This window comes from Vulpes lagopus, chromosome 1 (assembly GCF_018345385.1).
Source record: "Vulpes lagopus strain Blue_001 chromosome 1, ASM1834538v1, whole genome shotgun sequence".
NCBI lineage: Eukaryota > Metazoa > Chordata > Mammalia > Carnivora > Canidae > Vulpes > Vulpes lagopus.
In genome coordinates, this window is record NC_054824.1 from 158,459,307 (window position 1) to 158,531,395 (window position 72,089).

Here is a 72,089-nt window from a genome sequence, read left to right on the forward strand (position 1 = left end):
TCTTTCTTCTCCAGCCCCATAATATGTGGGGCTTTTTAATGGGAAACTATATCTGGCATCTGATTCTTACTTCAGGACCATCTCACCTAAAATTGTCCATCTATTCCTTTACATAAGACATCTCAATGGACTAATGACTAATCAGCTCATGCTCACACATAACTGTGGTGCCAGATTTTTGGTATTTTTTAATTTGTGGGGGGATGCTGGGTAGCTGAGCTTAAACTGAATGTTATTTACCAAAATCATAACCATAAATTATTAATTGGTTAGTGCTCATAGGACATATAAAAACTTAATTATAAATTTGTACACATATTATCATCAAACAAAATTAGCTTAGCAAACCTCCTCACCCCTCCATAGACTGTTAGCTGTATAGAAAATAAGTTTATCTTGCCAAACCCCCAAAATAAGACTCTGTAACATAGAAGGCCCAAATAATCATAATTATTCCATAATTTATATATTTTCTCCAATCATAGTCTCAACTAAAACATACTCTAGCCCAGCTCTTAATTAGTAAAATTTAAAAACACTGAATTTTATCCAAATATGAGGTCTAATGGGATAGAAATTTTTTATTCTCTATTAAGTTCAATTTTGCCCCTTTCAAGACTGACATAGCACTTAATATTTTGAGATTTTTATGAAAAGATATTTCTCTAGATCTTATTTAGATAATGTAGTTTAACAATTAAAGCAAGGTACTGAAAATGCCTATATGAGTTTATAAAATTCCATAAACTCATAGGCTTGGTCCTATTTTTTATTTATTTTGTATCAAATTATACATGCAATTATACGCATCCCAGTGAGAATGTCTTCTAGATCAGTAACCATAAAAGGAGCAGGCCTCAAGCTCATTAATAAGTAGTTTATTATGCCTTGCTCAACCATACCCCCATGAGAGATAGTGATAAAAATCATTCTAAACAAAAGTTTGATGAAGTTATATGAACTTACTATGAGAGTTGATAAACTTTGTACCAACCACCGTAGTCATACAGTTAACACAAATTAATAAAATCTTGGTGTAAAGCATGTTTAAGATAATTTAATAATAAATTTTAATTAACTATAAGAAACTGCAACTAAAACCAAAACAACCTACTACAGTGACTTTAATATTTCTGGTTACACAATAGCTAAAATCCAGACTCAGATTAGATATTCCACTATGCTCAACCCTACACCCAAATAATTAGTATAACAAATTACTCACCAGATTACTACTAGCAATAGCTTAAAACTCAAAGGACTTGGCATCCTGTTCTATGACTGATAAATCCAGATAAGACTCAGCACCTCTTGCTAATCCATACTATCTACCATCGTCTTCAGCAAACCCTAAAAGAGAATTATAGTAGGTATAAATATTAGCATAAACATATCAGATAAATGTATAGCTTATGAGGTAGAAAGAAATGGACCACTTATTCTACTTTGAGAACATTAAATATCATGCAAAAGCTTTTATGAAGCTGAAGGCTAAGGAGGAATTTAGTAGTAATTTAAGAACAGAGTTTCATTGAATTAGGCCATGAAGCACACACACATCACCTGCACTCTCCTCACATACTAATTTTATATTTATGACCATTTATAATTATCTAACATGTGAGAGGAGACAAGCATGCTTGGACAAACCAAGGTGTAAATAAAGCACCTTATTTACTCTCTGGAAATTTCATCTTAAAATGACCACTTCTTATTTTTTTTTAAGATTTTATTTATTCATTCATGAGACACACAGAGAGAGAAGCAGAGACATAGGCAGAGGGAGAAGCAGGCTCCATGCAGGGAGCCTGATGTTGGACTCGATACTGGGACTCCAGGATCACGCCCTGCGCTCAACCGCTGAGCCACCCAGGCATCCCTGATCACTTTTTTTTTTTAAGATTTTATTTATTTATTTGAGAGAGCATGCAAGTGGGGGGGGGAGAATCTCAAGCAGACTCCACTCAAGTGTGGACCCCAAGGTGGGACTCCAGCTATGACTCTGAAACCATGACCTAAACTGAAGCCAAGAGTCAGATGTCCAAACTACTGAGCAACCCAGGTGCCCCTAAAATGACCACTTTGAACTAAAGTGAAGCAAAACTTTACTATAAACCTAACAATTATATTTAAATGAAATAAGGTATTTATTTACAAAGACAAATATAGGGGATAGAAATCTTACTGGGTGCTATGGAGAAAATACTGTAAAAGAATGATGAAGTATTTAAAGTATTAGAAAGTAAAGTTCACCCTTTTACATTTTGCGTAATGAATTAACTAGAACAATTTCACAAAGAGAACTTAAGTCAAATATTCCAAATCCAGATGAGCTACTTTCAGAGACTTTAAGGAACAAATTTATCTATTTGGCAAAATAGTGAGAAGGTCTATAAATACAAGTGAAAAGCCTGGTAACCTGGGAGCTAGCTGGTTCTCTAGGAGAGACTTTCAGTTCAACTTTAAAGTTAACTAAAAAGGTAATAAGTCCTACATGAATGTAAAGTTTAATCTAAAAAGGTACAGCTCCTTAGACATTGGAAATAAACTTCCTTAGCAGGTAAATATTTATAAAACCACATTTGGCTTAAAAGCAGCCATCAGCTAAGAAATACTCAAGCTCAACAATTTTATTTTAATTCTAATAACAAAAATTGACTCCTAATACAAGATTGGAATAATTAATTAACAAAATAAATACTGTTAATATTAGTAACAAGAATTATTTTGTTACAAGCTTCTATCGGATTAAATAACCACTGATAGATAGCAATTAAATAAATTTAACCTAATAATTAATTATTTATTAAATCAATTGTTAATCCAACACAGGCATGCGACACAAAAAAAGATTTTTTAAAGTAAGAGGAATTCAGCAAACATAAGCTCCACCTGTTTACCAAAAACATCACCTCTAGCATTTCTACTATTGGATGCATTGCCTACCCAGTGATGTGTGTTTAACAGCCACAGTATCTTGACCATGCAAATGTAACACATTCATTTGTTCTCTAAGTAAGGACTTACATGAATGGCCACATGGGTTTTACTGGCTCTTCCTTTCAATCAGTGAAATTAACCTTCGCAGGAATGACAAGATCAGAAGACTTTATGGAGCTTTAATCTAAATATAAACCTTTTTAACCACACTGAGGAATGATAAAAAAAATTCAGTGGATTAATAATTTTGTGAGGTGACCTCAGAGTATAAAGTAACTTCTGAGTGATTGAAATTTAGACCAAACTACTTGAAATCTATTTTATCAGTTACTGATCCAAAGTTGATCAACAGAACAAGTTGCCCTGGAGATAACAGTGCAATCCTATCCCATTCCAGAATTCATATTGACAATATGGTTTACAACCTCAGCGATGATCAGGACATCCTAGTGTTGTACAGTATTAATAGTGCTTCTGTTCAGTTATTAAAGTTTTACATCACCTGAGTTGACTAGAGTGATCCAGGTCAATTTCTATTTAATATTTTTCCCCATAGGAAAAGACAAGAGAGGGATCCCTGGGTGGCGCAGCGGTTTGGCGCCTGCCTTTGGCCCAAGGGCAGATCCCGGAGACCCGAGATCTAATCCCACGTCGGGCTCCCGGTGCATGGAGCCTGCTTCTCCCTCTGCCTGTGCTCTGCCTCTCTCTCTCTCTCTGTGACTATCATAAATAAATTAAAAAAAAAAAAAAAGAAAGAAATAAATAAAAGACAAGAGAAATAAGACCAACTTGAGAAAATTTCCTTCAATCTGATACATTATATAATCTTAATGTAATTAATTTCTGTCAGCCCAGACCAAGACCAGGGCTTGTTAATGAGGAAGTCTGATAACTGCATAAACCTTGACCCTTTATAACTAGCTGTTCAAATCCTCTTCTTAATGGTATATTCATAATTAATCTTCTGTTAATTATTTTTATTTTGCTTGCTGTAGCACTTCTTATATTATTTAAATGAAAGTATTAGGTTATATAGAATTTCATAAAGGACCAAACATTATTGGCCCTCAACATCTACTTTAACCATCACCAATGCCTTCAAATTCTTTATCAAAGAATCTTCACAGTCATTATCATTAATATCTATATCATTCACCAGTCCTAGCCTTTACACTAATGTTAACAAAATGTATTTCACTGCCCATACTGTACCCACTAATCAACATAAATCTAGGTGTATTAGTCATATTAACTGTAGTGAGTTTAGCTGTTTGTTCTATTCTCTGATCAGGATGACCTTCAGATTCAAAATATGCCTTAATTGGTGTATGCTGAGCTTTAGCACAATTTCATATTAAGTAACACTAGCAATTATTCTATTATCAGCACTACTAGTAAATGAACCATTTACATCAACCCTAATTATTACTCAAGAGTATTTATGATTAACTTTTTCATCATGACCACTAGCCATAATAGGATTCATTTCAATCCTAGCAGAAACCAACTGAGCCTCTTTTGACTTAACAGAGGGAGAATCAGAATTTGTCTCTGATTTTAGTGCCAAATATGCAGCAGGCCCATTTGCTCTCTTTTTCTGGCAGAAACATGCCAACACTATCATAACAAATACTTTAACAATTGTTTTCCTAGAATTTCACAATCCTTACATACCAGAAATGTATGCAATTAACTGCATTATCAAAACCCTTCTTCTGTTTTCTTTTTATGAATCCAAGCATCATAACCACAATGCTCATATGACCAATTTACACCTCTTATGAAAAAATTTCTTATCACTAACACTAACATTATGCATATGATATGTATCAAATCCCATTATTAAAGCAAATATCCTGCCACAAGCATTACAAATATGTCTAATAAAAGAATTACTTTGATAGAATAAATAACAGAGACTTAAGCCCTCTTATTTCTAGAATTACAGGGATTAAACCTAATCCTAAGAATTCAAAAATCTCCATGTTACCATACTACACCATGTCCTATGTATGGTAAGCTAAATAAACTATTGAGCCAATACCCCCAAAATAGTTTATATTCTTCCCATACTAATAAATCCTCTCATCTTTATTATTATGTCACTTATTATTATCACAAGTGCCATAATCATTATGTTAAGCTCACACTAATAATCTGAACTGGCTTCAAGACAAATATAATAAACAATATCCCAATCTAATTAAAAATTGTAATTCACAACCCATAGAGGTATCCATTAAATATTTCCTAACACAAGCCAGCACATCTGTACTTCTCATAATAGCTATCATTATTAAACTAATATATTCTGGCCAATGAACAATTACTAAATTTTTTTTTAATTTTTATTTATTTATGATAGGCACACAGGGAGAGAAAGAGAGAGAGAGGCAGAGACACAGGCAGAGGGAGAAGCAGGCTCCATGCACCGGGAGCCTGACGTGGGATTCGATCCCAGGTCTCCAGGATCGCGCCCTGGGCCAAAGGCAGGCGCTAAACCGCTGCGCCACCCAGGGATCCCCAATTACTAAAATTTTTAATCTAACAGCACCCTTGTATTATTACAGTAGCCTTTATTATAAAACTTGAATTTTCCCCATTTTATCTTTGAGTACCAGAAGTTACACAAGGTATTCCATTAATGATCAGATTTAGTTTTATTGACATGATAAAAACTTACCTATCAGTTTTATATCAAATCTCACCATGAGTCTTATATCAAGCTTCACAATCAATTAACCTAAATATATTAATAATTGCTACAGTATCAGTTATAGTTAGGATAAAGAGGAAGCCTTAACCAAACACAACTCTAAAAATCTTAGCCTATTCATCAATTGGCCATTTAGCCTGACTAGCTCTATCATGACTTATGAACAAAGCATCATAGCTCTAAATCTATTCATTTACATTATATTAACATTTATTACATTTGCATTATTTATTTACAGTCATCCAAAACAAAACTTCCATACACATGAAATAGAATACCCTTAATTACTACTATGATTTTTCTGATTATATGATCCCTAGGAAGCCTCTCACCACTCACAAGGTGTTTTTTTTCACCCAAATGAATAATTTTCCAAAACTAGAAGCATTATTATACCAACATTAAAAGCTATTCTAGGCCTACTTAATCTATAGTTCTACATACAATTAAGTTATTCTGTATCACTATCATTTCTATCAACAAGTAACAGAAATAAAATGACAATTTGCAAATATAAGCCAAGTAATTTTTTTACGTCCGTTCATTATTGTATTGACATTGTTCCTTCCCCTAACACCAATATTATCAGTGCTGGACTAGGAATTTAGGTTTATGTGAACTAAACACCTTTAAAGCTCTCTGCATGTATTATCTTTGTCCCTGAAATATAGATTGCAGGTTATCTTGCATCAAGTGAGCACAAATCAAACACTTGAATTAAGCTAAATCCTCACTAAATATTCCAGTCAACTGGCTTTGATCTTTCCCAGCATTTAGGGGAAGCTCCTTTTTGGAATTTGCAATTCAATCTGTTATTCACCACAGGGCTTGGTAAAAACAGGACTCAACCTGTCTTTAGACTTTAGTCTAATGCTTACTCAGCCATTTACCTATGTTCATAAACCACTTACTATTAACAAATCATAAAGATATTGGCACATGTTTACAGTTTTGTGCTTGAACTGGAATTGTAGGAACCTCCCTAAGTCTTCTTATTTGTGCTGAATTAGGTCAACCCAGAGCTTTACTAAGAAATAATAAAATTTATAACATAATTGTTACTGTTCATAATAATCTTTCATATAGTAATATCTTTTATAATTGAGGGCTTAGGCAGTTGAATAGTACTATGAATAACCATAGCCACTAGAGTATTTCTTCAAATAAACAATATAAATTTTACAATACATTTGTTTACAAATAAACAAAATAAATTTTAACATCATTGTTATGTCTATTTGCCTCATCAATAATTGAAGAGGTGCTGGAACAGAATTAACAGTATATCTGCCCTTAGCCACTAAGTTAGCCCACACAAGAGCTTCTGTATATTTGACTACCTTTTCACTACATTTAGCAGGTGTCTTATTGATTTTAGATACAATCAATTTTATTATTACAATTATCCATATAAATCCACCAACACTATTTGTTTGATTGTTCTAATTATAGATGTAATATTACATTCCCAGTACTAGCAGCTAGTATTACTATACTATACAGATCATAAGTACCACTTCCTTTGATCCTGAAGGAGGAGGTGACCCAATTTTATATCAATATCTATTCTGATTCTTCATCCACACAGAAGAATATATTCTTATTTATGGGTTTGGAATAATTTCACATATTGTTGTATGTTACTCAGGTAAAAAGGTTTCTGGATATATAGGAGTAATATGAGTCATATTGGGGAGACAAAGTTACTCACAGATTTTCAACTGCACAAGGGGTCAGTACCTCTGACCCCCTACATCATTCAAAAGTCAACTATACTTGCGACACTTGTATTACATCTGGTATATTTTAACCAGGACAGTGCACTCAAGTACCACACACAAATGAACCAATAAAAACATATGTAGACATTTTAGTCAGTAGTTCCAACAACTTCTCCCTTTACTCCCTAGCCCTTTCTGTTCTGTTTCATTTATATTTATCTCAAAATCTTTGATTTTTCTCCCATTGGGACCCCCCCCCCCCCCGCCTTCTGGATTGGTGGCTAATATTGGTTTTGTGATATTAATCTCCAATGATTTTTAAAGAGTTTGACTTGATTCTCTTCACCTCTTGACACATCAGGTAGGATACTCTTCCTTAGTTCTGACCCCTTGTGACTACAATCCAATTTAGGACAGATGCTAGGCATATGTCACCTTGGTTTCCTCCTCAGGGTGATTCAGATAACTTACCATCTGTGAGATGTGCTTTCCTGTGTAGATAAAGTGTCAGGCATTTATCTATTTAAGAAAAAAAATGTCTACATTTATTCTTCAACACTCTGACTTAGATCTAAACATATCTAGAAACCTAAAGTTTTCTTTGCTCTTCTATTAATTCACACATGTTCCTTTTAAAGATTTTATTTATTTATTTGAGAGAGAGCACGAGTAGGGGTAAGGGCAGAGGGAGAAAGAGAAGCAGATTCCCTGCTGAGTGGGAAGCCTGACACAGCGGTCCATCTCAGGACCCCAAGATCATGACCTGAGCCAAAGGCAGATGCTTAACAGACCAAGACACCCAGGCACCCCTAATTCAGTTTTCTGGTATCAAACTATCTTGAAGGAAATTTACGTAATGGTGGGACTTGTTAGTTAAGGACTCGTTTGAGTTGGATTTGTCCTTATTCTGTTGGACTTTTAAGCTTTCATTTTACATCATTCTTTATCATTATTGCACCTCTTTGGGGCTTATCATCTCTATAAGTGAGTGCATGAGTAAGTACACGGAACTGATAACTTAATGACAGTCTTAGAGAATGCGTACAGTTCTCAGCCAGGCCTCCACTAACTGAAGTTTAGTTAATTCTGGCTCTCCTCAGTTCTGAGGTAAACAGGAATGTGGTGAACACTCACTAGAGGGGGGATCCATCAGGATGGGCAAATTGAATTTGCAAGCGGCATGTTTATCTGGAAATTCTCTTCCCTAGAAAATTCCTTTAAAATAGAGCTCTGTGCTCATACTTTGAAGCTTTTTTACATAGACCACCTCACAGAAGACCTGCAATACTCTGAATAATGGTTCACTAGGGTAATGTAATTTCTCCAAGGCAGGGGTAAGCCTGTGGCCAAATCTGGTCCTGTTTGTTTTTGTATGACTTGCAAGCCAAGAATGGCTTTTATAGTTTAAAACAGTTTGGGAAAAAAGCAAAAGAATATTAATATGTCATAACATGTGAAAATTATATGAAATTTAAATTTCAAGTTTCATTAAAACACATCCTCACCCATGAACTTACATATTGTCTATGACTGTTTTCAGCTACAGGAGCAGAGTCAAGCAGTTGCAACAGAGACAGTATGGTCCACAAAGCTGAAACATTGCTATCTGGACCTTTGCAGAAAATGTTAACTCCAACTCTAGGCTTAATGAGGAAAGGAGGCACATACAAAGTGATGATCTCTTTACAAGCTTGTATAGGTACCTCTTCTATGCAGTTACGGGGACTGAACAAAGTCAAGGAACAGAGAAAAGAGAATGAACTGGTACAATATCGGTGCTTAACTCAAACCTTCCTTCTTAGTCTTAGGTGTCAGCCCTCTTCCCTGAAGTGCTCGCATTCAAACTGCTGCCTAGAAACCTGAAGCTACAGAGTCTAGAACAGCAGTCAAGATAGTGCATTGGGAATATGGCCAGGAATTATGAGTAAGCTTGGAACATGCCTGTTATGCCTCCAAGGAGTGCCATACTCTCTGAGCTAAATTGCCCTTCCAAGTGTTCTAACTGGCCCTCCATCCAGAGAACAGAAAGGAAACCGAAAGAGAGGTTTGGAAAAGAGGAGGCAATGAAGCAGGGAGTGGCTACTACCCCAACCAAGCCTGGGCAGTTGAGTATCTGAAGATGAGAGAGCTTTGTAGAAAGCTACAGCAAGCAAAAGGTAGGCTGAGATGCCCAGGAGATAGACCAGGATCAGTAAATGTGTCTGCCACAAACAGAATATACTCCTGCAAAGGGCATAGAGGGGAAGAGTGGCCTTTTTCACATGCTGGAGAGAGAAAACAACATCAGAGGACAAGGTGGAATCAGGTGTGTCCTGCCCCTCCTTAGATGAACAAGGCTACAGGAATGTTCCTAAGAAAGAGATCCAATCTTCTTTGCACTGTAGTTTGTGTAGCTCTTTAAAAACTAAAAAGAGCTCTATGAAAAATGAGAGAAGATAAAATTATTGGTCTGATTGCAGCCCTAGAAAATTTAGTGAATCCTATGATTAAAAAAAAAAAAAATCAGGGACACCTGGGTGGCTCAGCTGTTGGGTGTCTGCCTTCAGCTCAGGGCATAATCATGGAGTCCTGAGATAGAGTCCCACATCAGGCTCCCTGCATCAGCCTACTTCTTCTGCCTGTGTCTCTGCCTCTCTCTCTCTCTTTCTCTGTCTCTCATGAATAAATAAATAAAATCTTTTTAAAAAAATAAAAATAAATAAAAATTAAAAGTTAAAAAAAAATCTTACCTACACCCCAAACTTACCGTTTAATTGCTACCTACAAGCCATGCATAATGTATATGTATATATATGTATAAATATAAATATATATATACATATAAATATCCTATAATCCTTGCAACAACTGAACAAGACAAATGGTAATAGCGTAGAATCCCTATTTCATTAATGAAGGAACCAAGAACTGGAGAGATTATATGACTTACTCAAGGCCAAATAGCTGTAAGTGACAAAATGAAGATCTGAAGTCTTTCTGACTATTCACATAACCACATTTACTTTACAGATGACTACTACCATCTTCAAAAGACATTTTAAAAAGGCAGTTCCTCAAATTAAATATATGCCAGCTTATGCTAAGTATCATCTGGTAAATTAAGGAATAAACTAAGTAAAATAATTGAGGTGTCATAATTTTAAGTGATATAAGAATATGCTTGATCAGAAAATGATTTTTAGAAATTTCATTGTATTTCATGAGTGGCAGTTAGATGTAGCTTATTTAGTCTTATCATCAACATAATTTTACCTGGTACTAATGAATCAACTTATTAAATTTGATCTTTTCTGTGATGGCACACTGGCCCTACAATCAAAGAAATACAAATTTGCAAAATCCAGGCCTTTGACCACAAAGGTCAAAAGAGAGAACAGGAGGAAGGAACATAGGAAACTCATTTTAACTGCTGGGATGTCTCATTTAAGCAGCTAGTTTTCTACAGTATTAAGGCGGCTTCTATGAGATATCCTCTCTAAAAAATCAGGACTGAATAAAAGAAGGTAAACTTAGAAATAACACGCAATATAATAGAGCAGAAAACTGGAGTCATCTGGGAAAAACTGCCTGACGCACAGGCAGAGCATTCAGAAGTGTAAACAGTTATGTTTATTTTGTCTAAAGAGAAAGCAAGCACCCAAGTGGTCAGAAACTGGGCAGAGCCCAGCCTATCTGGAGAATTCGTGGTTCAGGCTCACTTGTGAGAGGACCAGGAAATGTGTTCCCCTTTAAAAGCAGTTCCTCCTCCCAAATTAAAGTATATATATATAAATAAATAAGTAAAAGCAGTTCCTCCCATTTTCCAATAGTTTCCATGCAGTGCTGGTTTATGGAAAACATTTTTCTTCCAAACTGCCCAAACAACTTGGACAGGACTTAAACATACAGAAGGGAAGATAAAGAAAAAAGGTAGAAAAGGGGAAAATAACGATATTATAATGGGTTGAGAGGGAGGAGGGGGGGATAGGTAAATGGAGAAGGGAATCTATAGTTCATACCAAATGTGGTCAGAATGAGAATGACATATAATTCAGGTAAATCTTTTTATTCTGAGAAGTAAGGGTCATGATTCTTGCCATTCAAGTCTATTTCACTGCATATCTATGTGATTTTGTCTAAACAGAAAAAAAAAATAGAAGTAATAGTAAGGCCTAAAGATATTGTCAGAAACAGGAAAAGATTAGGAAATTTAATTTTTAAAAAAGAGAATGGAGGTGGGGGTGGCAGCTAGTAGAAAGAAGTTGTTTTCAGACAAGACACCTGAGTTGTTGTTTGTTTTGTTTTTTTTTAATTAAGAAAGCGAAGAACATTTTAAGGGAGGAATGGAGTGACTGCCTGGCATACTGAAATGCAGACAGAACCTGACCTTGTTCAGCATTGAGTCTTATGCCAAAATAGAAAGAAGAAATAAATATGCATATGTGTGCACATACACATGCATATTTGTTTCTTCATTCATATATATATACATGTTTGTAGGCATTGGTGTTTGCATGTATGTTTTATTTCATTTTATTTTTTTATTTAAGATTTTATTTATTCATGAAAGACAGAGATAGAGAGACAGAGACATAGGCAAAGGGAGAAGCAAGTGCCCTGCAGAAATCCCCATGCAGGGCTCCCTCCCAGGACCCCAGGATCATGCCCTGAGCCGAAGGCAGATGCTCAACCACTGAGCCACCCAGGTGTCCTTGCATGTGTATTTTAGTTGTGAATCCCCTTTTCTTTCTCATGTTCACTCTTAGATAGGAAATCAATGACAAAAGGCCAAAAGCAAAAATGACAAATACATATGCTAGACTATAAGTCTCTTAACTTTGGGAAGTTGAGTAAAAACAAAGTGCTTCTTTTTTTAGAACAAAATATTCTTCTTAGAAATCAGAGAGAAATGCAAAATGCAGTTAGGTTAGTAAAGAGTTCTGATCCATTTTTCAACATTGCTTTCTTGGTGCAAAAATAAAGGTGTTTTTTTTCTTTTTTCTTTTAAAGATTTATTTATTAATTTTAGAAAAAAAAGAGAGAATGAGAGCTTGAGTGGGGAGAAGAGGCAGATGGAGAGAATCTCAAGCAGATCACCTGCTGAGCACAGACCCTAACTTGTGGCTCCATCCCACAACCCATGAGATCATGACCTAAACCAAAATCACAAGTTGGACACAACCAATTGAGCCACTTAGGCCCCCCTAAATTCTAATTAAACCAAAGAGTGATACAAAAAAAGTTTTCAGTAATACTGTTTCTAGAAATGTTCTCTGGGCCTTTATACAGGTAACTATGGGGAAAAGAGTGGCCATCATCGGAGCTGGAGTCAGTGGCTTGGCCTCCATCAGAAGCTGTCTGGAAGAGGGGCTAGAGCCCACCTGCTTTGAGAGGAGTGAAGACATTGGGGGCCTGTGGAAATTCTCGGTGAGTGGGACATCACTGCAGCAGACCAGGAAGTGAGGTGGGAAGTGTGTGAGAAATCATTGCTGGAGCACAGGCTGCCAAACCAGCTTCCATGCAATTAGAATCCCTCTTAGGTTTGAATCTACAAAACACAGAATCAGGAGCAGGTTGGAAAGTAAATTCCTTGCTCACTTCAGAAGTAAATGAGATAGTGGGATAGCTTTAAAGGTCTCTGTTTACAGAATTCACCCTTGATAAACCATTAATAATTGAGCCACTTGGGAGTAAAATCCGAAGGCAAATATTGGTTAGGTTTATATAATTACATGAGTTACTCATTTAAAAAACAGGGCTGTCCCCATTCTTCCACTGAGTTTACGAAAGGTCCACTGAATGATTCAGACCAGTTTTTAAGTTTCAGGTGCTCTTTGGCCTTTCAAAAATCATATAATTAATAAGACTGCTACAGGATGAACCAAGAACAGGACACACTTATTTGAAGTTCTTCAATGCCCTTTTGTCTCTGTGCAATAAGGACTCTGTCAGCAGTCATGCTTCTAGGCAACCATTAAGTCACTTCCTGTGTTGCCTAACAACCACATCAGCAGGTGCAAGGGCTTGCCTATGCTCCAGCTCCCATATTGCCTCCAACCTTAGGAACACTGCCTGGCTAAGCCTACCTCGTCTGTCTTCTTCTTCTGATAAACCATTTATATATGCAAATTTAGGAAGAGCAATAACTCTTTTCAAGCTACTATTTCCTCCTCAAGTACAAAATTAGTATTTTGTTTCATATCTCAATAAAAAGGTTACGTTTAAGGAGACAATGTCTGTGACAACTCTAAATGTTATAAAGATATGAAAATTATTCTTATTAATATAGCTATTTTCTGGACTGTAAAGAATTGTTGAAACTGTTCAACATCTTGTACAACATTGTAGAGCCTAGAATATGTTGCTGAAATGTGCTGACAGAGCTTCAGATTAGCACGCTATTGACTCTTGGGGCTATTATAGTGAGCACTTTCTGTATGCCTAACACTGTTACCCATTGATTAAATCTTCACAATAATCCCATAAGGTAGGTATCAGTTTTTCCCTCTTATAAATGAATCTGAAGCTTCAAAAGAAAAGAAAAAATGGTAAATGATCAGTAAATGGAAAAGACAAGATCATGATTCAAGCTGGCCTGTCTCTCTAGCCTTTTTAACCCCTTGGTAAACTGCTGGGTGCCACTGCAATAAGTGGCCTTTTGAGCTGGCAGGATTTCTATAGGAATCTTATCCAATCCTCATATTCAAACTACTTTGCAAAGCACTGCTGAAGATAGGCACTGCTGATACAGATTTTGAGAGTAGCTACATCTCTTGCTGCTCAAGGAAGACTAACGTTTGAATCTGTCATCATAGATTGATAAAATAATCAGCTGCAAACATATGCTTCTCTTCAAGAAAAGGATGAAATACTCCAGAGGGTGGAACTGCGGGCCCAGAAGCTGGAGCCTTGAGACACAGAAGGTTATTTCTAGGCCTTGAAACCAATAACATTTACCCACTGGATTTCAAAATTGGGACTGGTAACTCCTTTCTTCCTCCCATTCTCTCTCTTTTATTTTATTTTATTTTTTTTTCATTCTCTCTCTTTTAGAATGGGAACATCTGTAACTGGTACCCAAAGCCTATCTCATTGCTGTACTTTAGTAGAAGAGAATCTGTTTTCTAGTCACAGGTCCACATATGGAGAGACATTTTGGCCCAGGTAGATCATACCCAGTGTCTCATTTATATATGATTTAGATAATTTAGATTATGCCATTTGGGACTTTTGAGCTGATGAGGTATAGATGAGACTCAGGACTTGATCTGATGCTGCAATGGATTGAAACTTTAGGGTGATGAGACGAGATAAATGTATTTTGCATGTAAGATAGATATGAATCTTTATGGGCCAGTGGACGGTGGTAGGCTGGACAATTGAACAATGGTCTCCCCAAAGATGCCAGGTCCTAATTCCTGGAACTCGCAAATGTTCCTAATTAGGAAAACTGGGGTATGATTAAGTTAGAATCTTGAGATGGTGAAATTATTCTGGATTATCTGGGAGTGCTAAAAATGCCATAGCATATATGTTTATAAGAGAAGCAGAGGGAGATTTGGAGATGGAAGGGGGGAAAAATGTGATCACCTCACCAGAAAGAGAGATTTGAAGGTATTGTGCTCTGACTTCCATCTTCAAGATGTGCCTCTAGGCACTGAAAAGGCCAAGGGAATGCTGGCATTCCAGAAGCTGGAAGGGACAAGGAATGAATTCTCCACTAGAGCTTCTGGAATGAACATAGCCCTACAAACACCTTCATTTTAGCCAGGGATAATGATTTCTGACTACTGGCCTCTGGAATTGTGAGAGAATAGAGTCATGCTGTTTTAAGCCATCAAGTCTGTGGTAACTTACAGTACACAGGAAACAAATACACTGGTTATTCAGTTTCCTAATTACTATACCTTTTGAGAGGGCCCACACTGCAGGTGACAGCATCACTTTGCTGTTTCTCAAATACCACTAAGAGTCTAGAGCTGTATAACTAGAATTCATATTATGGGATTATGTTATAAAAGTCTGTTAATTCTGTACTTTCATTACCCTTCGTTTCTAAAATCAGCATTTTACATTCTTTCAGCACTTTTTTTCCCTTTGAGAAGTATCCAAACATTTGTTAAGTGTGAAAAAACAAAGGTGCAGATCATTCAAACTTTTTGTGGCTGTTTCTTGGAGCACCTCCCTGTGCCCTTCTAGTTCTCATTTGTGTTGCTGATCTAAAGCCAGAGTGACATATTTCCCTCGCCTGCTTTGATCACTGAGAAAATAAAGTATTTTCAGACTAGGCCACAGGTCTAAGGGAAATGTCTTTCTCAGGAGATCTCCAAACAATACATCAGTAAATTGCCTGGATTTTGGCCTGAAGTTTCATGAGTAAAAGCTCTTTTTTCTGGGCTCACAATCCTTTGTTCACTTCCCCTGATTGTATTCTACTCTCTGGATCAATTGTTTTCTAATGTTTAGTGTCTCCTGCAGTGATTACATCTCTACCAAGCTTTCTAATCTCACCAAAAGCTACAAATCACAAAATTACTAGACAAAAATCAATCCTTTTTATTTTATCTATACCGTTTTGAGATTTTAATGTAATATTTTAAAATCATGATAGTTTACATAAAAATCTAGAGATCAAAAAAAATCTAGAGATCTTTCTTCTCTTGAAAAATCAGAAAATGAGGCAACACTGGATCTCCCCTTACTCATACTAATAATGGTCCTATTTTAAATTAAATTTAAATTCTCTGTTTCACCATATTTATTTTTGGCCCATTACACTCATTTCTTGTAACTTCCTCTGCACTATAGAATTTTTTTTAACTGATGCTATGTACAAACAACAACCCCTTAAATTATATGGAACAAAGGTCATACCTATTTACAAGATTTTTCATCTCCTTCCTCGTATAGTTTTATGATTTTTTTTGTTTGAATGAAACCTTGACGTTTATATCATTATAACTGTGTAAATACTGTTCATTACTGAACCATTTAGTTGATTTTGATTACATTTTGTTTTCACTGGAGTTAATAATTGCCCTGTATCCTCTGTTTAATTTTACAGGTACTAACTCTAATTAATCCCTCAAATTCTCTCCCAGAATTATGATTCTCCGCTCAATATGTTTAAACACATCAACTGGCCCATCAACTTAATTCTTCTTTTAACTGACTCTTAAAGATAGTTCATAATGCTTGTCTTCCTTCTCTCATCAAAGCTGTAACACTGAAGCCCTTATTGTCCTACTATTTATTCTCTCCTTTCAGTAAGTACATCAGAGTACATCCTCCAGAAGTCCTCTGAGAAGTTATACATGTAAAGTAAAAAACTGTAGACCTTGAATGTCTTATGATACCATTATTGGATCTGGATTTCCATTTGGTTAGACCTAGACTTAGCTTTCGACTCTCTGAGATCTGTTACTCATCTATGTATGCTCTGTCTTCCAAGATGTTCTTGTTTGTTTTTCCTTTCTTACTTTTCCCCTTTTTTTCCCTTGCAAGTTCATACCTCCAATACTTTTACAGTCATTTTAGTAAATTTTGGGTGAAAGAAGTGTCAAATGCATCTGCATAATCTGTTGTGTTTAATCAGAAACTTGGATAACTTTTGTAATCAGAAAAGAACAAATCTACTTCCATAAATAAGAAGGGTTTGGCTCTTTGTTGACCACTCCCTCCAAAAAAATTACTTTTAAAAATGTAATTATTAACTATATAGCCATTCTCTTATGAACTTTCTACGTGGTCAACTTAGAAGAATCAGTCTGTAAGCATGGGTTCTGAGATGCGCTATATAATCCTGAGTAGGAACAGTTAAATGTCCATGATTAAGTTAAAAAAAAAAAAAAAAGGAACAAGTTACAAATAATATATTTGCTTGACACCACAACTCCTTTCCTAGTAATCAGGAACTTTTGGGAGTCTAAGAAAAACTGAAGACCAATCATGTCAGCATTTCTAGGCATATTGATTATCTCAGAGCAGCCAAAGTTGCAAAAGTACCTCAAACCTGTCTCAAAGTTTTGCCTCATTTTTATTTTATGAACTCCTTCTTTGGTGTAATATTACATAATTTTCTTCTACCTTGGCTTGCTTCAGTACCTCACCTTTGTCCTTGTATTAGTTTTCTATTGCTGCATAACAAATTACTACAAACTTACCAACTCAAAACAACACCCATCTATTACTCTCAGTTATGTAGGTCAGAAGCAGAGCATAGTTCAGCTGGGTTCTTTGCTTAAGGTCTCACAAGGCCAAAACTAAGGTGTTCACTGGGCTGGGCTCTTATATAGAAGTACTGGAGAAGAATCTGCTTCCAAGTTCATATAGCTTAATGGCTGAATTCAGTTTCTTGCTCATGTTAGGCTAATATCTTTGTTTCTTTGCTGGCTACAAACTGGGGATTCCTCTCATCTTCTCTCATCTTCTCCCTGTGAGTTCTTGATATTTTATAATATTTTATCCATAAGTACATACTAGACTACTAATGCTTAGGTCCTCTTTTATGTCTAGCATAAATAGGACAACAGACAAATATCCATAATTATGTAGGGAGAAACATAAAAGCATTTCAAGACAAGAGAAATACCTCCAGTTCAGCACAACTTAATCTCCAAATCTCTTTTGGATTAATGCCCAGTCTTTCAGAACCCCCCAACCTTTGAATTTTCCACCACTGTATCTGGACTTATGGAAAAAAAGGACTTTTATATGATCTTGGGATGGAGGAAAGCCAAAATTTCTTGAATTCAAACACAGATCCTAGGGCTGTTCTCTGGCCCTGATAGTCTCTTGGTGTTTCTCTTTTGTTTGGTTATTGTTCATGCTCATCCTTTAGGAATCTTTTTTTTAAGATTTTATTTATTTATTTATTCATGAGAGAGAGAGAGAGAGAGAGAGAGAGAGGAGGGAGAGAGGCAGAGACACAGGCAGAGGGAGAAGCAGGCTCCATGCAGGGAGCCCAATATGGGATTCAATCCCAGGACTCCAGGATCACACCCTGGGCTGAAGGCAGGCACTAAACCACTGAGCCACCCAGGGATCCCTAGGAATCTTAAATTGAAGACAGCAGTTGATGAACTTACAGACTGTCTTCTCTTCTTGCTGTTTAGACCCCACTTGCTTCCTATGAGCACATCAGATGACCTTCCCAGAGATCCAGTTTTCCCATTGAGTTCCTGAACCAAGTAGCCCACTCTATATCTCTCTCCTAAAATGCCACTTAGCCCCTGCCATGGCAACTCTCCTGTAGACTACCTGCTAAGAGAATTCTCAGATAATTTCTGCATACCTATTGGGAGCAAGAGGAAACTCTCATGTCCTATTCAAACTGAATGGATTCAAGAGAGCTAAACTAAGACCTACATTTTCCTAATCACTGCTACTTGATCATCCTGTGTCAACAACACTCTACCTGGGTTGGTGGAAGTGGAACCTTTAAGATAAGTAATATCTTACCAAAATTTCGAATGTGAAAACAAAAGCCCCTCTGCCCTCAGTGTTCCCCTCAATTTTATATGAACTATGTTAATCTTGAGATATCAGCCCAAAGAATAAACTTGAAGAACTCAATGATTTACCATCATCCTCTTTTCTGCTTCTATTCTCCTTTCTCCTACCCAATTTTCTAAACTTCACCTTTCCAGTTCCTTTAAACCACTGTTTTTCAAACTAGAATTGATGACTCATTAGTTTGCTATGAAATAAATTAATGAATCAATCTTCATTTTTTAATGGAATGGACAGAAAATATCAGAATGTAACTCAAGTAATTAGATATGATTTATTCATAAAACTTTTGGAGTGTGTGTGTGCATTGTGTTGCAATATAAAATACATTACTAACTATAGGTTATGGTCAAAATCATTTGAAAAACACTATTATAAATATAACCTAAATTCTCTCTGCCCTAGGTACATAAGAAAATATTACTATCTAATTAACTAATTATCTAATCTTTAGTTCTGACTACTTCATGGTATGTTAAAGGAGATTTTTTTTATTGTGGTGAATATACTACAATAAATATTTACCATTTAACCATTTTAAGGTATACAGTTCTGTGGCATTAAGTTTATGCACATTGTTGTATAATAATACCACCCACCATCCACATTCAGAACATTTTTATTCTTCCCAAATTAAAACTCTATATCAATTAAACAATACCTCCCTATTCCTCCTTTTTCCAGCTCTAGGCAACCACCCTTCTTTATTTCTCTATGAATTTGATAACTCTGGGTATCTCATATAAGTGGAATCATACAGTATTTATTCTTTTGTGACTGGCTCATTTCACTTAGCAAAATGTCCTCAAAGTTAATCCATATCATAACAAATATTTGAATTTTCTTTCTTCAATTCTAGTTATACATTCCTAAAAAGACATAATGAAATTCAAAATTTGTTTCCCTTAGAAAAGATGTTAAGAAAGATATATGCTCCCATATTCTAAGATCCTTTGATTAGCATCAAATGGTTTAAGTAAAATTAATTTATTCCTCATCTTACTGAATTTACTTGTGGGTAAAAGTGAGTGATGATTATTTGGAACCATCACTGACCATGGTAACTGTACCCATTTACAGACTCTCTCCTGTTTGAAACTATACATTTACAGGAGCATGCAGAGGATGGCAGAGCTAGCATTTACCAGTCTGTCTTTACCAACTCTTCCAAAGAGATGATGTGTTTCCCAGACTTCCCATATCCTGATGACTTCCCCAACTTTATGCATAATAGCAAGCTCCAGGAATATATCACTGTATTTTCCAAAGAAAAGAAACTCCTGAAATACATACAATTTAAGGTAAGATGCTATCAAAAGATTAGTTAAAGGCATAATTGTGAGGAATTCTATATTTATTAGCAGATTCATGTTTGTTCCTTTCAGCATTTCTTCCTTGTTTGTCAATATTTTTAACAGTGTGGCCTCTCTGACCCTAGATTTAGAAAATACATCGGAAATTTACAAAATACCACGTACAGTTATTAGAGCAAAATGCCATTAACTTAGAAATCAATAAAAAAATAAATGTAAAATAGCCATGGATTTATTTTTTTTAATTTTTTTTTATTTATTTATGATAGTCACAGAGAGAGAGAGAAAGAGAGGCAGAGACACAGGCAGAGGGAGAAGCAGGCTCCATGCACCGGGAGCCCGACGTGGGATTCGATCCCGGGTCTCCAGGATCGCGCCCTGGGCCAAAGGCAGGTGCTAAACCGTTGTGCCACCCAGGGATCCCTAGCCATGGATTTATAATTTCAAAACTTTTTTTCTGAAAAATATATGGCTCAAAGAAGAAATTGCATTGGAAATTTTGATATTTAGATCTGAATGATAAATTATACACATCAATCTTGTGAGATGAATAAAGACCAAAACTTTCATGAAAATTATAAGCTTAAATGCTTATGTTAGAAAATAATAAAGGCTTAAAAACTAATAAGATGAAGAAATTAGGAAAAGAAAAGTATAATAAACTCAAAAGAACATAGAATGAACAAGATAGTAAAGAGAAATTACTAAAATTGAAAAAGCGTATTAAGAAGATAGAAAGTTCATTCTTTGAAAAGCCAAAAAAAATAGACAAATAGCTGATAATTTGAGGAAAAAAGAACAAAGACACAAATTATATTAGAAATGAAAAAATGGATAAAACTGATATAAATGAAATAAAATATGTAGTAAGAATACTATAAAAGTGTTTTCCAAATAATGTTTTTAAATTGGTTAAATTTAAAGTCGTTTTTTTAAGTTGCCAAAACTCACACAAAAAGAAGTATAAAGTCTGAATAGTCCTTTGATAACTTAGAATTCTTTTGACTCAGAAACAAACTAAAATTTTTCCCACTAAAAAAACTCCATAGGTAATTCCAAATTTTCAGCAAATTATTTCAATATTTTATAAACTCTTCCAGACTAAAAATTAAAGTATAACCTCTAAACTTATTCTATGATATTATAACCTTGACATCAAAAGCAAACAAAAATAATAGGAAAATTACAGGCATATTTCCCTCAAGAAAATTAGTGGAGGAGCACCTGGGTAGCTCAGTGGTAGAGCATCTGCCTTTGGCTCAGGTCGTGATCCAGGGGTCCTGAGATCAAGTCCCACATTGGGCTCCCCACAGGAAGCCTGCTTCTTTCTCTGCCTATGTCTCTGCCTCACTCTCCATGTCTCTCATGAATAAATAAATAAAATGTTTTTTAAAAAAGAAAGGAAAAAAGAAAATTGGTGGAAAACACTTCAAAAATGAATATAACAAAATATTTTTTAAAAATTAGGTGTCTTCATTGAGTTGCTTTTGGGCTAAGGATAAAGAATATTTTAATATCATCAAATATAAAGATGTAATTCAGTACAAAACTCGGTCAGTCACAGGAAGAAAACAATACATTTACCAAATTCTGAAAAGGCATTAAATAAAACTTAACATTCATTTCTACCTAAAAGAACAATAAAAGAAAAGCAAAGAAAATAAACTCTCACCAGTATAAGATTACAAAGGAATTTTCTTGATCCATAGAAACATACAAATATTATCTTAAAATATGGTAGCCACCAGCCAAAAAATGAGATGTGCCATAAGCATAAAGTACACATTTGATCTCAAAGTCTAATTATGAAAAAGAATATAATATACCTATTAATGATGTTTATTTTGGTTTCTTGTTAAAACAATAATATATCAGAATTAAATTATATATTTTCTTCTTTTTTAATGTGATTACTAGAACATTTTAAATTACATATGTTGCTCATATTATATTGCTACTGGACAGTGCTGTACTAAAGAGTGCAGAGTTAGAATAATTTCCTTTAAAATCCAGAAAAAGACAAGGATGCCTGTAATTACAGCTTTTTTTCAATAGTCTTAAGAAATTTAAGGGACAGTACAATAAGTAAAGAAAATAAAAGGAATGACAACTAGAAAAAAGTAACATTCATCACAGATGATATGACTTTCTGCATGGAAAACCCAAAAGATTCTAGAGACAAATTACTAGGTTTAATAATGATTAATATAAAAATGTTAGGCAAGATAGTAGTATATTAGATCAAGATATACAAATCAATTGCAGTTCTGTAAACCAGCAGCAAAAACCAGAAACCATAATCCAAAAAGGAACCACTTACCATAGCATAAATAAATGCATAATCCCAGAGTTATTCTAAATAAGTGACATTGCAAGATTTTATGGATTCAAAAGTGTCTGTTTTATTATAGTTCATAAATAATATGCATTATATGGATATGTATACATTTATTGTATAATATTTATGAAATAGTATACATAATAAAGTTTATAAAAACAATTTGTACCAAATAGAGATTCTTTATCCAATATAATCAGAAGAATTGAAAAAAATAATTTTGATGAGGGAGCACACCAACCAACAGACAGCTGATCAGCTGTGAATAAATATTTATTGATAATCTAATCCAGTGCTACTCAGTATATAGACCAAATAACATCAACATTTCCTGGGAGCTCATTAGAAATCAAATTTTCATGCCCTATGCCAGACCTAGTGACTCAGAACATTTAAGACTGTGGCCTGGGAATCTGTACTTTAACAAGCTTTCCAGGTAGTCTTTATGCATACTAAAATTTGAGAACTCATTCTCTGAATATAGACAATATCTTTCACTTTAAGGCAACAATAATATTAAAAATAAAATGGCTAAAGAGATATGGTAGGAAGTAGTTGTTACTATAAAAATCATTTGCCATTGCCACCAGATTACTTAGTACAGGTGGTACATGACACTTCTAACCTATGATTGAATTCACTGTCATAGCTCCAAGAGGGGAGTCACTCAGCACAGAACACATTGGTTATGCACAAGAAGCATATGGGGAAAAAATATATATATTTTATGTGGACACCTGGGTGGTTCAGTCAGTTAAGTGTCTTCCTTGAGCTCAGGTGACCACCACGTCCAGCTCCCTGCTCAGCAGGGAGTCTGCTTCCCCCCTTACCCCCTGCTTGTGCTCATTGTCTCTCTCTCTTCGCTCTCTCTCTCTCTTTAAATAATCAAATAAAATCATAAAATATATACATTTACCATTTAATGTTTTGATTTTTTGAATTTTGAATTCATAATATGTATCTTAATAATGGATATTTTTCCTAAGCCACTGTTAAGGATTTTTTCTATACAATTTGATCAAGTTGGTGCCAAATGTACCTGTAGCATAGAAAAGTCTTTCTGTATTTCTTTTAGACACTTGTATGCAGTGTAAATAAACGTCCTGATTTCTCAGTCTCCGGCCAATGGGATATTACCACTGAAAGGGATGGTAAAAGAGAATCAGCTATCTTTGATGCTGTACTGATTTGTTCTGGACACCATGTGTACCCCAATCTACCAGAAGAGTCCTTTCCAGGTAAGGCTGAAATTTAGGCTACCATCTATACATGTGGCATGAATTAATATCTTGATAATGTCATATATATGTTTCTATTGTATGTAATAGATGTAGAGTGTTAAAGTTCCATGTTATTGTGACTGCGTTCACCCACAAGACTTATATAGTAGTTTTTTAAATGGAAGCCAAATGACTCATATGTTTCCTACTTTTCACTCAGGACTAAAACTTTTTAAAGGCAAATGTTTCCACAGCCGGGAATATAAGGAACCAGGAATATTCAAGGGGAAGCGAGTTCTGGTGATAGGCCTGGGGAATTCAGGCTGTGATATTGCTACGGAACTCAGCCACACAGCTGAACAGGTACACTTCTCAGGCACTCAGAAACTATCTTTAAAGAAACAATCATTTAAAAGGTGTGATAAGAAACAAGGGAAGGGGAATGATGCGCAGGGTTCTTAATAGGAAGACTAAGTAGTGTTTCATATATCTCAACTTCCTTCCATAACCTAAAGTTAGGGTTTTTTTAGATTATTTACTTATTTACTTATTTATTTATTTATTTAAGAGAGAATGTATATGTGCAAGTGGGGGGAGAGGCAGAGGGAGAGGGAAAGAATCTTAAGCAGACTCCCTGCTGAGCGGGAGCCCCATGTGGGGCTGGATCCCATGACCCTGAGATCATGACTTGAAATCAAGAGTCCAACCTGACTGAGCCACCCAGGTGCCCCAACAGGTGAGGTTTTGAATAGTTTGCTATGACAAAGGCAGGATATCAGCAAGGAGTGATGCCATTCAACAATCTTCTTCAGGACATTCAGTGTCTAATAATGTGTCTGATCAATCCCTCCAAAACTAGTGCAGATGTAGGTTTAAGGTTATGACTCTGACGCTCTTGAATTAAGTCCTTCAACCCCTCTGAGTGTCAGTTTTCTCAAAAAGATAAATAAAACAGATAAAAATAGAACCTACTTTTTGAGCTTGGTAAGGAGTTAAAGGATTTAAACATTATTTCAGCAACATAGAGTTCTATATTCATTCATACATGAAGATGGTCATCCCTTAGTTCTTTGTTGACTAGCTATTATGTTGCCAAGCACTGGCTTGGGTGCTGGAGAGAAAGTGGAGAACAACATACATGATACCCGCCCTGAACTCAGAGTCTGGTGTAGCAAACGGGTATTAAATAAGTTAACAAATAATATGAAAATTGTGAAAAGTGCTAGTAAAAAAAGAAAAAGTATGCTGTAAGAGTGGATAATAAGGGTGACCTGCTTCAGACAAGGAAGTGGGAAAGCCCTTTCCAGCTGATGACATTTAAGCTAAGAACTAAAAATTGAGAAAGGGGTTCAGGTCCGAAGAGGACTCCAGGAAGAAGGTTTTGAAGCAAGAAGAAGCTTAGAGTCTCAGGAAACTGTGAAAATACCCCTTTGCTGCAACTCATTGGGCCTGAAAAAGAATGGTATGAGGAGAAATTGGAGATATGGAGAAGAGGTGAAACGGGGCCCATAAAGGAATGGGAAGGAGTTTGAACAAACATCACCTAATAGCTTTGGGAGATTCTCTAGGTACTGACTGCCTAGAAGCCCACAGACAGGAATCTTATCTCTAGAGGCTATGCCTACTGATGCCACACTGGACATCCCCAACATAGGTCCATTTTAAATGATGGTATTACAATCAGTGAAGCAAGGAGATCATGACAGGACAAGTAGTATAAAGAAATATTCCTGTTTACCTGTTCAAAGCACTATACTAGACAGCATAGAGACACAAAGAAGTCAACTACATGGCCCCTCTCCTCAAGGACTTTAAAAACTACTTGGGAAAATAACATATTATATTATCTGATATAAATTAAATGTAATTTCAAAAGTTAAGTAGAAAGTCTAATAACAATACAAAAGCTGCCACTGGAAAAAGGATACATAGGTCATTCAAGAACTAAATGCTCTGATTATGGAACTGCAGACCTCACAATGGGAGTAGACCAGAACCATTCCTTGGAGGATATTTATAAATTATATGGTTGAAGAGGTGACAAAGGGTATTCTTGGAAGGGAGAATGGCATAAGCAAAGATATGGAGACAAGAGAACAGCATATTTCACTATTGTGGTTCATCTTGCTGGAATGGAGGTATATAACAAGAATAACAGTTTGTATAATGCATTATGGTACTCCAGTGCAGGCATATAAATGTGCTCCTTTGATTGTGGCAAGAAAGTAGACCAGGTTTTATTTTGTCCATTTTACAGAAAGGATAACTGAGGACTAGAAATGTCAATTGTCTTCTTAAAAGTCATAGAGGAAAAAAAAAAGTCATAGAGGAAATTAATGAAGTGTGTAGAAGACTAAACACCAAATATGATTCCAAGGAGCAGAGTAGCTGCTCAACCACTTAGCCACCCAGATGACTAAACACCAAATATGATTCCAAGGAGCAGAGTAGCTGCTCAACCACTTAGCCACCCAGATGACCCTCGATGTGAGAGGAGGGTCATCTGGGTGGCTAAGTGGTTGAGTATCTGCCTTTGATTCAGGTCGTGATCCTGGGGTCCTGGGATTGAGTCTTGCATCGGGCTCCCTACAGGGAGCCTGCTTCTCCTTCTGCCTATGTCTCTGCCTGTGTGTGTGTGTGTGTGTGTGTGTGTGTGAGAGAGAGAGAGAGAGAGAGATGAATAAATAAATAAAATATTTTAAACAAATAATTAATTAATTAAAAATAAAAATAAAAAAGGAATTGAGAGAGGAAAGAAAGAATGGAGTCAAGTTGCATCATATCCTTTAAGGCACTGAATGACAGGCTAAAGTATTCTAATTTCTTTATAAATAATGATAAATCATTTCAGCTTCTTGAGCTAAGGAAAAATATGTTGAAACCATAGTTTTAAGAGATTCATCCATTAGTTGTATATATGATAAATTAGGGAAAAGAAAATCAATTTCAGAGGCTCTCAACAAGTTGATCCTCTAGTCTCTCCTTTGCTTGGCTTCCCTTATTAAAAAAAAAAAAACCTTGTGGCATTATATATAAAAATTCTTTTTAAAAAATGCCTAAAAACCTCCACTGTTAGGGATTATCATGATAGAAGGGGAGGAAAGGAACACATTCTCCGTGTCAGGCAATGGTGGTCATACTGCATGGTTAGCACACTGCATTACATCTCACACAGATTTGATGTGGCCAGTACTTATTATCTCCATTTTACAAATAAGAGAACTGAATATTTTAGAGAAGTTAAAGGAATTTTCCCCAAAATACATAATTAGTAAGTAACAGAGCCAGGATTTGAGCTTATGATTTTCTGATGCTGAAGTTCTTGCCTTCTTTCAGGATGGGGAAAGGCATTTTAAGTCAAAATGCCTACTTTGGGTCAGAATTGCCTGATTGTAAACAATGGTCATCAGATAAACACTAAAGGAAATGTGATGAGAATTCAGTTATTAGTCACCTCCAACAGAGAAGATAACAGGATCATTGGTCCTAAGATGTAGACTGGAGTGCAGGAAGTTTATTTGGGACTGCTCTCTGTATGAATACCTTTGAGGCAAGGGAAGAAAGTTACCCTCTACCCTGCATTGAAGCTATCCTTCTGAATTGTCCTTCTGAATTGTTCCAAGTTGGGGTGATACATTGGACCTTTATATTCCCACATCAAACAGTCACTGAAGGGAGGGAATCCAGAAAGACAATAAGACTTTAGGTAAGATGCTCCCTTTTCAATGAAGCAACTCTCAAAGAGGGCTAACAGCTGAGGGATGCCTTCTGGCAACACTCCCAGGAGCTGGTGTAATAATTCCATTCCAAAAGTCAGATCTGAGGGACAAACCACCGTACGCACCACAAATGGTCACTACTTTAACGGTTAAATTACTGTTTTTTTTAAGGTCATCATCAGTTCCAGAAGTGGCTCCTGGGTGATGAGCCGGGTCTGGGATGATGGTTATCCATGGGACATGATGTTCATCACTCGATTTGAAACCTTCCTCAAGAACAGCTTGCCAACAATCATCTCTGACTGGTGGTACATGAAGCAAATGAATGCAAGATTCAAGCATGAGAACTATGGCTTGATGCCTTTAAATGGGTAATACAGAGTTAAATATGATGTTCACACTAACTTTTATTTCAGTGTTAACAACTCACAATGTGTTGTAACTCCCAAACCAATCAAAATAATATTAGTGAAATAATCACGTCTCACATTTCAGAGGATGAAGAACTGCAAAAATTGAGAGTGATTTCCTGTTTCACAATCATCCTTACCAGATTTGTACAGCTGGAAAGTTATATAATACATCATAATTAGGCCCTAGAGCAAAGATAACAATAGTTAACATGTTTTAAGCATTTAGTGTGACTTAGCAAGGCTCTGACATGCATTATCTCATTTTATCCTCACAATGACTATGAGGAGGTTTCTATTATAATCCCCATTTTAAAGATGAGAAAACTGAGGTTCAATGTGGTGAATAATTTTACCAAAGTCCCATAGTTAGAAGGTAAAAGCAATTTTCAAAATGAGCCCAGATCTGGTGACTCCAGAGCCGCTCACTCTTAGCCACCTTGCTCTACTGCCTCTCACTTCATGACAAAGTTCAATTAAGAAAAGCAGGACTGTCCCTGTTCTACACTCTTATCACCCACCCTTAAGGGAGCCCCTAATGCCTACGTCTTCAGCCTCCTCCTCATTCTTTTCTATAAAATCCCCTGAGACATATCCTTCAGACACATAAGAAATTACTTTGACAAGGGGTGAAAAATCCAAATTATACACTGTTTACATCCAAGTTGACTTATTCAACTAATATTTATTTAGCATTTATTATGTGTCAGGTCCTATATTAAGCCCTATGACTATAGCTGTGAACAAAACACACAAAATCCCTCTTCTTCTAAGTTTACCTTCTAGCAGTGGGAAATAGACAGGAGACAAATAGCAGAAGATCATATGTTGATATGTACTAGGGAGAAAAGAACAAAGCAGGCAGAGGTAATGGGGAGGCCCCCAGAGGAGGCCTCATTGAAGAGGAGACTTTTAAGCAAATTCCTGAAGAAGCTGAGGAAATAAGCCAGGAGAATGTCCAGGGGAAAGTAACCCAGAGGAAACAATTAGGACATTGCCTCTTCAGGGCCAAGACTAGCATGTTCAGTGGCCTTCCCTCCCTGGGGAAAAGAGGTCAGGGGGAGAAGCAGGAGACGAAATAAAAAGATATCAAAATGGCCAGATGGTGTTAGGCCTTGTAAGCCATTGTAAGGACTCTTGTTTCTGCTTTGAATGTAATGGGCATCGGAGCAAGCCAGGGACAAGACCTAAATTAATCTGAAGAAATCACTCTGGAGCTGTGGTCATCATTCAGTGTATAGGGGTAGGTTAAGGAAGGAAGTGAAAAGAATAGGTAAAAGGCTATTGTCAAAAACCCAGATGACAGAGGTTGGTGGCTTGGACTAGGATTATTAGCAGCAAATGCTCAGAAGTGATAAAATATATACCCAGATTTGGGATATATTTTGAAGGTAAACACAAATAGAATTTTGTTAGATTGGATAACAGATGTGAGAATAAGAAAGGAGTCAGGGTCCTCCAGACTTTTGATCTGAGCAAGGATGCAAAGATGGACTTGACAGTTACTGGGATGTGGAAGACCACAGGAGGAGGGAACTTTAGTTTTAAATATATCAAAGTTAGAATGCCAACTAGTCATCATAATAGAAGAATGCTGAGAAACCTAGGGACACACAAGACAGAAGAAAGATTGAAACCCTAGGTTAAAAATGTGTATTCACCAGAGTATAGGCAGGACTTTAAGAAACCAGATGACATCCCTTGAATAGTGAATGTAGATGAAGAATACAAAAGGTCTGAGTGCTGAGTCTGGGGCATGTCCTTGTTCAAAGGTCAGGAGAGGAGGAGAATTTAGCAGGACACACTGAGAATGAATAGTAGGTGGGTAGGAAAGGAATAGAGAGAGAGGTGATAACCTGGAAGCAAAATAAAATAGTGTTTCAAGAAGGAGGAGCTATCACCATGTCAAACACTGCTGGTCAGTTGAATACAATGAGAAGTGACGGTGAATCATTGGATCTGGCAGTTTGAGGATCCTGGTGGCCTTGACAAGAGCAGTTTCAAGGTGACAGTGGGGCCAAAAGTCTGATGGCAACAGGTAATTCTCACAGTTGAATCCAGCCTTTTTCCAACCAGGATTACAGCCCATCTCATTATCTGGCCCAGTTTCCTCTGAGGTGGACTCTCCCTGTGGCTTTCTCTCATGGTTGCCATAGTAATCTAGGAGCAAAGCTTTTTTTCTGCAGTGTTATTCACATTCACCCCAAAGTTCATATTTGTCTACACTCACTAGAGATAAGTGCTGAACAAAAAATCATCCAAAGCTCTCCTTTCCAGACTTTCACTGACCAAAGATTCAAACTGGCCCCCTCCTTCTTCTGGCCTATATAAATCTCTGGCACTCCCTCCCTCACCTGACTTGTGCCTTTGTTTACAGGGGCCTCACACTTCACCCTCTATCAGAGAGCTCACCCAAGATCTTTGTATTATTTTGGTCTCCCAATGACCAGAAGTGGACATAACGGTTATTGTCAATCTGAGGGAGAAAGATGAGGCAAGAGAAATTGAGAAACTTTAATTTGATCAAGGTTCACAGTTAATAAGAACTGAAGAAAAAAATCCAAATACCCAGATACTCTGATTTAGGATCTTTCCTGATATAACTTTAATGTCATGGGTGCTGACTCTGGGATATGGAGCCCTGTGGGAGAGAAGCGAAAGATCACAAGAAATAGAGAAATGGTTGGCAAAAGGCAACTCATCTTACTTCACAATACTGCCTTACTTCAGTTTTGTTCTTCAACCATACTGGAGACACTCCATGGAATAAGAAAAAAAGCTTTGGTAGCTTTCTCCTCCCTTATTAATTGATTATTAATTATTACGGACCAAAAAACCAAAAAGGTAATATTACCATTCTCTATTTTCCTTACAGAACCCTGAGAAAAGAACCTGTGTTTAATGACGAGCTCCCGGCTTGCATTCTGTGTGGCACGGTGTCCATTAAGCCTAATGTGAAAGCATTCACTGAGACTTCAGCCATTTTTGAGGATGGCACAGTGTTTGAGGCCATCGATTGTGTCATTTTTGCAACAGGCTATAGTTATGCCTACCCCTTCCTTGATGAGTCCATCATTAAGAGCAAAAACAATGAGATCACCTTGTTTAAAGGCATTTTCCCTCCTAAATTGGAAAAACCGACCATGGCAGTGATTGGTTTTGTCCAGTCCCTTGGGGCTACCATTCCCACAACTGATCTGCAAGCCCGCTGGGCAGTACAAGTAATAAAAGGTAAGTAAACAAAGAAGATAATTGATGGGGAAGATGGATGCCAATGAGAATGCCTTTGAGTCTTTGTAAAACCAAGAATCCTAATAACAGGGAGGAAATCCTAGGTCTTACCCAGTTTTGAATCTATAATTCTGTATTTTTGGTACTTTTATAAGCAATTAAAAACATCACATAGGATTATCATATGCAATAGTACAGAATATTATTCAAAGAGTATTTTGTGATTTAGAGCTATTGACTTATTAAACCTAAGAACACTAGAGCTGATGGTCTTAAATGCATGATAATTTTATAAAATTATGTTATATAATTACATATATAGTTAAATAGAATGACATTGCTTGAAAGGTTAATAAGAGAACATGTTTTCAAGCCAACATCCAGCCAACTTCAAATATTTACAGTCATAGAAAAAAAATCATGATTTCTGGAAAGTCAGTGTCATTTCTGCTCTTTTTCCCTGCCATATGTCAAATAAGAATGAACAGTGGAGCATTAGAAGCAGAAAGCATGGGCAGCCCCGGTGGCCCAGTGGTTTAGTGCCGCCTTCAGCCCAGGGTGTGATCCTGGAGACCTGGGAGGGAGTCCCACGTCGGGCTCCCTGCATGGAGTCTGCTTCTCCCTCTGCCTGTGTCTCTGTCTGTCTCTGTGTGTGTGTGTGTCTGTCATGAATAAATAAGTAAAATCTTTTAAAAAGTTAAAAAAAAAGCAGAAAGTATAGTGCAATAGATGATCAGTCTCTAAGGTAGACAAGTTCCTGTATTAAAAAATAATAACTACAACAATAAACTTGATTGGGGTCAGGCAAGGAAAGCAAGCAACCTCCTCCAGCAGAAGGTACGAGGATCAGATTCACATTAAGGTTTGAATGCAATTGTATAAAGATTCAGATCATAAGACTAAAAGTCCATGGTTATAGAACAAAAAGGTGTTAAAGTTTAATGTGCAAAGTTTGGTCCTAGAGGTATAAAACTTCTGGAAAAGGGATCTTAGCAGGCCTACTTCCTCTGAAGCCATATATAAGGCTTCTCGTCCTACTTGACTTGCTGGGATTTAAATGTTCTTTTTCTGTAGGAGGTCATACCTGCCACTATGTATACTGAGACATTTTTCATTACCAGGCTATCATGAACATCCTTACAGTTGTGCCTATCAATGGATCCCTTTAAATTTCCTTTACTCTTTCCTCCAAGGCAAGAATGTGTTACAGAGTAAATGTTGCACCAGTAGGGCAACAGCCAGGAAGGGGGTGGCATAAAATTCCACTCAGAAAGAAGTAAGCTTAGGCCCAGGGAGACTGTCATTAAAGGGTAGGACACTTACTCCGTTAGGGTAAGTTGTAACCTGGGCTCTGAAGAAAGGAGACAATGTAGAGACCCAATCAATAGAGCACTGATATATGAGTCAAAGACTCAGCCTTAGGGGAAATGGGTGATAAGGCAAATAATCCAATTTGGGGGAACCCCAATACCAGGACAGAAAGGCCAGTTACAGGCAACCCAATGGTGGTAGTTGGTGGGCTTTGAGCATAACCTCTTCCTTCTTGATCTCTCCTTCTGCCCAGGGACAGAATAGGTTCCAAGGTTTGGAACAAGGCCATGCCTACAAAGGCTGTTCAAGTGACCCTGCCTTTAAGGATTGCAGGAACAGAGAGTTAAGCAATCATTGTATGCCTTGAGTAATCAGATCTGGGTGTTCTAGTCTTATTCAGTGTGATCCCCAAATTGCCAAAGAAACCACTCTAAATTTCAAGTATCTCTGGGCACGAAAGCATGTTTTGGTATGGGTCTCAGAGAAGTCTGTAAACCTATTCCAGAATGAGCCTGAAATCCTGGAGCAGTCCCAACTTGGATCTGGTCTCTTGGGTTTCCCCATGTCCTCAGTGATTTGTGCACAGTCCATATCCTCAGTCTCATCCAGAAAGTGTTAGCTCTTCAGAATAAGCTTGGGGCTTGACTACATTCTATATCTTATGAGTCAGGAACTCCTTTTTCTGACAAAGCAGGATAATTCCCTATGAAGTTTTTTTCCTTAAATCTACAAAGAAGTTGCCAATATACCTCTGGTTATAAACTATAAGATAACATTCTTAAAAATACAGCTGGGAGACTAGAATATAATCCTTAAAACTGATTTTAAATATCTGTTAACTGCTTTAAGAGCAAAGATACAAAGATAAAAAGCCATTTGGTTCCTGGTTTTTAATTGTCACATCTCAATTCTGAGAAGACTAGAAATTACTTGTATGTTCGTCTCAAAATGACCACCTGTTGATCTGCTGAAGATTTTACTTTGTGGGCAGCTGGGTGGCTCAGTGATTGAGTGTCTGTCTGCCTTTGGCTCCATTTGTGATCCTGGGGTTGTGGGATTGAGTCCCACATCAGGCTCCTCACAGGGAGCCTTCTCCTTCTGCCTATGTCTCTGCCTCTCTGTATCTCTTTCATGAATAAATGAATAAAATCTTTCAAACAAAATTTTGCTTTGCTAGACAATGACCCCCCAAAAATGGAAATACTAATGTGATACATAACTCATGAATAAGATGGAAAAATTGCAACCTGACCTTTTGCCAGACTTATTTAACTATTATCATGTCTTCCCCGCCTCCCCCGGCCTTTTTTTTTTTTTTTTTTTTTTTTTTAGGAACTTGCACTTTGCCTTCTGTAACAGACATGATGAACGATATTGATAAAAAACGGGAGGGAAAGCTCAAATGGTAAGAACGAACACCTTTTGTAAAGAGAGCCTAGGGTTCCAGAGAAAAATCAGAATCTGTGAATACATGGAACTATTTTAGTCTTAAATGGTTCAGAGTGAGGTCATTAGGGTGACAGCTATGAGCTAAATTCATCCATTCAAAAAGTATTTATGGAGGATTTACTTGCACCTGACATAGTACTCAGTCCTGTTTCATCCCTCCAGGGCTCCTGCAATATATCACAGAAAGAAGACTCAGAAAGAATTGAAAATCAGAGGAGTTTGAGAGTGCATGAATGTGGATTTCTATTTTCCAAACCATAAATCCTCTAAGATACAGAGGATGCCTCCAAACTGAGGGCTCTAATGAATGTGATTTAGCAAATGAGAATAGTCAGGAAAACAGAGCTCAAGTCCTACCTCTGTCACTAATTAGCTCAGTGGCCATGAATGAACTTCATGAGTAAGAGACAATTTCCACTTGTGAATGGGGATAGAAATACTTTTCTCAGCTGCTGTGCAGTATTGGGGAATGTCCAGATGAGATCAGTGCACAAGCTAACAATGTGCAGAACGAGTAAGTGAAGTCCCCTTTCCAAGCACAAGGGATTGATGTTAATTCCCTCTGATAAAAAGCTGTAAAGCATTTTCCCTGTTTTTGTTCCTATAAGACATGTACACAGAGCTTTGGTATTCACAATGGTGTTTCTTCTCCCACCTCTAGGTTTGGCACCAGCGAGACAGTACAGACGGATTATATTAGTTATATGGATGAACTTGCCTCCTTCATTGGGGCAAAGCCCAATATCCCGTGGTTGTTCCTCACAGATCCCAAATTGGCTGTGGAGGTTTTCTTTGGCCCTTGCAGCCCATACCAATTTAGGCTAGTGGGCCCAGGGAAGTGGCCAGGAGCCAGAAATGCCATCCTGACCCAGTGGGACCGGACCCTGAAACCCATGAAGACAAGAGCTGTTGGGAACCCTCAGAAACCTTGCATGCTTTGCCATTTGGTCAAGCTCTTTGTTCTTCCTGTTCTGTTCATTGCTGTTTTCCTCGCATTGATCTAATTATCATTCCCCACAGGATTCTGAAAGTTACTGATGATACCCAGGATAGAACTCTCCTATTTAAAAAATAAGAATTTCACACCTCCTACTTTCCTATTCAGCAGGCATTCGTCAGTAACACAGTACTATTTCCAGGCTTTCAAGTAAGCCCCTTTAAGAATCAAATCATGACCTAAAGACAGCATTAATCACTTTTCTTTAGGTTCCACTAACATTTCATAATCAGAACTATGCTTTTCACCACTAACCTCAAGCATCTCCTGAAACATTGCGATGTGATTCCTTTTGTCCTTTAATCAAAGTTTGAAATACATGCTTCAAACTTAAATAAAGAGCAAACTCAGCAGAGTAGTTATGATATTCTCCAGCCACTTCTGAAAACCATTTGCAGGAGAATCAAGTAGAGAATATGGCTTTTAATTCTATTTTTGTTTTATACCAAATCCTCCAGGCAATATGTCCTGATTCCTGGCCAAAAAGTATAGCATGGATGGGGATTCCTGGGTGGCTCAGCAGTTTGGCACCTGCCTTCAGCCCGGGGTGTGATCCTGGAGACCGGGGATCGAGCCCCACATCGGGCTCCCTGCATGGGGCCTGCTTCTCCCTCTGCCTGTGTCTCTGCCTCTCTCTCTCTCTCTCTCTCTCTCTCTCTGTCTCTCTCATGAATAAATAAATAAAATCTTAAAAAAAAAAAGTATAGTATGGAGACCTGGTCTATAATGAAAGTTAACAAGAAGTAACATTAATGGGCTGATAAAGGATATAATATTCTTCTCAAACTTATGTAGCCAACACATTCTCTTAATGTCCTATTAATGTCAATCTTTCTCCATACTTAAGACATGAATTATTTTAACTATTTTTGATGTCTTAATTACTTCTTTATTAACAGCGATGATTTTTGATCACTCATTTTTGCTCTCAAGTTTTACTGATAAAATTAAATATATATTTATGTCTTAAAAGATATACAATTTGAACATATGAAGCACAAAAGATCTTTTCACTCCCAATTTCATCTCATCATATCTATATTCTCAATAAGGACACAAAATTCTTACCAGGACTTAAAAAGTGCATAAATCAGGTATTAAAATTACAACCAAATAAAAATTGTTTTGTGCAGCGGCCACAGCTATGCTGATTAGATCCAAAGCTAACCCGCATGATCACAGGGTTGCTGACTGCACCCAGTTGGGAGGCAGGAACTTGAATCAGGCTTTTGATACTTCAGCGTTCTAGATGTTTCAAGCTTCTGGTGCTAAGTAGTTGCTCTTCGCCAAATACTTAGCCAAACTAGTGTGTATATATATACCAGTCTTCTCATTCCTCTGTTCCTTCCTTTGTCCTTCCTTCCTCTTTATCTTCCTCTTCTTTCTTGTTACTATTCTAACTTCTTTCTCCCTTTTGCCTTCTCTGACTTCTTTATATTCCTTTGTCCCCTTTGTTGTTTCTTTTGCCTTCTCCTTCAGCAGGAATGATCAGAGGTAGGCATATTCACTTTGAAGGACTCTTGGATCTTCTGGGATAGAGTCCCAGATGCTACCCTAAGGGGTCTTTCAAGAAGGGAGCATATTTCCCCAGATGCAACTACCCAGCCAAACGCAGTGTTACTTAATATCCAACCTCACCATTCAGTCCAATCACTGCTCAAATGTCAATTCTATGTAAAAATACAATCCTTTGTCACTTTCTGCCTCCTGTCCTTTGTTTTTCCTCATGGTATCTAATATAGTCGCCATGTGTTTGTGAGTGATCTGTCCCCTCACGAGAAATAAGCTCTATGAGAGCAGAAATATTTTGTCCACGACTACTCCCCCAGGGCTTAGAAGAGTACTTGGCATTTAGTATGCAGCCAGTAAATATTAGCTATTCTTGTTGAAAACAGGCATTATTTAGATTCAAACAAATGTTCCAGATGCAAAGTGTTAAGTGTAAGGTGATAAGAAACTGTTTTGCTATAAGTGGCTCCTTTAAAATGTAGGTTTTATTATTATTTGGGTAGAGTGAGGCCAACATATCAGAAGATAATTGCCACTGAAGAGATAAGTTGCTAATTATTCACAAGCCACACCACAGGACGCCAGACAGGGTGTCAGCAGGGTCAGACAGGAGGCCAAGAAAAGGAAAACATGGGCAAGAGGCTTTATTGTTTTTTTGGTGTGGTTTGCAGGGGTTTTTTTCTGTGAGAAGTAACTGGAGAGGTAGCATAAGTGGGTTTAGGACTAGTTGGTTTGAGTAATTTCAGCAGAGTGTAGGGGTTGCCCTGAGTTGTCTGGTACCTGGAGTGTGAAAGCCAGGGAGCATGAGCTCTAGACTGGTTGCTGTGCTTATGAAAGCCACACTCCTTGGGCCGGGTGAGTTTTTTGCTATTTCTATGGATTAGCTGGCCCTGGGAAAGGCAGTCCTGCCACAGTTAGCAAGGCTGCAAGATGTCAAAACATCAAAAATAGAAAATAAAAAGACATGATTAATACAATGGTCAGATCTGCCCTGGGTTGGAGCTGGAGGGGGAGGCAGGAATCAGACTCTAGAGAAGAGAGGAATTACTAAAGTCGAATGACAGGGATTGAAGTGAGGTAGCAAAGCCAACTCACTGGAGCCTATGGTGGTGACAGAGGCCACCAAAGGGCTGAAGTAGTTGTACAACAAGAGTTTGGGAATGTCCTGCTGTCTTCAAGTCTTAAAGCCAGGAGATTTAGTGGAAAACCATCTGCTCTCAAGACAATTAATTAAAAGGTGAACATCTAACGCTGGCCTTTCATACATGGTTATTGTTATTCCAAGTGGAAGTCTTGAAAAACTATGTTTGAGTATTTTTGTCTATAAAAATTAATTTTCATCTATTTGAATAAAAAAACATAAAGTCCTTTTGTCCAGATCTTTTCCTTGAGTATTTTTAAAATATATAATTCATTTTCAATTAATTTTGCCTATTCCATAATGCTTAAAAACAAAATATTTGTAATATCTCAAGTAACACCCCTGGAATACTGCATTCTCCCTGCCTTCCAAGTGACCATTTTACTATTATAGTTGCCTGCCAAGGCCAGAAAGAAACCTTGGTGACTAAAAAGTTTTGTACTTTAAGAAATATGATAGTAGCTTTTCCTAAATCATGCATACAACATATATTATGAAGCTTTTTTTGTGGGCTGGGCCTTGTATTAGGTGATAAACACTTTCCCTGTCTTCACAGAATTTATAACCTAGGAGGTAAGAATAGACATTAACAAGTTTATATTTAAATTTACTCCTCTTCAGGTGGCTTACGCTTTTTGAGTGATAAAGAGTTGTTATTTATTTCTAGCTATTCTTTTATTTGTCTTCAAAAAATCTGATTCTACAGGCCTGTGCATTATTATGCGATTATCTAGAGATAGCTTTAATCAGATGTGACACTTTATTAAAAAAAAAAAGTCTTCTAGCTGTTATTCTCAGCAACAATTGCAGCAACAAGATTGACACTGTTTCATTAATAAAGTCTCTTTGCCAGCATCTTAGATTAGTTCCTCAATCATTAATTGCTAGCCTATTATGGCCAAGCCTCCATGCTAGACACTAGGATGAAAAAGCTGAGTTAGAAATGGTTCTTGTCTTCGAGCTGTTACAGTCTGGAATGTAACAGAGAACTGAAAAATATATAAATTTGCTTTCAGTAAGCAGCAACACTTTCATATAAATCCAGCCTCTGTACTCTCAATTATCTAAGATTTTTAGAAATTTCTAGTACCTATCATTTTAGAGTTTAATTAAAATATTAAAGCTTAATTAATCCCAGAATAATCCTTTGACATGGGTGTATCACAAGATAATTACTATAAGTTTTATTACAAAAATAGGAATTCATAATACTCTAGAGTTACCCCAAAGATACAACTACAAGCTCAAGGTTTTAAGATAAATAACTTCTTTTGGTTCTATTAATGTGAACCTGTGACTGCATGTGTTATCTTTGGAGATGACACTCAAAGTATAAATGCAAGACCCTCTAGGAATATTGGGCCATGTGGCTTCCCTGCTAAAGATATAAGAGGTCAGTGGCCCTTAACACAATTCAGTGCAATGCCCCCTGTTGATAGCAAGTATCTTGTAAAAGTTTTTCTTCTGTGTATACAAAATAATAGAAAGTCCAACTTACCAGCATTGATAGATAATACTAGCTCCATAAAGCCAGCCCTTTGTGTTGGTATCCAGAAAGGACTGGGAATGGATAAGAGACTCTAAGTTCCCTTTTTTTTTTTTTTTTTGAAATTTTGTTCATCCTGGTAATGAGACACCTAAATACAGTTTCTCAAGCCAAACACCCAGGTATAATCCTTAATTTTTTTCTTTGCCTCCTGTATGAGTTTGCTAGAGCTGCCATAGCAAAATACCATAGTGTTAGCAGCTTAAACAACAGAAATGTATTTTCTCACAATTCTGGAGGCCACAGGCCAATATGCAGATGTCAGCAGGGTTGTTTTCTTCTGAGGCTTTTCTCCTTGGCTTGTGGATGATTAGTTTTTCCTCCCTGTGTCTTCCACAATCCTTCTTCTGTGTGTTCCTCTGTTCAAATTCCCTCTCCCTTAAGGACACCAGTCCTATGGGTTAGGCCCACCCTAAGACCTCACTTTAACTTAATCATCTCTTTAGAGACCTGATTTACAAATACAGTCACATTCTATGGTACTGGGGGTTAGAACTTCAACATAAGAAATTGGAGAAGGACACAGTTCAGCCCCTGACATCTCACCACCTCCCTATCCACAGCATCAGCAAATGTTTTGCTTCCCTAGAACTCCACAGCCTCTACCCTGGTCCAGGCACCATTAATTTTCCCCCATGGTTCTAGAGTCTCCTACATTGTCCCACTGCTTCCATTCCTGCACCTTCCACTCTATATACAGCAAGCAGAGTGATCTTTCTCAGACATGAATGGGATCTTGTCACCAACATACTTCAACCCTTACAATGGTTAATCATTGCAATTAGTATGAAATGCAAGTCCCATCATGACTTAGAAGATCCCACTCTACCTTCAACCCCATTTGATACCTTTCTCCTCCATTCCTGTATTTTCATGAGATTGGTCTTCTTTCACACTACATTCATTACCAATTGAGAGCATTTGTTCTCTCTGTCTACATAGCTAGCACTTTCTTATATTCAGGTTTTAATTCACATAGAGTGATCCCAAAAATGAGATGCCTTCTCTGGCCATACAGTTTACATCAGCAACAACGCTCTTTCAAATCATCCTATTTTGTGTCCTTCTTGGCACTTTTGTTTCTGAAATAATCTTGTCCATTTTTTTACCTGTTTATTTTTTCTCTTTTTTAAAATTTAAATTCGATTAACATTTAGTGCATTATTAGTTTCAGAGGTAGAAGTCAGTGATTCATCAGTCTTACATAACACCCAGTGTTCATTACATCCCATGCTCTCCTTAATGCCCATCACCCAGTAACCCCATCCCCCCAATCCCTCCCCTCTAAAAACCCTCAGTTTGTTTTGTTATGGTCTCCTTCTCTGACTTCCTTTTGTTTTATTTTTCCTTCCCTTGATCCTTTGTTTTGTTTCTTAAATTTCACAATTAGTGAGATCATATGATAATAATCTTTCTCTGATTGACTTATTTTGCTTAATATAATTATCATCCCCTTTCTCACCTGCAACTAGGATCTAAACATAAATAACACCTGTTTTATTCTTCACTATATCCTCAGTGCCTTCAATGTGCCTTGTACATAGTGGACACTTAGTGAATATTTATTAACGTAATCAATAAATTTACATGTAGGTTGACTACATATATTTAATATGCATTCTTTTTTTAAAAAAGATTTTTTAAATTTATTTATTCATGAGACACAGAGTGAGAGAGAGGCAGAGACACAGGCAGAGGGAGAAGCAGGCTCCATGCAGGGACCCTATCCCGGGACTCCAGGATTGTGCCCTGGGCTGAAGGCAGGCGCCAAACCTCTGAGCCACCCAGGGATCCCCTTTAATATGCATTCTTAAGACATATTAGTTTAAATAAAATTATTCAATATGTTCCTTTTAAAGTCATTTTATTCAGTAAAATAAATAATATTGTTCATTACTTATCCTCAAATTGTCACATTTTCATTATATAAAATGATACATCCATTGGGTAATACAATATAAATTTACTTTTATTGCTCTTAAGTATTTTGGTTTCCTTTTATCAAGGAGATTAGTATCAAAATTAACATATCACAACAAATTATGTCAATAATTAATATTAAATCAATAAATCTTATGTGTTTTTAAAAGCACCTTCTTAAAAAATAAAAAAATAAAATAAATAAAAGCACCTTCTTCTAGTATCCAATCTACTATTCTTAAAAAGATATTTAAAACATGTAAAGTGACAGAACAATTTAAAGTCAAATTTGCACTCTCTTTGATACATTCACATTTATAACAGTAATTGGGAATACTGAAAAGACATAAGAAGCTATAGTTTTGGAAAAAAACCCTTTTTTATAGTTATTCCAACTGACAATATCACTCATTTTGAAACTATTTGAGGGTTAAAAGCCAACTAATAAAAAGAAGCCCATGTTACTAAGTCATGTGGCAAATCAACTTGCTGCATGACGTCCAGAAGTACATGGTTAACCCTGTTCACTATACTCACCATCTCTAGCAGATAACCTTACTGTTCTCCAAGTGCCTTCATGTTGACCTTACCATCCCTTTTTCAAGAACAGGATGGAAGCTGGACAGGACATGCCCTCTGCCCATATTACAGATGAGGAAATACATACACAAAGAAACAGTGGTGTATCTGGGGATCATCCAGTTCTGTGGCACAGTGCAAGCTAATCCTTATGACAAAGGATAGGAGAGAAGCACCTATAATCTGGAAAACCATCTATCCATTGACAGTTTCCTCAGGTTAAGATAACACTATTTACTATAGGAAATTCTGACTACACTTTCTAATCCTTAGATGGTACCTACATTCAAACTTTTTCCTACAGACTTTTGTTTCTACTGTATTCATAACTCTTTCTCACAGACTCAGTTATCAGTTTAAGTATGGTTGAAGCCCTGAAAATAAAGAGGTCGCTAAGTTGGAAACGTTAAGTTGATCAGGGATAATTGCCCGTTTCTGATTGCCAAAAGGATTAAGCTGTAATACTATAGCCTATGTGGAAATCTATAGCCTCCTTCATGTTGTATAACTGGGCGGGTGTCTGACAACTAGAAATTTCAATTCTGGTTGAGTCCAGAATTGGTGTGGTATGGTCTGGTATGTAGAAAGCCCAAGAAACTCCCTGACATTAGAAAAATTTATGCTGGTAGTGAGGCTTCACTTTGAAGTTACCAGCTTTCCCTTTGGCTTTTGTGCTCCTTAGAATATTTTCTGTGTCACTCAAATATCCACTACATTCATATTTCTTCTGTTTTCAATTAATCTCAATAAATGATCAGTCTTTTTTTTTTGTAATTCAGTCTTTTTTTTTTTTTGTAATTCAGTCTTAATAAGGATTGCTGAATACAGCTTAAAATGTAACTTCTCCTAGGGGGAGTATATTGCAATATCTCTTGTAGATTATTGGTACTCCAACTCTTGATACATGTGAAGCTGGAACATCAGCTATGGGCTAATATTAAAGGAACAAAACCCCAAATCATGCAAGCCACAAGCTTATGTAACCAATCTGCTCACTCCAGGACTAACATCACAGAAGGATGGCCAGTGGTAAAAATTCCAGTGTGCAATTAGATCAACGCATAATTGATATCCAAGAGGAGGATAAGTTGATTTTTTGGTCTTGCAGCAATGACGACAAGATGGTGAGTTTCTAGGTGGTAGCAATATTCAAATGCAGCTAGTTCTGGAAGAACACTGTAATTCTAGATGGCCCACCCATTTAAATAAGAGTACCCCCAAAAGCAAATGGCATGTAGGAAAGATTCAGCATCTAACTGAAGAGAAGAGAATATTAATAAGAACCAGATAATATCAGAGTTCCAATCAAGTGGCCTAGGAACCAGAAGTTCAGTTCTGATTTAAAAGACAAAGAAGGTAAAAGCCCAGTCATAGAGAATGGGTGTGTTAGTCCAGGGTTCTTCAAGAAGGATATGCCAAGAGAAGTAACTGAGCTGGGATTTTATTAGGAGAAAGCTGTGAGAGGTAACAGCGAGGGAGCAAGGAGACAGGAATGGCTGTTAGGGAGGTAGGTTTGAACAAAGCAAAGAGGGGAGGAGGGCTTGGTGAAGAGTCCTAGACTGCTGAGTAATCTAAGAAAGGTGTGTCAAGGCCAGGCCTTAGAAGAATTACAGATCCAAAGTTGGGCATCAGAAGAGTCCTGTGTCTATAAGTATTAGACCTGCTTAGTGTCCCTGCTGCTCTCAGCCATCAGCTGGGAATAGCCCAAGTGAGCACAGGTGGCCTCAGTGTAAAGGCAGTGAGCAGCAAGGATTAGGTAAAGGCATAATCCTGGTTAATATGCTTCAGAGAGTTGGAAATCTGTGCAGTCTTGTGGATGCTAGAGGGGCCAGTGCAGTAGGATTTATCAAAAGGCTTGGTGAGGAGACAGGTGAAGAGCTTCTATCAGATACTTGTATTATTAAAGCAAGACTCATCCCAGACCCTGCAGATGGCCAGTGTGCACTTTCCACCTCAGGAGCAGGGATTGGAGGAGGTGTGGATTGGTTCAAGGATTGGCTCAAAGATTGGCAACAAAATCAAGAGATTGAAAATTCTCTGTGTATAGGTGAACAGTTGCCTCTGTGTGAAGGCATTACTGGCTATGATTAATCTTCCTTTCCCAAAAGTATATAAATTAAGGAGAGGCTCTAAACTATCAATTTAAGACCCAGAGCTTCTACATGAGAAAATTATAACTTCCTGAAAATTCTCCAACAAAATAATGGCAAACTCTTATCTAAATGTCATTGTGTCACTTGCATCCTCAGATAACATTACTCCTGTCCAGTGTTTTGTGTTATTTCCTGGACCTCTTCTCAATCAGTCTTCTTGCAGAACAATAAACAGATAATACTGTAGGCAACATAATCTGCTTCTTTCTCAGACTGCTGCTCTGCTGTAAATAACATTTCAATGCCAATGCTTCCAGCTCCAAAATCATTATTACGTTTTCCAGTCCAAAAGTTTCAGTAAAAATGATAATACTTAGGAACAAATAGAACTCATACTTTTTGTCAACAGTTATTAAGTGTTTATTACATGATAGAGTCTATCCCACGCCCTGGCGATCTACCAGTGAATTAGGTAGAAATGGTCTCTACCTTCAAAAAGGTACATTCTATTGGGGGAAAACAATCAATAAACAAATACACAAAATAATTTTTTAATATCATATAATAATAAAAAATAAAGACTATAATAATTAAAATATTTTATTTTATTTTATTTCACATTGCTATACTTACAGTAGTTATCATTACATATTATATTTAATATTATTTTAAAGAACAAAAGAAAGACGGAAATAAAGAATAAAGAGCCAAACAAGTGGCCTGGTCCAGACCAAAGTGACCCAGAAAATATGCAGCGTTGATGGTGATCAATCCCAAAAACCCCGCCAAAGTAACGCATGTACTTGTCTCAATCTCTCCCCTCCACTGCCATTCTCCTCTGCACAAACTCATCCATGAGAGATGGTCCACAAATGCTGGAACAGTGCCTTCTTTATCTCCACATTTCCTGTGACTCCTCAATAGCTTGTTGTCCAAATTATTTGAATTGAATCCCCAGTGCCCACAACTGGACATAGCACATAGTAGGCATATATATTTTGATGAATAACTAAACGAGTTAGTGAATAAATCTAACTGAATTGAATAGCAGTCTGGGGAAACCAGCCTTGGGTGACAACCAGGGGTTTTTGAATATGGGAATGCCTTGGTCAAGCAGTAAGTCATCTTTGTGGAGTGACTGACATAATCTCAAACTCAGGAAAACTCTCAGCATCTAATTCACCGCCTTCCCCATTGTTCCCTCAATCACGTCAGAAGGAAATGTATGTCAAAATCTCATGGGTTTCATCATTTGCTTCAACGTGGATGGAACTGGAGGGTATTATGCTGAGTGAAGTAAGTCAATCGGAGAAGGACAAACAGTGTATGTTCTCATCCATTTGGGGAATATAAATAATAGTGAAAGGGAATATAAAGGAAGGGAGAAGAAATGTGTGGGAAATATCAGGAAGGGAGACAGAACATAAAGACTCCTAACTCTGGGAAATGAACTAGGGGTGGTGGAAGGGGAGGAGGGCGGGGAGTGGGGGTGAATGGGTGACGGGCACTGAGGGGGACACTTGACGGGATGAGCACTGGGTGTTATTCTGTATGCTGGTAAATTGAACACCAATAAAAATTATTTAAAAAAAAAATCTCATGGGTTTAAGTGAATCCAAAACCTGAAACTAGTTTTGAATAACACAACAAATGCAGAGAATCTGTTTTGCAACCAATTCTAAACACAGAAAAAAAAATATTTATTTGGCATAGACTTGCCTGAAAAGATAAACATAGCATATTATATTCAAAACAAAGGAAGAATGATGGCCCAAAGCATTCCTGTGGAAAAAAGATAAAGTCTGTTCCAAATCCTGCAGTACAGATAGTACCCCGGCAGATAAAATTAATCACTGTTTTGTGTCACTAATAAGAAAACACTTAGAAAGGGTTATCAGATTAAATCCATATTTACTAATGGAGCTCCTGTTGAATACCCAGCTCTCCACTAGGTATTGAGGAAGGTAACATTAAAAGTATATGTGATAGAAAATATGAAATCCCTCTACAGAGGTAACTCATGAGACAATTAGCAAACAATCCCTGGAAGTCTGCAATGTTAAGTAGTGTGGGATATGGTGTTTGATCTCTGGGAGCTCAGCAGCAAAGAGTGCTGGTGTTAGGAAGCCTTCTTGGGGACAGTGAAGTTTGTTCTTGACCCAAGTATAGGACTTGTATGGAAAAAATGAAAGGGGAAGGGCCCCTACCCCCAGCATCAGAAAGATAAGAAGGAATGTGGTGTGTGTGACAAGCATTCGGATGCTAGACATCCTAGCAGGTAGGGTATGTGCAGAGAAATGATGAGAACAGTAAAAAGCAAGTGTGAATGCCAGTGGGGTGCGATTGTCAAACCCTAAAGAGGGGCAATTCATAACAAGTGAATTGGGAAAGATAAATTTCCCCGACACTATTTGAAGTCCCAACTTTAGAAGAACTATCCTTGAGAAAGAGAAAGAAACTTACTGTTATTAGCTAAAGATTTCCATGATAAGAATCGAGTTGAGCTTAAGTTCACTGGATGGGCAGGGTGGTGTCAAGAAGAGGAAGTAATCACTGTAGAAAGGAAAAGGGATCCTGCTCTTCTGGCCCTTTAGCCTTGCTCCCTTGGCTCAGGGCATCCTCCTAGCAAACATGAGGGGTCACTGCAAGGTGATGCACCATAATATCTTGTTATTGAAGGAAACTTCAGGAAAGGGAAGGCTCACTCTTTTTCCCTGTCTCCCTTCTTCTATTCCTCAGATAAGACAGAACCAGTGAGGCATGGGTGTGCAAAGGTGTGCAGGAGTATCTCGGTGGTAAAAACAGGGCCAAAGATATGATAGAATAAAGCCAGGGACCTAGAAATCATAAGAAACTATGCATACAGTTAAATCTAGCAAATTACAATAATGAGAATTACAATATATAACATGATCTGGAATATCTCCCCAGATCCTCACGCATTCTGCAATAATCAACTTATCTGGCAAATAACAGACTCCCCATACTTTACCACAAAGTCCAAAGTAAATTCTCTCATCTCCTTCAAAATCCTAGTCTGTCGCCCAGGGAAGCCAAATAACAGACAGGCACCCTGTGTAAACCACTTCTGTTAAGTTTCATATCCAAACTATAAACTACTTATAGAATTTGAAAAATGAGGAACTAGAGTCTATTTTTAAAAATCCAAGAGCCTGACCAGGTAGCTTCTGTTGTCCCATCTTCTTGTAACACAGTCACTTTAAAGAGAGGGATAAATAAATAAATAATAAATAAATAAATAAATAAATAAATAAATAAATAAATAAAAATAAAGGGAGGGACATATTTTACAAACCTCTTATATTCCTTGCAGCCCCTTCAATTCAATTCTATATTTCCAAAGCACACTATAATCTCTGAGTAGTTAATCAGCCATTTAATAAAAACATACTTATTGAACATCTATGTGCTGAGCAGTGCCCTAGGTAAAGGGATAGAAAAATGAATAAGGCATGGTTTGAGGTAAAGAAGCTCACCACGTAATAGTAGAAACAGTGTACAGTTTAAAGAATAATTTAGAAAGGAAACATACAAATGACCATCAGTTACTGGAAGGATGCTCAACATCATCAATTATCAAGGAAATACAAATCAAAACCACAGTAAGTCATTACCTCACACCTGTCAGAATGGTTTATCAAAAAGACAAATAATAAGTATTGACAAGGATGTAGAGAAAAAGGAGCCCCTGGACACTGTTGGTGGGGATTTAAATTGGTGTGGACACTCTGGAAAACAGCATGGAGATTCCCCAAAAAATTAAAAATAGAACTACCATATGATCTAGCAATTGCACTTCTGGGTATTTATCCAAGGAAATTAAAAACAGCAATTTGAAAAGATAAATGTACCTCTGTCTTCATTGCAGCATTCTTTACAATAGACAAGATATGGAAACAACCTAAAGCTTACTGATAAATGAATGAATGAAGAAAATGTTGTATATATGCAATGGAATATTATTCAGCCACAAAAAATGAAATTTTGCCATTTGTGACAACATGGATCAAACATGAATGCGTTATGCTAAGTGAAATAAGTCATATAGAAAAAGACCAATCTTATGATCTCATTTATATACACACAGAGAACAGATTGGTGGTTGCCAGAGGTGATAGATAAGGAGCAGGAAAAATGGGTGAGGGAGTCAAAAGGTACAAATTTCCAGTCATAAAATAAATAAGCTAAAAGTAATTCACAGCATGGTGACCTTGGTTAATAATACTGTATCATATATGTGAAAGTTGCTGAGAGTAAATCTTAAAAGTTCTCATTATAAGAAAAAAATTTTTGTAACTATGTGTGGTAACAGACATTAACTAGATTTATTGTGGTGATCTTTTTGTAATATATAAAAATATTAAATCATGTCGTAAATCTGAAACCAATATAATGTTATATTTTAATGATGCATCAATTTTTTTAAAAGTATACTTCTTACAGTAAAAACAACAACAACAATAACAATAGTTTAGGATGCTGTGAAACCGACTAGAAAAGGATTAGGAGCTCAGAAAAGGGAAAGTCTGGTGGAAACTGGAATTTTGGGAAAAGCTACTTAGAATGTATCACCACCAACATGAACACAAACCCTAAATACACTGTGAAACAAGCCCATTTTGAAACATTTGCTCTGAGTCAAAGCCTTGGGGAAACAATGAAGGAAAAGTATTGTTTGAATCATTTAGGAAAATGGTTCTCCTTGGTAGACTTGTCTTCTTACAAAGTAGAACAGCTCAATAAGTAAAATTGAGCCTTACAGAAGACCATTTTGCATTTACTGTAAGAGAGTTTCAGGAAACGGACTCTAATCTAAGAAAGTAGCCATCAGAAAGAGAGCTAGTAGTGTTTGTAGAAGCTCAATGGGCCTCTGGGATGAAATCTGAACTAGGGTAAAAGCATCTCTTATAATAAGGTGACCATATCATTTTTTTCAGTGAAACCAGACCACTTTTGAGAGTGAGAGAAGGCACTATTAATAAAGATGCCAGGACAGCAGTTCCGAGATTATGTGGAATAAACAAGAATGCATGGCTACCTTGCTTATGAAAACCCGACTTTCTCTAGTGCTGGAAGTTCTACCATTAGAAATATATTCCTTTGGTTTAAGATATTGCTGTCTCTTAAAAGCCAAACTCCCCTTTTATGAGTTGCCATATCAACCCTTTCTTTGCCATTCACTGCTTAGTGTGACTGTTATTCAGATCCCTTGCAAAGGGACATCCTTACCTGGAGAAAAGGCTTTGAAAGTTTCAGGTAGGGGACATACCTCCCTCTGAGGCATGCATTCCTGTGCACTCTCCCAGGTGTGTGGCCACCCTCCCTGTGCACTGTCACAGGTGTGTGCATTGTTCCTGTGGTCCCCAGGGTTAACAGGGCTTTTAGTCTCTTTCTAACCACATTTTTTTTTCTCATTCTTCAACACCTAACTCAAACATTGATGCAACTGCAAATCTTTCCCCAGTCCCTTCCCACATGGTAAACTGCTCACCCTTCTAAGTTTGAATAACTCTTTTATAAGCCTCTGTTACTGTGCAGGTCTAATATAAAATGTATCAGCAGCAGAAATATGTGTGGCTTACTCCCATCTTTATGTTTTACTGCAGTGCCTGACACCTAATAAATACTCCGTGTGCATTCATTCCTTTACCCTACCTCTGTTTCCCTCAAGGGAAGCCAGCAACCATCACATCTACATCACATGTAACATCACATGTCACAGCCCCATCACATGTAAGCTTTGTGACCTTATGCAGCTTAACCTCTCTAAATATCAACTTTTCTTCTGTAAAATGGAAAACATAATATATTTTACTTCCCAGATCTTTACAAAAATAAATGAAATAATGTGTCTAAAATCCTTAGCTCACTGCCTTCTACCCAGTGAGTAAACAGTCAACACAAACAATAGTGGTTATCATTAGTGGTGAACCCTAATACCACCCTGTCATTGCCTGAGTGCCAGGCACAGTGTGAAGCATTTTACATACAGTATCCTGGAGTCTGCACTAGAACAGTGTATTTCTAGGAGACAGTACTCTGTCCTCTTTTTGTTGTTTCATCCCAGTGCCTCAAACAGTGCCTGGCACATTGTAGGTGCTCAACTAATATTTGTCAAACCATCCTCTGAAATATTATCTTCTCCATGCTTTCTAAAGTAAGTATTCCCCTTACACTGATTTTATAAAATATTGGGAAAAACACACCATAAAGTCATAAAGTTTTGGTGGTTTAATTAAGTCAAATGGCTCAGTCTCTTCATTAGTAAATTAAGAATCATGGTAATAATTATCTTACAAGGGTGTTGGGGGAAATGGAAAGAAAACACTTTCTAAATATTTGTTAATATTCTACAAATGTTCCTTAATCTCAATCTGATCTTTATCAAGTTCTTAGAAATCTAGTGTGAACCTCAGGGTGCTGCCAGACTCAGTGGTTTGAGCTACAAAAAAACAGCATGGCACTTTAAAGACATGGAGAGCTGGGACCAATCAGGAGATAGACTCCCAGTTCATGGGGAGGTGGAGGAGCCCTGGTAATGCCTTCTTCCTGGTCTTAATACATTTCTGCCTCTTGGTCCTCCATCATGCCTAGGGTCAGAGCTGAAGGGGCAGCTCCAGAGCACTTTGAAAAATGTTCTCCCCTTATTTCTCAGTCTCACCCACTTTAATCTATCAAGTAACTCTGATGACATTATCACTTATCTGATTAAGTACCCGGAGTATCCCCACTTATATCTCTAAAGATCCAGTCAATCTGTGGGAACTTAGAGGGAATGATCCACAAGCTCATGATTTTCTTTTTTTTTTATTATTTTTTTATTTATTTATGATAGTCACAGAGAGAGAGAGAGGCAGAGACATAGGCAGAGGGAGAGAAGCAGGCTCCATGCACCGGGAGCCCGACGTGGGATTCGATCCCGGGTCTCCAGGATCGCGCCCTGGGCCAAAGGCAGGCGCCAAACCACTGCGCCACCCAGGGATCCCTGATTTTCTTGATCACTTTTGGATAATAGATATTTCCTCAGTCTTGTTAAGTCACAACCACACTCTTAATTCAGAAAATGGAAGATTCAGTCTCTATGTAATAACCAAAAACTTGGACTTCATTTAAAGTCCTAATCTTTTCTCTAGTACCTTTACCTGGGCCTGCTGCCAGGGGAACCTCAAGGGGACATGAAGCATTTCTTTACCACTCTATGCTTCCACTCTTCTTCCCCATGATGCCAATAGGGACATTCCTGAAGCTTTCAGAAAGGCCAGGAAAGGAGTAGAAGGAAGGAAGGGAAAGAGAGGTTTAAAAAAATAGGCCAGGCAGGGGACAGGGGGAGGGGAGGTAGAGATCTAGTTTCATTGGTATTATAACATTGTGGCCTTCAGGTCTCTGGGCAGATAGATGTTTGAAACTAGTTCTTACTTGTATGGATGTCTTGGCTTATACTTCAGAGGCCTCCAAACAATGGTGACCTCTCCCCAATAGTAATCTTGACCCAGAAGAATGGACCCTATCCTGGCAGACACTTCTATAGCCCTATTACACAGGACCTAATATGACCCCATATTATCTCTGTCTTGGTGGCTCATATCTGGCCTTCAGGAAACCCTTACACATGGTTTGTCTCAAAAAAAAAAAAAAAAAAAAAAAAACTCTAGGAGTGCCGGCCAAACACAACATAAATGCAACTCCCTGTCACAGTTAGCAGCAGAAATCCCATCCTCCAGATTTTCCAGGCAAGATCAGGTAGACAAAAATTCCATAGAGCCCCCAAACTGCTCTCCAGGCACAGTAAAGTAAGCCCCTTGCCTTATGTTTGTCTCAAGAAGCAGGCCTTTTGATTCCATTTCTTTGATGGGAAAATGACACGCAGCACACCAACAGCTCTTTCCAAAGAGATCAGTTCCAAAGATTCTCTTTCATGCTTCATGTTCTTGACTGTCTTATATTCTCAGTTCCATTAGCTGAAACTTCCTATTTAACAAGCAATTCTTAGCAGCAAATTAAATCAAATTTTTGACAGTTGGATACATAGACCAAGAAAGATCCTCTTAAGCAATTTAAATGCATTTGTGTCATCTTTAGCTTATATTTTCTATTTTTGAAAAAGTTTAGTGAAGCTTACTAAGTTAAGAGATTCATGGAATATTGAAAGAACTTTAGTAATTATCTAGTTCAATTTATTCATTTTACAGAGATCTGAAGTCCAGTAAGAATTATCACAAAATGTACAATCAAAAGGATAAATCTCTGAGGATTTACTGTATTACTATTAGAGAAGAATAGAATAGGTTTAGGTATTCTAAGAATGTGAGAACGGCTTCCATTTAACACCACATAACCCACTGTGATGGACACTGCTTTGTGACACGTAGCACATCATCCCCACCCCCACTTGGGTTCCCTCCTACATCATAAGGACTAGAAGGCTAAAAACTAAATTTCTAAGACTTCTTTGCACTTAGGGCTTGAATGCAATTAGGTTCTCCAGTGAGATACATATCTGGGCTTAGAAGGCAAAGGGAAACAGAGGCTGAATTTCTGTGACTGTGTTGATCTGTAAACATGTTCCAATAGGTATGTTTACATCAGCCAAACTCCACATCCCACCAACCCTCTGGAGGTGTCAGTGGTGACAGCAGCAGTTCCTGCAAGTTGGATGTATCTCTAGCAGTATAATCTTATAAGGCCTCTTGGCTTTATGTGGCCAACAAACTCCTGGTTTCTGCTTCTCCAGTCCTTCTGTCTGTTGCACACACCTAATTCCTCTACTAAGTCCCTTTCTTTGTGAAATAGAATGGTTACTGCTCTCTCCACTAACTCAATAGTGATATGCATGTAAATCACAACATAAAATCCAAAGATGAAAAGACCTTCTTTGAAGCATCTAGTCTGTAATCAGGCAACAAGTTCCCAAACATCTACTTCCTAAATAGCTCTTACGTCTCTCTATTCTCCATTCCCCTGACACTGCTCTACTTTAGGCATTTGGCACCTGTTCTAGACTATCAAAATTGCCTCCTGGTACCCCGATTCTAGTCATTGACCATGTGAATCTAACTGTCCAGCCATCCAGATATCTATTTTATCTAGCTTCCATATGAATCTGACCTTTTCTGATCTTGTCACTTCCTTGTTCAGAATTCTTGAACAGATCATGTTAACCTAGAAGATGGTATCCAATCTGTTGAGTGTGGCACTTCAATATCCTTCATAATCTGAGCCTTGCATGTTGAATTTATCTTATGCTATGCCCATTACCTACCTCTCAGCAACATAGAAATAATTGTAGTTTGCTCTATCAAGTTCTCTTACTTTTCTGTGCATTTGCACATATTTTTCTCTCTGCCTGTCATGTGTTCCTTGCTCCTTGACCACTTGGCAGGCATATATTCTTCCTTCAAGTCTCAGTTTTCTTCTCACTTCCTCTTGAAGCCTCTCTTATTCTTCTCTTAGGTGGACTCAGGTTCCTGCCTGAGTGCTGCACTCACTGAATCAAACTTTCACTGCAACATCAATCATCTATCTCCATTAGACTGTCTGCTTCTGGATGGAAAGCACTGGGTCTTTTAATCTTGAATTCCTAAGAGACTACTATAGCAAATGTCATGTGGTAAGCACTCAGAGAAATGGAAGGAAGGGTATGAGAAAAGAAGGAGGAGAAGGAGATATATGGAAGCAGGAAAGGTGGGAAGAAGTAGGAGGGAGCTGGAGACAAGATTCAGTGGCTTCACAATTCTGTCCTTTGAGTTCACTAGCTTTACAAACTCAACATCTCCAAGTGTTAACTCAGCTCCTGATGTCATGCCCTCCTACATTTCCAGAAAATTGATGGGTTTTTTTCACTATTAGCCTAACAAACAGCCCAGGTGCACAGCCTTTGTTTATATATTCTATACTTCCAAAGCAAAAATAAATAAAAGAACCATTGTTCCTTTAATCTTCCAGAAGTTTCACCTTACAGCTTCGGTGAACAGTATCAATTACTTTTGTTTTGAAAATAGGACCAGGGACCTTATTCTTGCCCTTCCCCTGTCCCTTTCTTCCTCTGCTTCCCCATCCCCTCCCCTGTTTTGCTATCCCTACCACATTCAGTCCTTCTCTTCCAGGTTTTACCACGGCTCTACATCGTGATAAATACAAGGGAAAAGGAATTTTTACTTTAAGACTAATAACTCCTCCCCCTTCCTCAATTTTTACATCAAAAGACATTGTTAAACACCATCTTCTTCTACATTTAAAGAACTGCTGGGTTCTGTGGGGAAAAGAAGGCAGCTCATTAAGACTAAGACCCCTTAGAGCCAAGCATTCAAAGTGAGTAGGAGTGATTTGGAACAGTGGATTTTGCTTAGAAGACTTGAGTTCTAGTTCCAACTTTACTTGTTAGCTGTGAGATGTCAAAGAAGTAATTTCTAATCTTCTTGGCATGACTATTGCTATATTTGTGATTGAGAGCATTAGATTGGTGAACTTCAAGGTCCTTCCTGCTCCAACACTCACTGACTCTGCTATTTGGGGCACTTGAGTAATCAGGAGAAGAAACCAGATTTTGCATCTTAGTATACAGCAAAAGTGGTTTAAAAAATGAGCATAACTAGTTAATGTGCATCTATGTCTTCTTGTGTTAAGGTAAGGATCCTGACACAAAAACCTTGGCTGGTTCTTCCTACTGAAAAATTCCAAGTATTCAGGGACATTTTTCTGAAGAAGCTCTCTCCAGACCCTCCATCCTGGGAACCATGGGGAAGAGAGTGGCCATTGTTGGGGCTGGCGTCAGTGGATTGGCTTCCATCCGGTGCTGCCTGGAAGAGGGGCTGGAGCCCATCTGCTTTGAGAGAAGCAGTGATGTCGGAGGCCTGTGGAAATTCTCGGTGAGTGGGATATCCCTGGGATACCAATAGAAGGGAAATGGGTCCTCTGTAAATCAAACCTGATCAGTTCTATTCAGACTTCAGAGGTAGGTCACAAAAGCTCCAGATCTAGAAAGTAAAAATTTACCTCTCCCATCATGCTAATGTCCATTCACTCAAAACTATTTCATGCTAGCTCATAAAACATTGTTACTTGTGTAACAGAGCCCAGATCTCGAGGCTGTAAAGGATCCCAATGTCAGTAATTTATAATAAAAACAAAAACGTACCACTGCCTCCTCCACGTAACTAAAAAGATTCTATCCCGGGATCCCTGGGTGGCGCAGCGGTTTGGCGCCTGCCTTTGGCCCAGGGCGTGATCCTGGAGACCTGGGATCAAATCCCACGTCAGGCTCCCGGTGCATTGGAGCCTGCTTCTCCCTCTGCCTGTGTCTCTGCCTCTCTCTCTCTCTATCATAAATACATAAAAATTAAAAAAAAAAAAAAAAGATTCTATCCCTGTTCCCCATTGTGCAGAAAACCTAGGAACATAGAAGGGGGGTGGGGGAAGAAAGAAAAAAAAAGAAAGAAAGAGAAGAAAGAAAGAAGAAGAAAGAAAGAAAGAAAGAAAGAAAGAAAGAAAGAAAGAAAGAAAGAAAGAAAGAAAGAAAAAGATTAGACCAAGGTCAGAAGGTGTGAGTATAGTCTAACCTTTGGTTTTCTGGAAAGATTAATTTTAAGCAAGTCACTTTTTTCCTTCTGGACCTTGAATACTCATTTGTCAAATGTCAAGGTTGGAGATTAGGTTTCCTCTAATATACCTTCCAGTTGTAATGGGATATGATGTTATAATTAACTGATGTGTCTTGCAAAGACACTGCAAAGTTATGATAAATAATGATCATGTGTGTTGTGTGTGTGGTTATCAAATACTCTGCAAGTTCCAAAACCAGAGAGAAAAAATGACTGTCTTTGCCATTCAGCCTTATTGTTGGATAAATGATATAATTAGGAAATATTCATCATAAAAACATTTTTAAATTTAGAAAGCCAGGTTGGGGAAACTTCTATTCTTTCTGTCTTGACTTTCCCAACCATTGTGATTGGATGTAGATGATACATATTTGACATGAAGACTTTATATCCACACCATTTGCCTTGTAACCAAATTCTGTCTTGGTCTCAGTGCTTGCCCAACCCACAACACCACATTGCTCTAATAGAATATATCAGTGCTAACTTAGGAATATTTGTATTCATCTCAAGACTTTTTTTTTAAGTGAGAGGTCCTATAATCCTGAATGTATCATATGAGATATAAGATCATTTCCATTAGGAAATAATCAAGAGTTTTGGGGGAGGTTGTTTTTTTTTAAGGTTTCAATTTTAAGGGAGATGTAGCCACCTTAGCCTAAATCATGAATTGGCTCTCTATGACTCATCAGCAACAATTAAATGCTGCTTAAACATCTATTTTGGCAGAGTTTTGTGCCAGGTACTGAGATGAAAAACACGTGACATAATTACTCTATGTAAATAGTTTCCAATCCATTTGGTGAAGTAAACTGTAACATAGGTCCACGATCTTTTGATGGAAAATAGGCAAAAATTCGTTTGATGGCAAAATCTTTCCTGAAGTCATATGATCAGGAAACATGAGTTGAATTTGACATTAGGCTAGTTATAATCTTTATTTGTCCCATTTTGTGTTTCACTGCAGAAATTTTCTTGCATTTAATTATAAGGTGCTGTCCCATATCTCACTGGAAGTTATGGAGAAATATTCAAAAATCTACAAATTCCAAAATATCTCTGGCCCTAAGAATTTCAAATAAGAGGTTATAAAACTGCAACAATGAGATAGAGCTTGGTGATTGTCAACTTAAGGAACAAGTGTCTTGAGATTTAAAAGAGGGAGAGTGGGAGTGGGGTGGGTCACTACTGAAATATTAGCAGGTCAAGGGAAATTTCCTGCAAGGAGAGCACTTAGCTGAGACTTGAAGGATGTTCTCAGACAAGGAAAGTATAGGACATTACACGACACAACTCCAGAGAGTGCCATTCCCACTGTAGTCTTGAATGGTATCCCATAGACAGGCAGTCACTAACAATGTGCCAGTACCAGGTGGGAGGTTTCTAGGTAAGAGTGACCAGCATGAAACACACAGAGGAGGCAGTGAATATAGTATATCCAGGGATCTGTAAGGTAACCAATGCAGCCAGATCACAAATTTTATTTAAGGAAGCAACAGATGACAGATCAGTAAAATGCAAAGTCAGCCTCTGGGTTATCCACAAGACAGGGTATCTCACTCCTAGAAGGTCACTGTTAAAGCAGAATTATATACTTCACGGCCCCATGGGTATGTAAACACATAAAAATAGTCCAAATTTCAGTCCCCTCCATACACTGTACCCCTTTCTTCTTTTCCAGGAAAAGTTGCTTGGTATATACAAACCCTTCTCAGAAATGGATTTTTGAAAAATGTGTTACATAAGTTTTTATCTTGCAAGTCCTGTTAGGCAGAAGGTATTCTGAAAGAGAGAAACCTGATAATTCTGAACTTTTCACCGTGTGCTTTTTCTGCAAAATAGAAACCAAATGAGGTTTAAACACCAGCAGGCTGAATGTGAGCATGTTTTAACTTTTATATACTCTAATATTAAGTCCTCATGTCCTCAAAAGACTTTGATGCTGCTGCAATACAAAAGGGGATACAATGGAACCAGAACTATCTGGACTTTTGTTCCACTCACTCATTCATATATTCATTCAACAAATACATTCAGAGTACACTACGTATAGGGTACAATGTTAGGTATAACTGAAGACAAGGGGTACGGCAGGCAGCCAGCATTTTAAAATCAGATAAAACAAGTCTTGGAATAACTATAAATGAATATGAGATTAGGGCAGCAGAGATGATCAGAGCTTGGTAGAGTTAGGGGTGACTTCCGGTTGGTAAGAAAGAGGCAAGGAAAGGCATGACATAGAGGGCAACTTTTGAGCTGGCCCTTGGGGGTATATTTGGGCAAGTAGAAATGGGATTGAAAAGCAGAGATAGAATCTGAAAGAAGATCAAGGCAGACTGCTGGCATGCATGCACAGCATTCTTGGATTAGCCTCTGACCTCCCCCTCCGGTTGCTTATGTTCTAGTGGGGAAGATGAGACATGGACATGGTTATAACCCAAGACAGGCCATGATAATGTGACCATGGCTGCTTGGATCTCTGGGTCTAGGGCAAGCTCCGTCAGCCAGAGGCTTAACTTCCTCCTTCCCACTCAAACCACACCACATGCTGATATTGAAAATATGAGCTCTCGGGAACAATTGTCCGTGGTTATATAATACATCTGTTTTCCTTTGTTTATAGAACAGTCCTTTAGGAAAAATTCCAAGGAGCCGTAGGGTACATACTCTTCCTCCTCCTGTTATGATTGGCTGGGGTCAAGAGGCGAAAGAGCAGAGATTCAGTCATAATGGAAGTAATCCAAGGTCTTATCCTTTCTGTTCCCCAGAGCAGTCTTACATTCTTTTAACCAGTCCCCTGCCTGAATCTCAGCCCTCCCTCCCTTCAGTGAACAACCGAGAAACCTCCTCCCCACTTATTCTCACCCAGCAACAAAAGGTACAACTGTGGGTGAATGGGAAAGACTCAAGCCTGAAAATCTGCCAGCCACGAGCTGTCAGAAATTTTTTTTTCTGATCTTAGCAGAAATCTCAAAGTGAGGCTTAAGAAAGTTAAAAAATCTCTGAGCCTGGCTATTTATGAGAAATACAGCAACCATGAGTAGAGGAAGTTTTTTAGTTTTAATCTGATGCCAAACACTGAGGCCTCAGGCAGCCCGTGCCCCGACCCCAGACACAAGCCTTTCATTCCTTTCCAGAGGTTGGTATGGGGCTGGAGGGAGGGAGATGCCTTGAATCCAGCAGGAACATGTCATTCCATCCCTTTCCCACATTTCATGGAAGTTCCTTTGAGTTTGAGGGAAGCAGGGGCTGCCAGTTTTTTTTAATGTATTTTCAAGGCAGCACATTGTGTGAACTTTTATTCTGTCCTTACAGCAGAGAGGAAATGTTTGTTTTTCACTTAGCCTTCAACTACTTCTCAAAAAGAAGACACTTTTCAATGACACAGTGGCTTCATAATCAAGTGACAAGATTTCATACAAGTTCTGAGGTTTCTGCTTTCCCGTGTGTCTCTGGTGAGGGGTGAGCACCCTAACTGGTGAATAGAGAACTCCTCAAGCACAGAGTTCATTTATAATAGAGCAGTGGCTCTCAAGGCTTGGTTCCTGTACCAGCAGCATCAGCACTGCCTGGAACCGTGGGAAATGCAGATTCTCGGGCCCCACCCAAGACACACTGAATCAGAAACTCTGGCTGTGGGACTAAGGAATCTGTGATCTAAAAGGGCCCTCAGCTGAGTCTGATTATGCCAAATAAATATACCCGCCACTTCAAGAGAAGGTTCTGTTGCTAGTGAACTGTTCACTGAATTCCATATAGCCAAGTAGAGTAAAACCTGCCACCTCCTTTAGACCATCTAGTCGTGTTTTTTTAACATGAACATGACATCAGGACCAGTTGCTGTGATTGGAAAAAGAAAGAAAACTCTATGGACTACCAACACAGAGCTAACGCACAAGGGGAATTTGAGTAAGAGAACTAACGGATAGGGCCCCAGCTCTGTGCCAGGTGCTATGCGAAGGACTTTCTTTCCCACATCTTACAGAGAGCTATGAATTGTTTTCATATCTTCTTTTTTTACACATTAAAAAGGTTTCAGTCAACCTAAAATTGAATATTCACCTAAAGGAACATCATTCTTGGCTTCCTCTTTAAGCTTTATTATTCTTTCTAGGACCGTGCAGAAGAAGGCAGAGCCAGCATTTACCGGTCTGTATTCACCAACTCTTCCAAAGAGATGATGTGCTTTCCAGACTTCCCTTATCCCGATGATTATCCCAACTATATGCACCACAGCAAACTCCAGGAATACATAAGAATATTTGCTCAAAAGAAGAATCTTTTAAGATATATACAGTTTGAGGTAAAGGCCCTATAACTGGTGCTGTTGATATCAGTATGTTTATCGGTTGAGGAGGAGGCAAGAGTGTAGTATTCTGGTATAGAAATAAGAGCCAAATGTTTGGTTAGCTTGCCAATCAAATGTTGGTTTGAATTATAAAGTATTTGTGAATTATTTTTTCCCCTAAATATGTTCTCCACTAATTTTTGAGAGCTTTTAGAATACAATAGAAAATACAAGAGAAGCCTATATCATCATAGTGTACATTCCACCCTCATATTGTCATGTTTTCAAAACAATACTAAATTCTCTAGTCCATATTTAGACTTCTTGGATTCAATGCCAAGAAGTTCTTTAGATGTTCTGCCATTATGAGGAGAGTAAAAATTTAAATGGATGATTAGTAGTCATTGCTCTCGTCTTTCAACTACTTAGTTCCTTAGATTAGGAGACTTAGCAGTTATAACAGAGATACATTGGCTCTGTAAATAACAATAATTTCTATTTGTTTAGAATTCTTAACCTCAATTCATTACTGTTAAATGCAAAGCATATATATAAAGAAAGATAATAAAATTATGAATTGTGATTATATTTAATAAATTTTCATTTATTTTTTATTTATTATATTTAATTTAATTTAATATATATTTACATAATAATCATACTATGAAAGTGGCTAATATTTCCAAGGGAGAGTATCTGTACATCACAAAGGAGAAATAAGGATTGAACCCTGAGACATTTTCATATTTATGGAAATGATAGAAAATGAAGTCAGAAAGAAGCTATGAATGTCAGTTGAGGGTGGCAATAAGCAAATGACATGGCATCTTTCACAAGAATATTCAGTTTATCCCAAATCTACTAACTAGATGTCAAAAAAGTAAATATGCCCCACTGAGTAATTTTCCTTGGGAGATTTGAAGAATCACTGTCTTCCCATATATTTCTCAATGATCAGGTGATCTCATGACAATTATTTTCTCTATGAAAACACTGAGAGAGAATTAAAACCAATAGAATTGTAAATAGAAAGAATTTCTTTCTGGTTTTCTTTAAGACCCTGGTTTCTAGTATAAAGAAATGTCCCAGCTTCTTAGTCACCGGACAATGGGAAGTTGTTTCAGAAAAGGATGGGAAACAGGAATCTGCTATTTTTGATGCTGTAATGATTTGTTCAGGACATCACGTATACCCCAATCTACCAACTGATTCTTTTCCTGGTAAGTTTGGAAAACATATAATAGTCTGAGGCCTTATACACAAATATCAACAGTTGAACTAGGTCTTTCCATAGTTTGTGCATAATAGTTATTCTTAAGATTCCAAAGATTTCAAAACAAAATATTGGAGTCTGATATATGAAATATAGTAATAACTGACCTTCTGAACCCTTATGCTAAAAGAATGGAAGACCTGCAAGTCAGAGATCAGATGAAGACAGGTAGAGGATAGAGAGGAAGGGTTTTAAATGCCATCTATAGCCACATTTTGCAAATTAACTTTAGAAATTTCTGTGTGTGTATATGTGTGTGTGTCTGTGTGTGTATAGTGGCATACTCCATTACTATACTAAAGCGCTAAATATCAAATAAATACGATAAGCAACCTTCCTTTTTCCTTCCTTCCTTCTTTCCTTGCAACCAGAACACATGTTCACTGTAAAATATTAGAGTTCTCATCTCCATGCAAAAATATTAGAGTTCTCATCTCCATGCATGTTGTTCATAGGCCATGATAATTAAAAGAGTAAGAAGATTCAGGAAGAATAGATGATTGAAAACATAAAGGTTAAGAGGCAGTATATTTATTCTGAATGTAGCCTTAGAACACTTGGATTCAACCTCTTATTCCACTCATTCCTTATCATGTAACCTTAGACAAGTCACTTAATTTCTTTGTCTCAATTTCCTTGTCTTTTAAAATAGAGATACTAGTATCTGCCGTTCAGAGATGTTACCAAGATTAAATGGTTAAACATGTAAATTCTTTAGCAGAGGTCCTAGCCCACATTAAGTACTCAATAAATATTAGCTATTATTACTATCAAAATATAAGTTCCCATACTATAGATTTTCTAAGGCATTGTAAGTTCTTATTTGGGTGTTTAGAGTCAAAAAACACTAAAAGGATAAATGCATTTCAACTAGGAAACTTTTTTTAAAAAATTAAGACTGATAGTAGGAATTTTCAAAAAAATGAAAACAGTGAATCTTCATCATTTCTTCTGAAAATCAACTCAAACCACTCCTCATGTTCCATAGGCCTACACCAGTTTCAAGGCCAGTACCTCCATAGCAGGGACTATAAAGACCCAGAAGCCTTCAGGGGGAAGAGGGTCCTTGTGATCGGCCTGGGGAATTCAGGATCTGACATCGCTGTTGAGCTCAGTCGTCTGGCTACACAGGTACACCTTGTGAAACAAACCTAGGATAGAGCTGTGTTATTAAATCAACAGCTTAGGCACTGAGGCTCACGTTTGCCATGTCATACTACAAGGGTTCCACCTGTTGCATATGCCCTTTGAATCAAGAAGGATTTGAGACATTCTGCATGTGAAGGTAATGTGGCTCAGGCTAGTAAGGAAGTATGTTCTGCTAGAATCAGAGATAAGTGTACATGTGTATATATGTATATATGAGTGCCTTTTTGTTTTAATTTTATTTTCTGATCACCTCTAAACAAACTGTTGTTAGTCGGGATCCACCTTTATTTACTTAACACTATTTCTTATCACCTACCCTGTAAAAGGTATAGTGCTTATCATTCTGAAGGTCTGAAGACATGTAAGATTTGGTTCTTGCTATCATTTATCTATTCAGTAGCCAGTGCTCAATAACCACTGGGCATATGCCAGAACGATGTCAGACTAAAAGTAAACACAGAAATAACTCAGACTACTTCTAGACTTCCAGGAGCAGTCAGTGGGTGGAGGTGAGATGACAGGTACACACCTTCATGAAAGGAGGTAATAAAACTTCAATGACATTAGGTGTAGCAGTGGCAGCACCATGAGAAAAGAACCTAACTTAGCCTGAATAAAGTCAAGGAAGACTGCCCAAAGGACTCCAAGCTTAATCATCCATGACCAATAATCCTTGAAAAACTCAACTTACTCCCAAGGAAATACGTGCTCAATAAACAAATTCTTAAATGGATGTAAATAAAACCTAATGAATTTTTTGAAGTCAAACTCCCCTAGGTTATCACAAAAGTGGCAATAAAAAATAGATAAGTACCTGGGCTTCTCTCAGGACTGAGACAGCTGCCATGGTTTGGATGCCTAGCAGAGGTGATGGAGTGGTGGTGTAAGAAGGACTGGAAGAGGAAACTTCAGGCAGAGAACAGAATTAACTCTTTGGCATCTCCTCAATCTAATTTCCAGGAGAAATTTAGCTAAATATCCCCACTTAACCCAGCAACTACCACCACCCGCCACCACTGAGGCTCTGGACTGGCTGGTCCCTACCAGTCCTACCATCTATGTCTATGACTCTGTGAAGACTGAACCTACCACAACTGAATACACAGCCTTCTTGTTCCAAGATGTCAGGTCCTCATTATTTCAACAGCTATGCACTAGCCCTCTGGGGTAGAGAAACAGAGTAGTTCTGCCTCTACCTAGTTCCAATCATGAACTTTCTATCTTGACCCAACTCATTAAAAATGCTTCTTCCTGGATATTGAGGGAAATGTATGGAGATGTCCGCAGAAAATGTCCATTTTTGTTATATCTGCTTCTTTCTTACAGAGTGATATTGAAATCCATGTTGCCTTCCCCACCAGGTCATTATCAGCAGCAGAAGTGGTTCCTGGGTCATGAGCCGGGTTTGGAATGATGGTTATCCTTGGGACATGGTACATGTGACCCGCTTTGCATCCTTTCTCCAAAATACCCTTCCTTCATTTGTCTCTGACTGGTTATATGTCAAGAAAATGAACACATGGTTTAAGCATGAGAACTACGGCCTGATGCCTTTAAATGGGTACGACAAGTAACTCCTGTCATCCAGAAAAGTGGGGCACTAGTTTAAGTTGAAATTTTTCTCTCTAGGTCTAACTTTAGTCATCTCACTGAGGTTATTGAGAATAAACAGGGGACTGCATAGATGATACAGTATAGAATCAGAATCTACTTTTTAAAAAAAAAGACACAGTATACCTGGAGATCATGTATGTGTGAAAATCTTACTGAAATGACTCTAGAGGGCAAAGATGTATGAGAAAATACAAAGTGGTAAAGAAGCAAGCAGCTAGATCCCCCTGCTATGCAAGACTCACTTATGGTAGCTATAAGCTATAGCATAGAATTTTGAGAGCTGAGCCAATTCATGAATTGTCTTTTTGAGGAATATCTCATCCATGCTATGGGTGAATGGGGATAGCAATAATAATATCTATTCTTTAAGACTACTGTGATATCCAGTAATATAAAAAATATATAAGGCATTTTGTAAACTATAAAGCTTTACAAATATCAGTTCTTATATTAAGATAATTATTAAATTATTAATAAGATATAAAATTTGAGATTACTCAAATTTTTTAATAGGCTTCTTTTTTTTAAAGATTTTATTTATTTATGCATGAGAGACACAGAGACAGAGAGAGAGAGAGAGAGGCAGAGACATAGGCAGAGGAAGGCGCAGGCTCCATGCAGGGAGCCCGATTTGGGACTCAAACCTGGGACTTCAGGGTCACTCCCTGAGCCGAAGGCAGATGTTTAACGCTGAGCCACCCAGGCATCCCTCTAATAGGCTTCTAAGGAGCAATTAACAAAATAGTATTAATTAACATGCCTCAGAAAGTAGAAAATCTCAAAATGAAAGTGCACACCTCCTCAATCATAGATTCTGGGGACACATGGGATGTAATAAAACAATGAAGATTCACAAAACTGATGTAGCCTGGGGCAGCCCAGGTGGTTCAGCGGTTTTGCGCCTCCTTTAGCCCAGGGCGTAATCCTGGAGACCCCGGGATCGAGTCAGGCTCCGTGCATGGAGCCTGCTTCTCCCGTCTGCCTGTGTCTCTGCCTCTCTCTCTCTCTCTCTCTCTCTCAAGAATAAATAAAATCTCAAAAAAAAAAAACAACTGATGGAGCCTGTAAAATTAAAATTTGTTACTACACTTCTCTATAGAGACAGAACCCAATACCTACTAAGTAGCGATACCTACTAAGTAGAAAGGCATTCTAGGGGTGCCTGGGTGGTTTAGCCAGTTAAGCACCTGACTCTTGATTTCAGCTTAGGTCATGGTCTTAGGGTGGTGAGATCAAGCCCTGTCTCAGGCTCCATGCTCGGCATGGATTCTCTCTCTTTCTCTCTCTCTCTCTCTCTCTCCTTCTGTATGCCATGCTACTCAAGTGCTCTCTCGCTCTCTCTTAAAAAAGGGAGGGGGAGGGGGAAGAAAGGCATTCTAGGAGGAAGAATCAGTATATTAATAGAAAAAGTGGGTAAGACAAGGAAGGATTCACTAAGAAATTTCATCTTGGCCCATGCTAACAAAAATGTTTCATTGTGGGAGCAGCATGTGACTCTTGATCTCAGTGTTTGAGTTCAAGCCCCATGTTGGTTAGAGGTTACTTAAAAATAAAATCTTTTAAAAAAATGTTTCATTGTGTTTAGAGAATCATGTAAGGAAAAGTAAGAAGAAGCTGTAAATTAGAATATCAAATCCCAGATTTAGGAGCCAGACCCTCATTCCACAGCATTTATCTTACCTAGTTGGGCAGACTACTACATCCCTAAAGAAAAAAAAAATGTTGATTTCATGCATTTAAAATTATGTTTAATGTAACAGAAGCTCTAAAGCCTGAGCTGATTAAGACTTTTTGCCTCATAAGAGTAACTGCAAATCATATTCTGGTTTTACCCTTTAGACAATTGAATAGATTTGGAAATCCATTCATTCCAAGAATGAAGCTCCCTCTTAGAAAAGGTTCCAACTACCCAAGATATTGATAACACCTTCTTACTCCTCCCTTTAGTGGGGGTCAGGGAGAGAAAAATAAGTTTTACTGTGACTTACTTTTTGTCACCTTAGAAAATGAAAGATGTGGCAGAATTATAGACATAGAGAATGATGTGGAAGATATAGACAGATTCTAAGAATCATAAACTTCCTGAGTATTTGAGATGCATGGAGCACATTCCAAAATCCCTGAAAGGAAACAAGTCAAAATGAAGAATGTCATCACAAAACACATCATTCCTAGAATTTTGGCCACCAAAAAAAAGGAAACCAAATATGGTAATAAAACAACTCACCAAATTAGATTTTTCTCGTAGAAGACCTCGTTTATAATAATAGTTCACTTTTAATGATGATGCTTGCATGTGGCAAGCACTGTTTTAAGTGCTTTACAGATAATGTTCATTTAATTCCCACAACAACCGTGTGAGGTAGAGTCTATTGCTATTCCCATTTTACACACAAAGAGCCAAATACAGAGAAGCATCCACTAGTGAGAGACAGAGGTAGATTATCAACTTGGGACATCTGGTTCCAGATTCTGCTCTCTGAACTACTGATTATGTCTAGGAATTAGTTTTATTTTCATCTATTTGGTGAATTTCCAAATAGTTTAAGTACCCCTAAGGGAATATTCAAGCTTCAAAGGCCAAATATAAATTCCAAAGGATGGTGGCAAGCAATATGAAAAAAAAAAGAAAAACTGCCACAAAAGAAGAGCTCAGTGGTCCTCATGCTAATGTTTAACTCCTCAAATTTGATTCCAGTGTTATGAACAATTGCAGATATTTCTTGAAATTGAGGTATGTTACAAGAGCCTTTGTCTCTTGTTTCTGAACAGTCCCCTGAGGAAAGAGCCTGTGTTCAATGATGAGCTCCCATCCCGCATCCTGTGTGGCACTGTGTCCATCAAGCCCAGTGTGAAGGAGTTTACAGAGACCTCAGCTGTATTTGAGGATGGTACCATGTTTGAGGCCATCGACTCCATCATCTTTGCAACGGGCTATGATTACGCCTACCCCTTCCTTGATGACTCCATCATCAAAAGCAGAAACAGTGAAGTCACCTTGTTTAAAGGCATCTTCCCCCCACTAATAGAGAAGCCAACCTTGGCTGTGATTGGCCTTGTCCAATCCCTTGGGGCTGCCATCCCCACAGCTGATCTGCAGGCTCGTTGGGCTGCTAAAGTGTTTGCAAGTAGGTGGGCCATTCTGTCTTTCATCTATTTAGTCAATGAACATTTATTGAGCATCTACTGTATACCAAGTACTGTGCGAGGTGCTAGGAATATAAAGGGACACACTCCTTGACTTTACACAGTTTAAAATAGAGCCAGAGGAATTGTTATAATAGAAGAAGTCTTAGGGTGTTCTGTAAGGGAATATAAGACAGAGGCAGGGGGTGGCAAGAAATAAAGAAAGGGACTACAGCATGAAGGGCCTTAAGAGCTATGTGAAAGAGCTTAGACTTCTCATAGGGAAATTGGACGGACTTTGCAAGGCTTTAAACAAAGAAAAAGACAGAAGTAGGCAAAGGCACTGTCAAGTACATTGTGAAGGTTAGAAGGGTGGTGGTGGATGTTGCGGGCAATGCTAGAGACATTACTGGTGTCAGACTGTAGAATAGCAATGTCAGGCTGCTCCTACTCTATTCAAAATCTTCTCCTCCTACCTCCACTCCAGACCCCATGGTCTCCAGGGACTGCAAATGTGCTTTTGTGAGGAAATCTAGACTATGAGGATTACATGAAGAAAGGCAGTGTCTCAAATATATTGATTTAATTTACATCAATCATATTGATCATCATTATTACTTACAGGGCCTTTATATTCAAGGGTTCAAAAACTTTGGCCAACATAGGTATACCTCATCTAACATACTGCCCATAAAAACTTAGACTGTAGGTAATGAAGAAAATGTTATAATCATAGACTATATGTTTTCTAAAAATGTCTTGGATAAATAAGGTATTTCAAATGTACCATAAAAGATAATTATTTAAATAAATCCTGCTGTGAAAACTTTTATAAGGGTGCTTTCTGTAAAATACTTCTATTGTGTTTTTCCCTTAAAGGCACAACAGTGCCAAGCACCTGAGGTTTTACAAAAAAAATTGGCTACAGTTCATAAACCCAAGAAATTGACACGGAACAAAAGGTATCATTTAGTCACTCAGCAAATACTTACTGAGCACTACTACGTACCACACTCTATCTTGACACTTGGGACACAACATCAAAGTAAACAAAAATTCTAGCAAACAACTGACCACAGGGTACTACAAGGGCAGGTTAAGATGCTACCAATAACTAGGAAGTGTTTGGCACTGTGAAGGTCATAATAGCTTTCTGCCACTGCTACAAAGGCAAAAGGGCTACAATTAGCAATCAGATGCCCCCTCCACTGATAAGGTATTGTAAAACACTAAAAATTTTCTGATTCCCTTTGATATCCCCTCTAGCTGCTGGCTGATGCTGGAAAACCCATGTTCTCTTCCATTGTTCCATTTTAGTGTCCATGTACCTTAGAACGAACTATTTTACCATATTAATTCTTGAAAGAATTCTTAATAAGGGGATGCAAATAAGAAATATGAATAAACTGTTAAGCTACTATATTTATGAGGTGTATCTAAGACACGTTGAGGATTAGGCTCTCCATGATGTCACAGAAATATGAGATTGGGGGATCTGAAGCTACAAACTTCTCTGCTGTCACTATCTCATTGCAAGCCAGCTTTGCCATTCATAGAGGAGGGTTCATTGACTTCTTAAGTCCTTATTTCTATAAATGGTTATACTAAAGATATAAAAGGCAGCTCTTCTTGACCAAAAAAAAAAAATCTTTCAGGGACATGGTTCATAAATACTAAGAAAAATTCATCATTTATCATTGTATTTCTGACTTTAATTTTTTTTAATATTTCTTGCCTTCATTCCTTATCTAGACTCATGTACCTTGCCAACTACAAGTGAAATGATGGATGATATTGATGAGAAAATGGGAAAGAAACTCAAATGGTAAGAGATTGTACTTACTAATGAAACAAAACCTAAGTTTTCCCTTATATGTAAGAAAACATTTATATATTTTAAAATATTTTTAGTAGTCAAAGTTCACATTTTTGGAACACTTGCTATGATCAAGCAGTATATTGAAAATAACAGTCATAACACATCACTTGTAGTAGAGCACATCACACTCTAGGGTACAGTTTCTCAAATGGGAGTGATTTTGTCCCCTAGAGGACATTTAGCAAAGCCCAGAGATATTTTTGATTGTCCCAAGTGTAGAGGGGATACTATTGACATCTAATATGTAGAAACTAAAGATATTGCTAAACATACTACAATGCAGAGGACAGGCCTAAACAAAGAATTATCCAGCTCAAATGTCTCTAAGAAGTCCTTTCCATCAGCCACATGTTTGCCAGCAAGTCAACTAGCCAGGAATTGAGCAGTGACAACACTGTTACAAGAAAACCAAATGAAGAACTAAACTGATTTCACTTTCCCTAGTATTTTCTCCTAAAAGCATGTTCATTTCTGACTCATTCAAACATGTGTTCTCAAGTACACCATAGATAAGATTTTTAGAAAGTCATTTAAGTGGCTAGACACCAGATATGTAAATGTAACTTTTTATCTTAATTACTTCTATATAAGTAAATCCTTTTCAAGTTATATATTAAAATCTATTGAAAGAATAACTAGATAACGAATCCCACTCAAATGAATAGGTGGCTGTATAAGAAGTTTCTTCCTCTTAACACATCATTCATTGAGTGCTGCCAGGTAATTGCTGGTGAAGGGTCTAGAGAAGAGAAGACTTGGAACCTTCAGATTCAACAAAACCTCCCCTGCGTTTCATCCAGTTCACAGGACAACTCTGTGCAGTGGGTACTCCAATGTTCCAGTAATTCACACAGCTCACTCTACTTACTGCTCTTTATATTACAGGCCAGTAAGAATAAGGAGAAGAAGAAAGAGAAGCCCCAAAGTCTACCTCGTTTCTTAAATGGTAGCCTGCTCTTCAGGGTTCCTAAAATTAAATGAGACTATGCTCCAAAATCTAACACTGGGGCAGATCCTAAGCAATGTCATATAAAGAATAAACATATGTTAAATAGTTAATTTCAGTTAATCAGTCACCTTGACACACTAGGGGCAGTTCACTCCAGGTCAGAGACAAAAGGCCAAAATAACATCAAACTTGGAGATTAAGAAGGAGAAAAAAAACAACAACAACAACTCATCTATAGCCAAAGAACAAACAGTAAAGTCAATGTTGTGGAAAAAGAGAAGTGGGATAATCTTGGAGTTGCTGACTAACATACGACTTTTCTGAGGTAGAAAGTAACCAATCAGTGCTTGGTTTACGACTGTGATACTCATTCCAATGTGTTCTTTTCTTCCCTCAGGTTTGGCCAGAGCCAGACTTTGCAGACAGATTATATCACATACATGGATGAGCTGAGCTCCTTCATAGGAGCCAAGCCTAACATACCATGGCTCTTCCTGACTGATCCCCAGCTGGCCCTGGAGGTGTTCTTTGGTCCTTGCAGCCCTTACCAGTTTCGACTGATGGGACCAGGGAAGTGGGATGGGGCCAGAAATGCCATCCTGACCCAATGGGACAGGACAGTAAAGCCAACCAGGACGAGAGCTGTCAGTGAAGCTCAGAGACCCCAACACTTTTATACTTTGCTCAAAATGCTTTCATTCCCAGTGCTTTTGCTTGTTATTTGGCTTACATTTTATTAATGAGAATGTCCTTCAGGTCTCAAAGTTTAGCCTAGAGATTTAATCATATGCTGAATTGTCAAGTTTGGAGATACTTGAGATAAGGAAGAAGGCAGGTGAAGGGGAGCGAGTATAGAATTTCAGAATGAGCAAAATTTAATAAATTTCTTAAGGATATTTTATCATGGGGAGATATGATGTCACAACAATGTTGAATCTTCCTACCCATGACGTGGTTTATCTCTCCTTTTATTTAGATCTCAGCAATGTTTTATAGCTTTTTTGTGTGTATAGTTCTTATCCATCTTATGTCAGATTTATCCTATTTCATATTTTTGGGTGTTATTATAAATGGTATATAACATTATTAAATTTCCTATTGTTTACTGCTTATACAAGGAAGTTCAATTATTTATCCTAGTAACTTTTTTGTAGATTCCACAATACTTTCTACATAAATAATCATGTGGTCTAAAAATAAAGATAGCTTTACTTCTCCAATTTCTATCTGGATTTCTTTTATCTCTTTTTCTTATCTTATTGCATTTAAATTCCAGTATAATGTTGGATAGAAGTGGTGACATCAGATCCCAAATAGCCAAGGGAATATTGAAAAAGAAAACCAATGCCGGGGGTATCACAATGGCAGATTTCAAGTTGTACTACAAAGCTGTGATCATCAAGACAGTGTGGTACTGGCACAAAAACAGACACATAGATCAATGAAACAGAATAGAGAATCTGGAAATGGGCCCTCAACTCTATGGTCAACTAATATTAGACAAAGCAGGAAAGACTATCCACTGGAAAAAGGACAGTCTCTTCAATAAGTGGTGCTGGGAAAATTGGACAGCCACGTGCAGAAGAATGAAACTAGACCATTCTCTTATACTATACACAAAGATAAACTCAAAATGTATGAAAGATCTAAATGTGAGACAAGAATACATCAAAATCCTAGAGGAGAACACAAGCAACACCCTTTTTGAACTTGTCCACAGCAACTTCTTGCAAGATACATCTTTGAACTTTTTTTTTTTTTTTAATTTATGACAGTCACACAGAGAGAGAGAGAGAGAGAGAGAGAGAGGCAGAGACACAGGCAGAAGGAGAAGCAGGCTCCATGCACCGGGAGCCCGATGTGGGATTCGATCCCGGGTCTCCAGGATCGCGCCCTGGGCCAAAGGCAGGCGCCAAACCGCTGCGCCACCCAGGGATCCTGCAAGATACATCTTTGAAGGCAAGGGAAACAAAAGCAAAAATGAACTATTGGAACTTAATCAAGATAAAAAGCCTCTGCACAGCAAAAGAAACAGTCAACAAAACTAAAAGACAACCTACAGAATGGGAGAAGATATTTGCAAATGACCTATCAGATAAAGGGCTAGTATCCAAGATCTATAAAGAACTTCTTAAAATCAACACTCAAGAAACAAACAATCCAATCATGAAATAGGCAAAAGACATGAGCAGATATTTCACCAAAGAAGACATAGACATGGCCAACAAACACATGAGAAAATGCTCCGCATTACTTGCCACCAGGGAAATACAAATCAAAACCACAATGAGATACCACCTCACCCCAGTGAGAATGTTGAAAATTAACAAGATAGGAAACAACAAATGTTGGAGAGGATGTGGAGAAAGGGGAACCCTCTTGCACTGTTGGTGAGAATGTGAACTGGTACAGCCACTCTGGAAAACTGTGTGGAGGTTCCTCAAAGAATTAAAAATAGAGCTACCCTACGACCCAGCAATTGCACTGCTGGGGATTTACCCCAAAGATACAAATGCAGTGAAATGCCGGAACACCTGCACCCCGATGTTT

The 72,089-nt window shown here is 37.7% G+C and overlaps 2 protein-coding genes across 3 annotated transcripts; both read left to right on the forward strand.

The window, feature by feature from the left end:
• The first annotated feature begins 11,148 nt into the window (after positions 1 to 11,148).
• LOC121489688 (dimethylaniline monooxygenase [N-oxide-forming] 3) lies at positions 11,149 to 36,556 on the forward strand. 2 transcript variants are annotated; one of them, XM_041752964.1, is made up of 9 exons: positions 11,160 to 11,285; positions 12,644 to 12,783; positions 19,980 to 20,168; positions 23,594 to 23,756; positions 23,959 to 24,101; positions 27,629 to 27,828; positions 30,743 to 31,098; positions 33,742 to 33,814; positions 34,520 to 36,556. In XM_041752964.1, the coding sequence occupies exons 2-9, from the start codon at positions 12,652 to 12,654 to the stop codon at positions 34,860 to 34,862; spliced, it is 1,599 nt and encodes a 532-aa protein (XP_041608898.1). In that variant the 5' UTR covers positions 11,160 to 11,285; positions 12,644 to 12,651; the 3' UTR covers positions 34,863 to 36,556. The 2 variants fall into 2 exon arrangements, with proteins under 2 accessions (XP_041608908.1, XP_041608898.1); XM_041752974.1 differs by lacking the exon at positions 19,980 to 20,168 and having other exon boundaries at positions 11,149 to 11,286; positions 12,646 to 12,783.
• Positions 36,557 to 53,895: 17,339 nt separating this feature from the next.
• Positions 53,896 to 70,729, forward strand: LOC121489713 (putative dimethylaniline monooxygenase [N-oxide-forming] 6). The gene is made up of 9 exons (XM_041752996.1): positions 53,896 to 53,972; positions 54,288 to 54,529; positions 59,376 to 59,564; positions 60,607 to 60,769; positions 61,811 to 61,953; positions 63,333 to 63,532; positions 66,358 to 66,713; positions 68,464 to 68,536; positions 69,937 to 70,729. The coding sequence occupies exons 2-9, from the start codon at positions 54,398 to 54,400 to the stop codon at positions 70,277 to 70,279; spliced, it is 1,599 nt and encodes a 532-aa protein (XP_041608930.1). The 5' UTR covers positions 53,896 to 53,972; positions 54,288 to 54,397; the 3' UTR covers positions 70,280 to 70,729.
• Positions 70,730 to 72,089: the final 1,360 nt, after the last annotated feature.

Coding starts and splice junctions, on each gene's coding strand:
- LOC121489688 (XM_041752964.1), top strand. CDS start 12,652: ATGGGGAAAAGAGTGGCCATCATCGGAGCTGGAGTCAGTGGCTTGGCC. Junction 12,784..19,979: donor GGGGCCTGTGGAAATTCTCG/GTGAGTGGGACA, acceptor ATACATTTACAG/GAGCATGCAGAGGATGGCAG. Junction 24,102..27,628: donor TCAGCCACACAGCTGAACAG/GTACACTTCTCA, acceptor GTTTTTTTTAAG/GTCATCATCAGTTCCAGAAG.
- LOC121489713 (XM_041752996.1), top strand. CDS start 54,398: ATGGGGAAGAGAGTGGCCATTGTTGGGGCTGGCGTCAGTGGATTGGCT. Junction 60,770..61,810: donor ACCAACTGATTCTTTTCCTG/GTAAGTTTGGAA, acceptor CATGTTCCATAG/GCCTACACCAGTTTCAAGGC. Junction 68,537..69,936: donor ATGGGAAAGAAACTCAAATG/GTAAGAGATTGT, acceptor TTCTTCCCTCAG/GTTTGGCCAGAGCCAGACTT.